Below are 72,089 nucleotides of genomic sequence, written 5' to 3' on the forward strand. Positions count from 1 at the left end.
TATGGTCCATAATTGACCAAACCCTAAAAGTCAACAAAAGTCAACCGCAGCGCGTACGCTGGGCGTACTGCCTCGCCATACATCGGGGATCCTCGACCCTATGCTGCGCATACTGGGATTACGCTTAGCGTACGGCCCAAACTTGTTCTTTCCACTCTCTTGTTCTTAATCCATTAGGACCATAGCTCCACTCTCAGATCTGGACTCCTTAAAGGCTCATACTCCATAAAGTTCGTGACAATGAACCTTTGCATGGCTGAGAAAGTCCCAAACCCAAAAACACTCACTCTTTTCTCCCAAAAATGCTCATATCTCATGCATGGGATGGTTTTGACGTCCAAGACTCCATTTTTATGAATCCACTCCATTAAGAACACTCAAAGGGACAAATATTAGGCTCTGGAGTTCAACAACTCATAAAGCTTCAAGCTTTGGGACCAAAAACCATAAAAGGACCATATTATGCACAAATCAAAAAGGATGAGAAAGCTTTGAGCTTTATACCTTCAACTGATGCTCCAACCACAGAAAAGCTCAGATCTAAAGCCTTGACTCCAACTCTATTCTCTTCAATGCTCCTTCTTCACTCCAAGGATGCCACAAGAACACTAAGAAGCTCACAAATGGACACTCAAGCTCAAGGGATGAAAATTAGGGTTCTGAGATGGTTGAGAGCTGGAAATGGTGGCTAGAAATGAGGTCATCATGTTCCTTAAATAGGGACACACCCAATAATTAGGGTTTTCACTCTGAGCCTAGTACGCCCAACATACCCTCTGGTACACCTAGCATACTAGGTGGCTTCCACGTCCAAATCACGCATATGAGTACGCTGAGCGTACACACACATACGACCTGCGTACTCAACTTCCACTTTTTCTCAAATGAAGGGCCAAACTTGTCAATTACAACAAAATAAGGGTTTATAAGCTACACCTGAACTTGGGATGTTACAGAGGCTGCAAATGAGGCCATCCTTTGGAGGTTAAGTTGTTTAAATAGGGTGCTAAACCCTGAAAATTAGGGTTTCATTATGGCAACCCTACTCGTCGAGTTGAGAGCATCAACTCATCGAGTAGACTTTAAATCCCGCGTCCAAATTCCATTCCTACTCGACGAGTTTGGGGCCTCAAACTCGTCGAGTTCTTGTACAAAAATGTATAAATTGATTTAAAATACATACCAGGAACCGAGCGTTACACTGCTAATGAGTGTGTACAATCCTGTCTTCACCTTCCCATGATCATCGAATTAACCTATAAACATAAACAATTGGTTAAGCATAAATCTTAGCGAGTTTTCCCCCAAAATACCTCATACAACAAATGTATTAGCATGCAAAACGGGCCCATAATCATCGAGACGGAATACCCTGGCCCAGTCAGTCATCAGATTGGAATGCCAACATGCAACGGGTCCAATTAGTCATCAGACTAGAATACCTCGGGTTTGCTGGCCTGCCATCTCAACCCAACCGCTTTTCTTGAGCCTCCATGCCTACGGCTTATAGCCGGTCTGCACCAAGTATCTTGGCCTATAACACACAAGATGACTGCCTCAACCTCATCTGTCACCATATGCCGGCATATAAACAATCAAGGATCAAGTAGGCACATAATGAAAGATATAGTATGCCCAAGAGTCATTATAGAATGATATTGCTAATAATATATGATCTTCTAGGGTCACACCTTATAGCAAGTTACCGTCAATTGATTATTTATTAGTATAATTTGATTATTAATAAATATATCAACACTTGTATTTAATTGGAAAATTATTATTTCATGGAAATAATATTTTACAAATTAGAAATTTATTATTTGCGGAAATAATATTTATTGGAGAAATAACAACTTATAAAATATATCATAAAGTATGATTATTTTTAAGTTATATATAATTTTAACTTAATAAACTAGCTAAAGTTTATTTGTATATAAAATGTGGGTTTATATATAAAAGAGATATTCATACATATATGACTAGTTATATGTTATATAAATATTATAAACACTTTATATAAATGATAGGCTTTTATATAAAGTTTGTATATTTATATAAACACTTAACTAGTCATGAATAAAGTAAAAGTGACTTCTTTCTTATCTCCTAAAGCACCAAGGCCAAAAATGTATAGGTGCATGGCTAGGTGATACCTTTTGCTTGTCCTTTGAGACCATGCTTTGACTAGTTAGAAGGTATGGTCCTTTCTTGCTTTTTGTCTAAGCATATATGCATGTGAATGAAGAGTTTTGAATTTAGTTATTTTCTCACTTTTTCTCCTTTGTTTCTTCTTGTTTTGGAGCCCAAAACCGTGAGCTACATGAGCTTACAAGGGCTGCTAAATTTTGAGATTTTGACTTTCCTTTCTACTCCATTCTCTTGCAAGTTGGTGCTAGATTTATGTCCCTCCGTTGGTTCACCTTTGAACATATATTTGGTATATATTTCAAAGGCTTATGAACATCAAATTACAAGTGTATACTAACACGTTTTGATGGTTCTACTCTTGCTTGGTGGATACTTCTAGAGAGCTCTTAATTTAGAGCTTAATCTCATCTCCATCAACTTCCAACCTCCCATGAGGATCAAAGTGTTCAAAAGTTGTTATGCTTTCTCTTTTATGGCTGTTTTAATCTTTTTAACTCTTGCAAAATGATCCTTGGTGTGTAAAATAGTTTTAGTTTTATTCATCAATTTTAAACCTTCCATTGTTGTTTTACCGTTTATGAAATTAGATTTTTTTGAATAAAAACCCAACACTGAATACAAGCAATTATCAATCGTACAACTCAGTACCTCTTACTATCCCTATCATAACATACTACTCTACTACCAACTAACCTCTATTAAATGCATAACCGTAAGTAATCAGAGGTGAAATAGCCACCCGAATAGATGATCCTACTCTAGAGCCACAACCAAATGAGGATGAAGCATGGAAGCCTAAATCAAGAGTTCTCAGGTTATCCTACATGACTATATACAATGCCTAAGGTGCTCCACTAGACAGTAATCAGTCTACTGGTACTCTAACCAACATTCCACTACTACTGCAGCCTATCAAACCAATATATACATGAATCTAGCAGATTACTATAGCATAGCAACATCCTATTCACAAGGATACATGACTAACACTACAAGGAATGCATAACCATATATACCCAGAGGTAAGATAGATATCCAGATAGGTGATCCTACCCTAAAGCCACAATCAAACGAGGAACATGCAATAAAGCCTAGATCAAGATTCCTCAGTCTATCCTATGTGACTACATACAGTCCATATGGCATCCTTCTAATAAATGATAACAAAAACTAATGGGCCGACATTGGTGCCTTCGACGCATGGGTACAGTGAGGAAAATATACCTGAATGAAGAACCCCGAAACACCGAGACACGCTTCCCTTTCTACACTACTGGCTCCCATGAATCCACTAATCATCACACCAAGTAGAATCTTAATCAACAATCCAAGGCCCTCAAGTTTGACCCAAAGTCAAACTGATCACAAAAGTCAACGGTCAAACTTGGTCAAGGTCAACGCCGCATCACGACCCTACTTCGCCACGTCGTGGGGTCACAAGGTCAAATAGTCAACATGAAGGGCATTGACACACCGTGGTCCTTCTTGGCCATGCCGTGGCAATGCCAGAACAAGGCAATCACGGTTTTTGACTTTGCCACGCCGTGACCACTGGAAAAATCACCATTTTACCAGCAAGAGCTTAATCCTTTCAGATCTAAGCTCATAATTTCATATCTACTTCTCTAAACTGATTTAATGGTTAAAGTTTCCAACTTTATCCATTAGGACCTCACCATAAGACAAGATCTTAAACCCTAAGTCCATTACGTATTTAATATGACCAAAACTCAAACATGGGGATAAGAACACTCAAGCTAAGACCTTTTTCTAAGTAGCTCAGAAGTTCATGACCAGATGAGCACCACATCAAGCTATGGAGTTCCTTAAACTCCAAGAGCACTCAATAATGGACCAAAACATCCAAAATTGTGTTCATACTTGAAACAAGAAGTGTAAATGACAAGGTATGAAGTTTTTACCTCCAACAACTAAGAAATATGAAGAAGATCTTGGATCCAAGCTTGCCCCTTGTTTCCTTGCACCAAAATGAACCACCTCCTTCTCCACGTTTCACCAAATGAAGAAAACAATCAAAAGATAGAGCCACTAAGCTCAAAATTAAGGAAAAGAGGCTAGGGTTTCAGAATGGGGAGATGGAGGCTGAAATGAACTAGAATAGGAGTTATGGGGATTAAATATGGGATACATCCTAAAAATGCATGGGCTTGGGATGCTACTATTGCCATGCCGTGACCATCTATTATGACGCCATGACGGTCCTCTAAACACGTGATCCATTAACTTCACGACACGTTGTGGGCATCCATGCCCCCTGTCATGGTTGAGGGTTTGCTCCACAAAACTTATTTTGATTCCTTTAATCCTGGCCAACCTTCTTCGGGAAATGGGTGTAACACCAACAAACAACTCATTCGTTAGATTAGGGTTTGAGATACACAATTCTACTATTAGAGATTGACTATAATCACTCAAGAATGAAGTGGTGATATCATGATGTCTAAAATACAATTCTAACATCCAAAAACACATTCAAATCATTGAATGATTTGTAACTTTTGAATTCCCACCTAGGGTTTATGCTCAACTTCACTCCAAACACAAATTCACTAAAGGAGATGACGAGTTAAGTATATAATCATGTACGCAACCTCAACTTGAGCTAGGAATTAGAATGTAACGTCCCAAAATAATGAAATGAAATTTCCATTTTTATATTAATAAATCGCTAATACACAACAACTCCATAAATCCAAGGTAATCAAGATTTAACAAAACATCATTAAATCAGAGTAATTTACAGACAGCGAAAACATGTGGTGTGTGCTCTGCAATCATCCTGAGCCCTTCCATTATGAAAACCGAAGTACCTGAAACATAAATTGAAAACCGTAAGCATAAAGCTTAATGAGTTCCCCAAGATACCATATACCCCACATACATAAATCACATATTGGGCCCCCGCCCTCCATCTGGTCACGCCCGATCTTGAGTCCCACTCGGCCTCAGGCCCCGCCCGACATCGAGCCCCACTGGGATTACAGATTTGTTATTCTCAGGCCTCAAATGTCCCTGGGCCTTGCCTACTTATCACATACAAAATATCACATAATCATGTTAATACATAAAAGGATCATAAACACTAGCATATGTTCCAATCATCGGGCCTTGCCCGATATGCTCAAAACCATATAACCATATAATCATATAAACATATAATCATACTAGCACACGCAATAATCACAAGGGCTATAGCATACCATACAGTCATCGGTCCCCACCTGACATCGATCCCTGCATGGTAATCATGTAATCATACTGATAATTAGCATACGATATCCTCCTCAGGCCTCGCCTAGCATCGGGCCTTTCCCGGTAAACATATCATCATATAACGCACGCAAGAGTCGAACAAACATCTAGCATCCTAACACAAAATTATGGGCTGACATTGGTGCCTTCAACCTGCTAAACCCAGTGAGGAAACTCACCTCAAATGCTGAATCTCATAGAAAGAAATCCTTATCTGTTTCCCTGATGACTCCTTAAGCTATCAGTACAAAATAACACCCAATCAATATCCAATACTCCATACTTGGGGTAAAATAACTATTTTACCCCTGGCCGAATTTGATCCAAGACTAAGGCCCAAATCCACAATATAAAAGGCCCACACTAACTAATCTTCCGAGGCCCACTTATGGCCACTTATGGCCTAGTTTACCAAATTGGGACCAAACCCCTCCAATGGGCCTTACCCTTAAGCCCAATAATTTCCTTAATCCAAAAGACTGTTTTTCAGATGGCCCATGAAGGCTTGAAGCAACTAGGACCAAGAAATGGCCCAAACTGAGGCCCAAAGGTGTGAAGTCCACTCTGACTGAGTACGCAGGGCGTACTCAACGGTACGTTGCGTGTACACACTTGATGGCTTGTACGCTGCACATACAGACTTGGACGCCCATCGTACTCCACCGTTAAGCCAACTTTTCCTATTAAGAACTTAATGCCTAGCCCAAAGGTCCAAACCACATTTTTGAGTCCTAATCAAAGTCTACACCTATAAAGTCACTAACTTGGTGACTTTGCATGCCCCAAATGAACCCAACTCAAAATATAACATTCGACTTCCATGAAAATGGCCATAATGGTGGTTGTCGTGGTCAACAAAATTAATAACCCTAAATCTTGCACACTAAAATAGTGTATAGTGGTAAAGGGATCGTATCCACGGAGATTGGTTCAATTTTATAACTCTATGAAAATCTGTTTGTAAAATTACTTATAAAAATAACAATAAATTAAAAGGGGGGGGGGGGGGGGGTTTCGTTTTTTGAAATTCTTGAAATAAACGAGGATTAAACTAAGATTTAAATAAACAATTTCAACACAAACAAGAGTTTGATGTAAAATCAATAAGAGAAAGATGGTTGACTTGAGGTTTCCTCACTTTGACTTTTTGATGAACAAATCATCAGAATCCAATAGTGTAATACTTGTTTTAAATCCTTAATTTGGCTATAGTAATCCAAGGAGCTTGAGATTACCTAGACTTTTCTTAGTTGTTGAAATGGTTAGAAAATCTCATAACAATTTCCTTAGTCAAAGTCACCAATTCCATTAATCATGTAATTAGCGAAAGTCAACTAGAATTAAGAATTAAAAAGTCACCAAATCCAAGAGGAGTCAAAAGCTTCCACTACCATGTCGGAGAAAATGTTTTTATGATTGTGTGAAGTAAAACTAACACAAAAATCACTTATTACTTGCTAATTTGAAGATCCTCTACTTAATCAAGAAATTAGCCCACTAATCACCACATACACATTTAAACTCATGAATAAAAACATATAAGTAATGATAAGATGTTAAAACACAAAAAAATTTCATAAAGATTCAAACACAAGTTCATGGAGTCTTCAACATTCAACAATTATTCAAAGGATTCCACCAAAGTCAACCACAAATTGTCTAGCCAAGCATGGCTAAACTTAAGAAAACAAAATTAGTAAAGATTGTAACAAACATTTAACAAGAACCAAGAGGTGAACCAAGGGTTCTTGGCCTTCAAAGTGCTCCAAAACTCCAGAGAAAATGTGTCAAAATCGGATGTTCAAGATAAGGCTAAATAGGCACACCAGCCTTCCCAATATAAAGCTCAAAACAAAATCCCAAAATTGCCCATTCAGGAATCCATGCGGGCCGTGTGGAAACCTTACGCGGGCCACGTGAGTATGACGGATTTTTGGGCTTCTTCATGTCTTGGGCCCCCGCAGCTATTCCATTGGCCCAGTTCGAGTCTACTCAACTTCTAGCCCATTTTTCTTCAAGATTTCTTCAATATGAGCCCAATTTACCTTCTCCAAATCACTCATAGCTTCCACAAACTCCCGATTATCAATCTCTGCACACTCGAAATGTAACATCCCTAAATCAGGTATACCTCCTTGGCCCTTCTTCTTTCATGAAGTTGTCAGTTTTAGCCCTTGAGTAGTTTGTGTGATGATCGAGTATGCTGGGCATAATATAGAGTACGTCGCGCGTACTCTTGAGCGTATTCATGACGTGGAGGTTGCCTAGTACGTGGGGCGTACCAGGCCCATAATGAAACCCTAATTCTAAGTGAGCCCCTATTTAAAGAACGTTATGGCCTTATTGTTGGCCACCATTTCCAGAAACTTGCCCATCCAAAACCCTAATCCTCGTTCTTGAAGCTTGAGAGTGCCCTTGAGAGCTTTTTGGTGTGTTCTTGAGCCATAAGAGTGGAGAGAAATCTTTGGAGAAGAAGGAGTAAGAGCCCAAGCACTTGGATCTGAGCTTAGCAGTGTGAGAAGCTTCATTTAGAGGTATAAAGCTTTAAACTTTCTTCCTTTTTCTGTTGTGTGTTCTTATATGGGATGTTTTAGGGTTTTTGTCCCAAACGTTAATGGCTTTGTGAGTTGATGAGCTCTAAGAACCTAGATCTGTCTCTTGCTAGTGTATTTCGTGTTATAATGTCATAAAAAGCCAATCTTGGTCATTAAGAGCTAACCATGCATGGGATATGGGCTTGAGAAAGAAAATGAATGAAGGTTTTGAGTGCTTAAGGCTAAACTAGCCATGCAAAGGCGTAAAGTCTTCGACTGTATAGATTAGGAGGCTGTAGGGGGTCCAGATCTGCATTTTGAGCCAAGGTCTTAACTGATTAAGACCATAAGTGAGGAAATAGTGAAACTGGGACGTACGCTAAGCGTAAATCCTAGTACGTGGGGCGTAGGGTTCAATTAGCCTGATATCAGCGTAGTGGATGAGTACGTCCAACGTAGGAATCTGGTACGCACAGCGTACTCGAAGGCGTTGACTTTTAGGGTTCGGTCAACAAAAATGGACTTTTGGATCCAAGAAGGGGTAAAATGGTATTTTACCCTTCTGTGAGAGCCTCGGGGGGGGGGGGGTGGTCTAGCTTAATGAGAGCTGTTATTCAATAAGAATTTCTGTTTATGTGTATTAGACGGAGGCTAGACCGGAGATTAGAGTCCGAGATTATTCTGAGATAGTTTGAGGTGAGTCTTTTCACTATACCTTACCTAGAGTGGTAATTATGTGTGACCGGAAGGTCGTATGTGCTTATATGTGATATGTGATATATGTGATATGCTATGTTATGAGTTGCATGTTTCGGATCGGAAGGTCGACATGGCTTGGACCAGAAGTTCATCATGGTTGGGCTGGAAGGTCAACAAAGTAGGACCGGAAGGTCAACAGAGCAGGACCGGAAGGTCATCATGGTAGGGTCGGAATGTCTACCATAGTTGTGGAGCCGGAAGGTCCACTGAGACACATTGGCCGGAAGGCATCATAGAGCTTTAGCCTCGAGTGGCTAATTTATATGCCTGTGGTATTTTAGGGAGCTCACCAAGAATTTGTGCTTACCGTGTTATGTGTTATGTGTTTCAGGTGCCTCAGAGGATCGCGAGAAGGCACCGACGTGATTGTACACACACTCGGGACATTGAGCTATGATTGTGGATCCTGGATTTGATATGATGTTTAGAAAACTTTGTTGACTATTATGGTGTTTTTTATAAAATGACATGTGTTTTATGAAATTGAAAATGAAAATTATATTTGAAAAATCATGTCGTTACACGAAAATTCTCCCGCACCTTGAAAATTTAAAGTTCAATTCTTCCAAGCCTTCAAGCAATTGACAAACACACTCCATGAATCACCTCCATAGACATCAAGCCCAAAGTCCTCGTTGTCCTCCAAGTCCAATCACCTCCCGTACATTCCACTATGCTAGTCTCCAAAAAATCTGCAATTATGCTCAGGAAACTTGAAAGTACCCGAAATGGTCATAAAATAACAAAAAGGAAAATATGCATGAAAATTAACTAAAATGCGAATGAAATGTGATAAAATAAACTATAAATAGAAGTAAATAAAATGAAACCATAAAATCACCCCAAGCTTAAACCTTACTTGTCCACAAGTAAGACAAGACCAAAATGAACTCGGGATGAACTATCTTAAGAAAAATAAAAAGAATGGATAGAACCGCAGAACCTGATCACCGTTAGTCAACATGGTTAGAATTGATCTTGTTATTATCTCATTACTTTTTCATCCGATGACAATGGGACCATAAACCACAACTAGGACAACTCCTCTAGGTGAGTAAGGAGGGATGGTCAGTTGCAGCCCCAATGGAACATGCAAAAAATGAAGAACATCTATAGTAGGGAGAAAGCAAATGGATGGGCTCGTATAGAGCTCTTCTTTTTTAAGTGCACACGCTTATCACGAAAGTTACATGATCTCACGTTTGTCAGCTACTCTCAAGTGTGATTGGGTTTTACCGCTTGGGCACCGTTGTAGGAATCAGTTCACTTAGTGTTGACCCAAACCTCCCGTAGTATCCAGCTCAACAATCTCTCTAACATCACCAATTTGCGAAAAAGAAACAACTCGATCTATATATAATAAGACAAACCTATATAAATGAATATCAAACATTGGGTGACCAAAATGAAGGAAAAGTTGTTCAATAATTAAACCGGTCCGTTATCTAAGATTATTGCGGTATTTTTTTTTAAGATTCGAATGTAATGCACTAACATATTGAATTTTTTCTTTTATCAGGAAAACGTTTTGAATCAAAATTTGGTTCCCAAAATTATGTAAGTGGAACCGAGAGAGTAACAATAATAATCAAAATGGTCTAAGTGTGAAAATGACCATGTGTGGAGCGTAAATATGCAAGATCCTTTTCAAACTTGTGATTTTTCAAAAATAAAGAAAATGCCCAAATGTGGGCTAAAAGACTCTTTAAAATCCTAAGTAAATCTAAAAAACAATATGGTGATGTAAAGAGACCGGATATGGATTCTACTCGGGTACAAGCACCAGTGCTTCATCCTAACAGTTCAAACATGATCAAGTGTGATCCTCTCAGTGGCATGGACCGCAAGGCTAAGAACATCCATTGCTATAGTATATCCTACAGTTGTTAGTATTGCATGCATAATTCATTGTGAAACTACCTGGCCATGATCACTTACCCCTTTAAGCTTCCAGCATCTAATCCCATGTATGAAGTCCCAAGCTGCAGCTAGTGGTCCCGGTTCGATGGGTGAGATAGCAACCAAATCCTGAACAAATAATGATACAATAACTGTGAACCTGTTCCATGGTATCTAAGGGGGTGAGAATAAACATATAACAAAAATGCATGAATGCTAATGCCCTAAGCTAAGTGTAATGCAAAAATAGAAAATAGAAAAGAAGAAAATAAAATCTTTTTGGAATTTTATATAAAAAAAATAATGAATGCAAATTAGCTTAAAACTAAAATGAAATGCATCTTAACTAAAAAAAATGCCTGAAAAATTAAAAGTAAAAGGAAATTCCCCACCCCAAGCTTAAGAACAAGCATTGTCCTCAATGCTTAAGGAAAAGCCGAAAATGACCTAAATCAGAGTGTCGGGCGGCGGAAAGTGTCCATGGCAGTAGTGGTAATCTCACATATCCTGGACTTGGCAGGAAGTGGGCGGGATGAATTGCTCCAACTGATCAACACGGACCACCACATCCTGGATACCTCGGGTGTTCTCCTGCGTCTGAGTATCGATGCGCTGAATGGTGGAGAACGTTGTGGTGAACTGGTCGAAGAAGTTAGGGGGGAAGTACGGTGGGATCTCGTGTCCCCCCTGCTGCTGAAACTGGTCATCTTCATCATCCACAGGAGGAGGGTAGTCGGATGGAATGGCCCATTGTTCGGGGTCGGTTGGTTCGAAACACCCTATATACTTGTGAGGAAGAATGAGGTATGGCTGATTATCAAGGTTCCAAATGTGACCACCGATAGATTCGCGGATGATTTTCATTTACCGGAGTGCGAGGATGTCAAGGTGTGGTGGTCTAGATGCAGTGAGTGTGATCATCCACCAATGAAAATGTCCCCGATGTCCATAGTGGTGAGATTGTAGCATTTGGTGAAGAAGAATGTTGCAAAATCCGGGTTGGGTCCGTTTTCGCGTGTTATGCACCATAGAAAGAATACTTCATCTTTAGAAATTTGACCCACTTCGGAGCGGACAAAAATGGTGCATGTAAGGACTCGGTGGGCCAGGCGTAAACATGGATGAATGATTGAGGAAGACTTGGAGGAAGATGATGTATATCGTGGTTCGTTTGTGATTTGTTGCCAAAAATGGTGTTCGTTAAAGGTGGCAGGCCAAGGATCCTGTTGGGAGTAAGTGTGGTCCACCGGGTTACCCATTAAAGCATCGACAACCCGAAATGGCAATGAGCTACTCTCTCCTTGCATTTAGAATGTGATGGTGTTCGTATTGTCATCAATGTGGAATGTTGAGAGGAATTCCAAAGTCGGATCAATGTAGGTTGCTGTACGATTATGAAGAAACCGACCCCAACCAATGTTGTCAAAAAGTGATTGAACACCCTCTAGCACTTTGAGAGCTTCAAAAGACTCTTTGTGGAGGAACTTTGTTGATTTGACCTTGCGCTTGTTGGAGACAAGAAAGTCATATGTTTTGCGGTGTTCACGATTCAACAAACGAAATGGGGGGTCATTGGATTTGCCTTTCGACCCACCCTTAGATGAACTAGGTCCGGTTTTGGCACGCTTAGACATTGACTCGAGATAAAATTTTGACAATAATAATAATATTCAAATCACACCAAAAACCACAAGGGTGACGATACAACTCCAACAACAAATGGGTATTTAACAAACAAATAATCAAGTTAAAGGAACGAGGGTACCCAATTTGCTTAAACCCGGGACGAATGGTGGAAGCGGAATTAGAACCACCAAAGAGAATCTCCAATGCACACCCCAAGCTTATGATTTTGCTCCGTGTTTGACGCTTGAATTGCTAGAACGACCGCACAAACGAGCTTCAAGGCGATTTTCCCGGTGACTAGGGTGGCGGCACTTGGAATCGGGCAAAAAATTTTGGTGAGTTTTTTTGGGGGAAATTGATATGTTTAGAAAGCCCTTGACGAGAGAAACAAAACCCCTTGCTCGAAATCCCCAATGGTGGCCGGAGTTGCTCGGAATATGCAAAAGAAGGTGGCAGTGGGTGGTGGTGGCACCCGGACTTCCGACCACAGATCGAACCAAATTTTGGGTGGGGTTTGTAGAGGAGGAAAAATGGGGAAGAATGGCGGTGGTTTCACGAGATTCCGACCTATAGAACTTTGGGAAATTGGATTTTTGTGAGAAGTGGGTGTTGATGTTCTTGAGCTGTAGAGAGAAAATGGTGGGATTTGTTAGGGTTTGAATAAAGAAGAAGAGTGGATGAAGTGTTTAATCCATGGTCAAGAGAGGTCAACAGCCGGTCAATGTTTGGTCAAATCATTAAAATTCTTGGTCAAATAAAGTCAAATGAGTCAACAACTAAAAATCCAGTCAACGACCAACAGGCGGGCTAGGCGCGGGCCGCATGCTGGCCGCGTCTAGTTGCTCGATCTCCTTTGGATGCCTTCTGAACCATTGCACGGGTGACTTGTGGGCCGCGGGATGGTCATGTTAGCTGAGTCGATGGAAAAAAATGCCAAGTGCTGATAACCCCAATGCGGGCTAGGGGCGGGCCGCGTCTAGTCGCCTCGAAATGTACTGATCCTTCACGCGGGCACAGCTCGGGCCGCGGGCTAGCCGCGCTTGCTGAACGTGACCAAGCTTGCTTCGTCTACGCGGGCCGCGGGCTCTCCTTCACACATTTCATGCGGGCCGCGGGCCCTTCCTTTGGGTAAAAAAATATGATTTTTCTAAAAGCTCGATTTCTAGGCCAAAATGATTCCTGTAAGGCCCGGTTCTGAAAATTTGATAAAAGTTTGAAAGAAAAACGGGAATAAAGATGAAATCTTTCAAAATTTTATTTTTTTTCAAAATCTTGAAAACGATTTTTAAAAAGATTTATTGAATTTGAGAAGGATGAAAGCATAGCTTTCCAAAAATGCCATTCTTTAACGTCTTTGGTGAGACGTCCTCCTTGCACACTTCAACACGTCGGGACATCCAAATGGATGATTTCAAGAGCATTAGCATTGAAGCCTTCATAAAATGGCTTCAAACGGTGTCCATTGACTTTAAAATTTTGTCCCGTCTTTTTCGCTCTAAATTTCCACCGCCCCATGGTCAAAGGTGTTTATCACAACAATAGGTCCAATCCATATTGACCTTAGCTTTCCCGGAAATAACTTCAATCGTGAATGGTAAAGTAAGACCCTATGCCTCGGTTCAAAATTGTTAAGGGTGATGGACTGGTCATGGAAAAGCTTCGTTTTCTCCTTATAAATCCTTGAGTTTTCCTAAGAGTCATTTCTTAATTCTTCTAGCTCTTGGAGTTGAAGCTTCATATGTCTTCCCATCTCATTAATATTGTAATTGGATTGCTTGACCGCCCAAAATGCATGGTGCTCTAATTCGACAGGGTAGATGACATGGCTTTCCAAAAACCAACCTAAAGGGGGACATTCCTATCGGGGTCTTGTAAGCGGTACGATAGGCCCATAAGGCATCATCAAGCCACAAGCTCCAATCCTTCCTTGTCAGATTCACTGTTTTCTCTAGAATACTCTTCACCTCACGATTTGAAACTTCCGGTTGACCGTTCGTTTGAGGGTGGTATGCGATTGAGACACGATGGGTCACATTGTACTTCTTCAATAAAGCCTCCATCATCTTGTTGTAGAAATGCGTCCCTCGATCGCTAATCAATGCCCTAGGCACATCAAATCTCACAAACACATTAGACTTTAAAAATTCGATAACCGTTTTGGCATCATCTGATCTTGTGGCTTTGGCCTCAACCCATTTAGAGACATAGTCAACCGCGAGTAAAATATAAACGTTGCCAAATGAGATGGAAAATGTGCCCATGAAATCAATCCCCCATATGTCAAAAACTTCACAAACAAGGATTGGATTTTGTGGCATTTGGTTCTTTTGTGAAATGTTTCCCGTCCTTTGGCACCACTCACAACTTTTACAAAACATATAACAATCGCGTGACATGGTTGGCCAAAATAGTCCACACTCAAGAACCTTTCTCAAAGTTCGGTTAGGTCAGAAGTGTCCCCCACAAGGAAATTCATGACAAAATTGCAAAATGGATTGATGCTCTTGTTGGGGCACACATCGCCTAATGATTTGATCGGGACAATGTTTCCACAAATAAGGTTCATCCCACACGTAATATTTTGCATCACTTTTCAATTTATCTTTTTGAGCACATATGAATGTGTCAGGGTACCATTTTGTGACCAAAAAGTTAACGATATCGGCATACCAAGGAATAGATTGAGTAAGGGAAAAGAGATGCTCATCCGGAAACTCGTCCCGCAATAGGAGGGGATTTTCATTTGAAGTGATCCGGCTTAGGTGGTCGGCAACAAGGTTATCGCATCCACTCTTGTCCTGAATTTCCAATCAAATCCTTGTAACAATAAGATCCACTTAATGAGTCTTGGCTTTGCATCTTTCTTCGTCATCAAGTACTTAAGAGCCGCATGATCCGAATAGACTATAACTTTGGTGCCAAGTAGATATTGCCAAAATTTCTCCAAAGCGAACATTATGGACAATAGCTCCTTCTCTGTGGTAGAGTAGTTGCTTTAAGCATTGTCTAGTGTCCTCGATGCATAGTAGATCACATGGGAGGCTCTTCCATTCTTTTGACCCAAAATGGCGCCGATAGCTAATTGCTTGCATCACACATGATCTCGAAAGGGAGATCCCAATTTGGCGCTAGTATGATGGGGGCGGATGTAAGCAATTCCTTGAGCTTGTCGATAGCTTCTTTGCATGCCTCATTAAACTTGAAATCAACCTCTTTTTTCAAGAGTTGGCACATTGGTGTTGTTATCTTTGAAAAGTCCTTGATGAGCCTTCGGTAGAATCCGACATGACCTAAAAAAGTTCGAACTTCCTGAACACATGTCGGGTAGGGTAAGCTTTGAATAACATCAATTTTTGCCTTATCTACCTCAATTCCTTTATTTGACATAATGTGACCCAAAATAAGACCTTGACTCACCATAAAATGACATTTCTCAAAGTTTAAAACCAAATTCGTTTCAATGCATCTTTTTAAAATTTTGGTGAGATTGGTCAAACATTCTTGAAACGAGTTCCCATATACCGTAAAATCATCCATAAAAACCTCAATTATGTTTTCAACATATTCCGAAAAGATATTAACCATACAACGTTGGAAAATGGCCGGGGCATTACACAATCCAAACGACATTCTACGGTACGCGAATGTGCCAAATGGACAAGTAAAGGTCGTCTTTTCTTGGTCTTCCAGTGTCACCGGGATTCGGTGAAAACCGGAATACCCGTCAAGACAACAATAATGTGATTTCCCAGCCAACCTTTCTAACATTTGGTGAATGAAAGGTAATGGGAAATGATCTTTTCTTATGATTGCATTGATTTTGCGGTAGTTAATACATACTCTCCACCCGTTTTGCACGCGGGTTGGGACCATCATACCTTTGTTGTTCTCGACCACCGTGATTCCCGTCTTCTTCGGTACCACTTACACCAGACTCACCCACTTGCTATCCGATATTGGATATATCATCCCTGCATCAAGAAGCTTCAATATCTCTTTCTTCACAACTTCCATCATAGGCGGGTTTGATCTCCTTTGTGCGTCCCGACTGGGGTTGCATTCATCCTCCATCAAGATCTTATGCATATAAGTGGAGGGGCTCAATCCCTTAATATACACGATTGTCCAACCCATGGCTTCTTTGTTCTCCTTCAACACCTTAAGGAGTTGATCTTCTTGACATTCGGTTAAGTGAGTTGAAATAATAACCGGAAGGGTTTCATTCTTTCCTAAATAAGCATACTTTAAGTGTTGAGGTAGGACCTTCAGTTCCAATTCGGGTGGTTGAACAAGGGATGGTGACAACTTCATGTGGGTTGGGGGCAACTCAATTTGCTTGACATCAAATCTTGTAGATTTCTTCACCTCTAAATTATTGACCAACCTCTCAACCTCCGGGTCCAAAGAATAAAGCTTTAATTGCTCTGCTAGCTTCCCACAATCAAACCGCTTGCTTAAAATCATTTTCAACACATCACTATTAGACAACTCGAACAATTCTTGGGTTATTAGCTCAAAAACATCAACAAAGTACAAAGATGAAACATCACTAGGATATCTCATGGCATCATAAATATTAAAACTTATTGTTTCACCATCAAACTCCATTGTCAAACTTCCTGCATACACATTGATCTTTGTCCTAGCCGTCTTCAAAAATGGTCTCCCAAGAAATTCACCAGAAAGACCAATTGGTTCACTTGCACTAAGACATCTTCCAAAACACCTCTAGGAAAGACACTTGATTTATCCGCAAGAGAGATTATGACACTGGTTTTACTTAAAGGCCCAACATTCAATGATTCATACACCGAATAGGGCATGCCATTGACAAAAGCGCCAAGGTCAAGCATGAGACTACTAAAAGTGACATCTCCAATCTTGCAAGGAACCGTAAACATTCTGGGATCTTTGCATTTGGGTGGAAGTTTCCTTTGTAAATCCGCATATGCGTTTTCATTCATTGAAATTTTCTCATTTCCCTTCAATTTCTCTTGTTGGTATAAACTTCTTTATAAAACTTTTCATATCTAGGGATTTGTTTGATGGCGTCAAGTAAAGGGATGTTTACTTCCACCTTTCGGAAGGTGTCTAAAATCTCTTTCTCCTCCATATTCTTCTATGAAGTTGCAAGTCGGGAGGGGAATGGTGGCTGAGTGGCTACTGGTGTTATGAGGGGAATAGTCTTCTTTGGAACTCCGACTTGTACATCGTTCTTGACTATAGGTTCTTCAATGGGAATGACTTCTATTTTTTCCCTCTTCTTCCCTTGGATTCTTCTTTGAACTACTCTCTCCGGTTTGTTTGCCACTTCTCAAGGTCACCACATTGACATTTGCGTTCTTTTCGGTTTGAGAAGGCAATTTTACACGGGACTCCAACTTGCTTATGGATGTAACTATATCTCCAATTTGTGCTTTAAGGTTGGAGATACTAGTTCTTGTCTCTTTTTTGAATTGTTGGCTACTAGTGGCTAAGGATTTGACAATGTCTTCAAGAGACATTCCGGAGCTACTCGGTTGGGATTGAGGAGGTTGTTGGTGATGACGTGGAGGGTGCGGTTCGGGTTGATAGTGTGGTTGTGAATGTTGGTAGTGAGGTTATTGTGGTGGGTAGGAAGGTCTAACCAATGCATTTTGGTAACTGTATGGTTTGTTGTGGTAATTTTGGAATTCTCCTGTGGCATTTACATGTTCCGCATCTTCTTGAAGAATGGGGCACATATCCGTAGGATGTCCCATTGTTGCACATATTCAACAAACCATCACTTGTGGAGTTTGTCCTATAGCTAACTTTTGAACAACGGATGTTAAATATTTGATTTGAGACTCTAGATTCGATGTTCCCACTTCAATGACTTTTTGTTGAGTTTCTCTCTTCATATCTTGGTGCGAGCCAAAATGTTGTGAATTGGCGGCTATTGTGTTGAAGAGTTTTCTTGTTTGTTGTGGAGTTTTGCTAAAAACATCTCCACCACTTGAGGCATCAACTAATCTTCTCTTCATTTGGCAGCAATCCTTCATAGAAGTGTTGGATAAGGAGTTGTTCCAGAATTTGATGTTATGGACAACTATAGCACAAGTTGTTGAACCTCTCCCAATAATCATGAAAAGTATTATTTTGACCTTGGCGGATTCCACAAATCTCATTTCTAAGACTTTAGACTCTTGAAGCGGGATAGAACTTGTCAAGAAAAGCTCTTGCCATGTCGGTTCGTGAGTTGATTGACCCCGGTGGAAGATAGAATAACCAATCCTTTGCTCTATCGTCCAATGAAAAAGGGAATGCCCTTAGCTTGATTTGGTCATCGGTTGGCCCTTGTGGATTCATACTAGTGCAAATAATGTGGAACATCTTTAGGTGCTTATGAGGGTCTTCATTCTCTAATCCATGAAAAGTTGGAAGGTGATGGACTAAACTTGACTTCAATCCCAAAACTCCTTCCAAAACGGGATAATTGATACCGATTGGAGTTTGTGTAACATCGGTTTCCATCATTTGCCTCAAAGTTCTTTTAGGAGCTTCTCCTCCGTCCGCCATTGCAATTGGTTCAATAATGGGTGGATTTTGTTGTAGGGTGGTGTTTCGGGGATTTCTTGGCGAGGTTCGGGACTAGACTCGGGTTCCGTGTCACTTGATGAAGCGGGTTCAACCTCCGGATCCACGTGAGGATTAGAAGTTTGACCACATTCTATTCTCTTTTCCTTCTCCAAAAACCTTGCTTCTTTTTCAATTTCCAGATTATAAATCAAAACATCTGTACGTTGAGATCTGGGCATAAAGAAACAAATTGATTAAAAATAAACCAATCACCGGCAACGACGCCAAAATTTGGTGGTTGTCGAGGCCAATAAAATTAATAACCCTAAAACTTGCACACTAAAATAGTGTATAGTGGTAAATGGATCGTATCCACGGATATTGGTTCAATTTTATAACTCTATGAAAATCTCTTTGTAAAATTACTTATAAAAATAACAATAAATTAAAAGGGGGGGGGGTTGGTTTTTTTAAAATACTTGAAATAAACTAGGATTAAACTAAGATTTAAATAAATAGTTTCAACAAAAACAAGAGTTTGATGTAAAATCAATAAAAGAAAGACGGTTGACTTGAGGTTTCTTAGTTGTTGACATGGTTAGAAAATCTCATAGCAATTTCCTTAGTCAAAGTCACCAATTCCATTAAGCATGTAATTAATGAAAGTCAACTAGCATTAAGAATTAAAAAGTCACCAAATCCAAGAGGAGTCAAAAGCTTCCACTACCATGTTGGAGAAAATGTTTTTATGATTGTGTGAAGTAAAACTAACACAAAAATCACTTGTTGCTTGCTAATTTGATGATCCTTTACTTAATCAAGAAATTTGTAACAACCCAAAATCGGGACCAAAATTTTTTTGTTTTAAAATATATTAGTTATAAAAATAGTCATCAGAAAACAGTATTACAATCCTTTAACATAAAGTCACAAGTCATAAGTCTCAAAAATCATTCCAGAAAATAGTGTAATATCATAGTACAAATCCCAAGTTCTCAAATGCGGAAATCATATGCAAGTGTGTGATGCGCTGCTACACTGACGGCTCCTTCCCCTTAGATGAAGAGGCACCTAAAACCAAAACTAAAAACCATAAGCATGAAGCTTAGTGAGTTCCCCCATCATACCCATACACAATATTGCATAAACATCGGTATCTTCCAACCGGTAACTGTCAGGCATAACCGGGAGCTGGACTCCCCTTCGGTATCTTTCAACCAGTAACTGGGAACTAACCTCCCCTTTGATATCTTTCAATCGCTAACTGGAAACTAACCTCCCATTCGGTATTTTTCAACCTGTAACTGGGGACTATTTCACCCCCTAATACTGCTAACACATATTAGGCACAATAAGCATGTCAAGTACAATAATCACATCAAGCACGGTAAACATGTCACATATCAATCCTAGATAATTGTCACAATGACAATCACCTGTCCAACACTCTTACTTGTGGGTCGCCATTGTGGCCGTAGACCCACCCCTACTAGGAGGAAACTCACCTCGAAGTCGCGTAGTGTCTGCACTGATCTCGGTATGAAAACCAACTCCCCTAGATTCCTCAATCCCTACTCAACAACCTTTCTTACTTAGCAACTCATACTAGTAACCCTTACAAGGGTCAACCCAAATCCGGGTCAAAGTCAACTTTGGTCAAAGGAAACCTTCCGTTGACTTGACTCGTCGAGTTGGTCTACAAACTCGTCGAGTCCCTATTCCTTCAAAATGATTCAACCCCGACTCCACTCGTCAAGTCTAGCAACAACTTGACGGGTCCTCCTTCCACTATAAAATCGGGATCATCTTCAACCGACTCACCAAGTTCACCCTTGAACTCGTCGAGTTGTATGAACAACTCGTCGAGTTGTATGAACAACTCGTCGAGTCCATCTTCATGGATTGGGGGATTGCCCTGGACTTGCTGAGTTTGTTCATACAATCGTCGAGTCGCATGATTTCCAGGTCTATAATCACGTCCATCTTTGTTGGGTCCCCTTCTAGACTCAACTAGATTCCTCCAAAACAGTAAAGGTCGGGGAACCATTAACCGACTCACCGAGTCTCAAGAACAACTCGCCGAGTCCACTAAGTCCATGTCCATAAACTCGATTTCTATTGAGCTCATTTCATCCAAAGGGTAGATCTCACCTATTAAGGTCGATATAACCCGTAAAGTCACGAACTTTACATCCATGCATGGGTATTTAAGCTCAAAAGGACCAAAAATGAGACTTACAAGATGTATGGGGCTCTCATGGCCATAGAGTTGGCACCTTTATGCCATGAGACCCTTCCAAAATCCGAGATCTAAAGCCATAAATCCAAATTACACCCCACAACCCGGAAATGTCTTGAAAATTCCCTAAAGATACCAAAATCCAAGCCCTAAAGTTGATTAGACACATGGAAAGTCAAGATTGAAGCTGTTTACCTTAAATGAACTGGATATGAAGCACAATCTCTAGATCTTCTAGCTTCAACGGGAAATCCCATGCTCCTTTCTTCTTCTCAAACTTCACAACCACTAAAGAATGCACAAAAATGGCTTAAGAGCACTTCAAACAAGGCTAGGGTTTCAGTTTAAGGATTTTTGGAAGTGTGAGGGACGATGGAGGCTGATATGGGAGGAAATAAGTTGTTTAAATAGGGTGCAAACCCTCAAATTTAGGGTTTCACTCAGCCAGCTCCTACTCGCCGAGTCGGTATCCCGACTCGTCGAGTAGGTCACTTAAAATCCGTGCGTAAAGCCGAGTCTACTCGACGAGTTGGGCCTTCAAGTCGTCGAGGCCTAGGGTAAAATACAATATTAATTGGAATTAAATACGTACCAGAAACCGGGTGTTACAAATCTCCCCCACTTATTCTAGACTTCGTCCTCGAAGTTTGCTGCTGAATCCGAAAACATCTCGGGGTAGTGCTCCCTCATCTCGTCCTCCGGCTCCCAGGTCAATTCCGAGCCCTTGTGGGGCTGCCATTACACCTTCACTAGTTCCACCCTCTTGTTCCTCAGATCCTTCGACTTGCTGTCGAGGATAGCTACTGGCTGCGCGATGTAGTTCAGGCTGTCATCCACCTGAATATCCTCCATGGGCACTGCTGTTGAATTGTCCACCAGACACTTCCGTAACTGGGAGACGTAAAACGTGTTGAAAATGTGACTGAGTTTGGCTGGCAGGTCCAGCCTATACGCCACCTTACCCACCCGTGTTGCAACCCTAAAAGGTCCAATGTATCTGGGCCCCAACTTACCCTGCTTCCTAAACCGGATGACACCTTTCATGGGTGACACCTTCAGGAGCACCATATCCCCGACCTGGAACTCCAGGTCCGAATGACGCCTTTTAGCATAGCTTTTCTGCCGACTCTGAGCGTTCTCAAGCCTGCTACCACCTGTTGGATCCTCTCCATCGTCTTGAGTATCACTTCGGTACTCCCCATGACCCTCTGGCCAACCTCACCCCAGCATATTAGGGTCCTACACTTCCTCCTATACAACATCTCAAAGGGAGGACAGTCAATACTCGCATGATAGCTGTTATTATAGGAAAACTCCGCCAAAGGAAGGTAAGTATCCCAACTACCTCCGAAGTCTAAGACACATGCCCGCAACATGTCCTACAGAGTCTGGATGGTCCGCTCGCTCTGACCGTCCGTCTGCGGGTGGAAAGCAGTGCTGAAGTGCAGACGAGTACCCAAATCATCATGGAACTTCTTCCAAAACCTGGAAGTAAATCGCACGTCTCGGTCCGAAATCACTAAAACTGGCACTCTGTGCTGAGCTACTACCTCTCGTATATAGATATCGGCAAACTTCTTGGCCTAGATGCTCTCCTGAATCAGTATGAAATGGGCACTCTTGGTCAAATGATCCACGATGACCCAAATCGAATCCACCCCCGTGCGGTCCTGGGAAGCTTCGTGATGAAATCCATAGTGATATCCTCCTATTTCCACATCGGAACATCCAACGGTTGGGTCTTGCCGTGTGACCTCTGGTGCTTGACCTTGACCTTCCTGCAGGTCAGACACCTCTCAACAAACCAAGCTACGCCCCTCTTCACGCAGGGCCACCAATAATCAGGACGAAGATCCCTGTACATCTTCGTCGCCTAGGGATGAATAGAAAACCGGGATTTGTGCGCCTCTTCCATCAACACCTGGCGCACACCCCCATGATATGGGACCCACACCCTACGGTGCAACGTCAAAAATCCATGGCTGTCATAATCAAAGGAGGAAACCTGGCCCATAATGCGTTGGCTATTACGGTGTTCCTCCTTCATGGCCTCCTGTTGGGCCTCCCGAATCCGCTCCAACAACGGAGTCACAACCGTCATCCTCATACATATATCCCTGATCGACGCTGCCTTGCGGCTAAGCGGGTCGGCCATGATATTGGCCTTCACCGGGTGGTAGAGGATCTCACAATCATAATACTTTACCACATCAAGCCACCGACGCTACCTCATATTCAAATTTGGCTGATCCATGACATGCCTCAGGCTCTTGTGGTCCGTGTAAATGGTACAACAAACCCCATAGAGGTAATGACGCCAAATCTTAAGGGCGAAAACAAAAGCCCCCAGCTCCAAATCATGTGTCGGATAGTTCGCCTCACGAGGCTTTAATTACCTCGAAGCATAAGCGATAACATGCCCCATCTGCATCAATACTGCACCCAAACCCGAGACGGATGCATCGCAATATACTACAAAATACTCCATGCCCTCTGGCAGGGCTAAGATTGGCGCCTCACACAATCTCTACCTCAACGTCTCAAATGCAGCCTACTGCTCAGGCCCCCAGCGAAAGACAACGACTTTCCTCGTCAGCCGGGTCAGGGGCACGACTATCTTAGAGAAGTCTTGAATGAATCTCCGATAATAGCCTACCAGTCCCAGAAAGCTCCGAATCTCAGATGGAGACCTCAGAACATCCCACCTCATCACGACCTCTACCTTAGCCGGGTCGACCAAAATCCCATCCTGGTTGACAAGGTGCCCAAGAAACTGCACCTTGCGCAACCAGAACTCGCACTTGGAGAACTTAGCATATAAGCTCTCCCTCCTCAAATTATCTAAAACCTCCCGCAAGTGCTCCTCATGCTGCTCCTGCATCTTGGAATAAACTAAGATGTCGTCAATGAAAAAATCACGGACCTATCCAACATCGGTCTACACATGCGGTTCATGAGATCCATGAATGCGGCAGGAGCATTGGTGAGCCCAAAAGGCATCACCGCGAACTCATAGTGACAATATCGCGTCCGGAAAGCAGTCTTCTGCACATCCCCCTCTCTGACTCTCATTCGATGATAACCCGAATGCAAATCAATCTTGGAGAACCAAGATGCTCCCTGAAGCTGGTCTAAGAGATCATCAATCCGCGAGAGTGGGTAACGGTTCTTCACCGTTACCTTATTCATCTCCCGGTAATCTATACACATCCGATGCGACCCTTCCTTCTTTTTCACAAATAAAATCGGGGCTCCCCAGGGTGAACTGTTCGGTCTAATGAACCCCTTGTCTAACAACTCCTGCAGTTGTGTAAAACTCTTGCCTCTCAGGAGGAGCCAACTGATATGGTTCCTTGGCTATTGGAGCCGCACTAGGGACTAGGTCGATCCTGAACTCTACCTGCCTCTCCAGAGGTATTCCAGACAACTCCTCTGGAAATACATCCGTGAACTCTTGTACCACTGGCACATCACTCACTGTCGCCTTACCCGCCTCCCGGGTATCCAAGACATAGGCGACATACCCTGTGCACCCCTGCTAAAGATAGCGCCTTGCTCTCGCTGTTGAACATAAAGCTGGTCCCTGTTGTGGCCTCTCACCCTAAATTACTAGCTATTCCCCGCCTGGGGTCCTAATCCGAACCAACTGCTGCGCACAGTCGATCACTGCCCCATTGGGGCTTAACCAATCCAGCCATATGATAACCTTGTTCCCCCGCAAAGGTATGGGAACCAAATCTACCAAGTAGCGCTCATCGTACAACCTCAGAACACAGTTTCTGAAAACCTCTGATGCTCGCACTGATTGCTCGTTTGCAATATCGACCTCTAAAGGGAAATCCAACATGCTCGAAGACTCAGGAAACCTCTTGCTAAGCGCAAGAGAGACAAATGATCGGGTAGCACCCGAATCGAACAACACCTTAACCGGGATACCGTTCACATGGAACGATCCTAAACAAAACATATTAGCATAAAACATCAATATAATAAGCGACATATAATAAAAGATAGAGAGAAGAAACCATACCCGTCACCACATCGGGTGTGGCGCGTGCCTCCTCGACTATCAACTGAAAAGCTCAGCTCCTCACTACTGGAGCCTCTGACTTGACCTTCCGGCCATCCGTAACTCATGCATTCACTGAAGTCAACGCCACCACTGGCGCTGCTGCTGTCAATCTAGGGCAGTTGGCCTTCTTATGGCCCCTCTGATTGCAATGAAAGAAAATCAGATCCGAAGTCTGAACAGTGGGGGCAGGAGCAGTACAATCCCTGCCAAAATGCTCGGTCTTATCGTACTTAAAGCAACCTGATCCCGACCCAATACGACAAACTCCCTCGTGTGATCTACCACATTTCCCACAGCGGTCCAGACCCTGCTGGCCCTTCGACCTAGCGTCAAATCCCTTGGGTTTCTTCCCTGAAACCCCAGCAACCTGCCCTGTCTCCGATTTCCTCTTCCTAAGGTGCTCTAAATCAATCTCTCTCTCCCTCGCTCTGACAATTATGGAATCCAGAGTCGGGCAAGCAGAATAGCTGACATGCTCCCGAATGTCAGCCCTTAACATATCATGATAGCGGGTCTTCCGCATCTCCTCATCCCCTGCATACTGAGGTACCAACAAGGCCCTCACCCGGAACTTGGCGGTGATCTCCACCACAGTCTCAGTAGTCTGCCTCATATCAAGAAACTCCCTGGCTAGCTGCTGAAGCTCAACAGCTAGTGCAAACTCAGCCTTGAACCTGTGTAATGTCCCAAAAAAATCAGGGGTAAAAATTTCATTTTTGGTTATAGCTAAAACATTGATACCATTTATTTCAAACATGCCAAATTCTCATTAAGTAAAACATTTATCAGAGTTCATCCCAAAATCCATCATTGCGAAAATCATAGGTGCGTGCACTGCGATCAATCCGAGCCCTTCATTTCCAAATTGATGAAACCTGAAACCAAAACTGTAAACCGTAAGCACAAAGCTTAATGAGTCCCCAGAGCATACCCCATCCTCACAATCCACATGACACATATCATGTTAGCTATAAAAGCTACTTGTATCACATTTCCTGCTAGCTAAAGAAGCTACATATAACACATAAGCCATGCATACCAAAAACCTGTAAGGATGCTGTGGGCTCCCACCCAGGGTCTTACACCATTGTGCCATGGGCTACCCCACATGGTCTTAACCTAGGATTGCCATGGGATACCCCACATGGTCTTATATCCAATGCCATGGGCTCCCCCCGAGGTCTTCCATGCAAGTATCACAAAGACAACTAGCATAACACATATCACATAACATATCATGTATCATAGAATAACTACACATAACACAAATAACCTGTAAGGATGCCGTGGGCTCCCCCCAGGGTCTTACACCATTGTGCCATGGGCTACCCCACATGGTCTTATATCCAATGCCACAGGCTCCCCCCCGAGGTCTTCCATACAAGTATCACAAAGACAACTAGCATAGCACATATCACAAATGGCTAACACATAAACCATAATCACATAACGGGCAGGCCTTGGTGCCTTAGACCCATTGGTATGGTGAGAAGACTCACCTGCAACTGTCGGCTGAAGAAATAAGATCACGCTGCTCCAACCACCGACACGAACCCCTCCATTGCTCAACACCAAATAACTGAACTCAATAAATACCAATAATTACCAAAATACCCCCTAGAAGTCAACTGGTCAACTCTTGGTCAAAGTCAAAGTCCTTAGTCAAAGTCAACTTCCTGACTGACTCTACTCGTCGAGTCAACCCGCTGACTCATCGAGTCCAAGAATCTTCGAGTCCCATCCTGCTCAACTCACCGAGTCGTCCCTCGACTCACCGATTCACAACTTAACCAGAAAAGGTTAGGGTTCCATGACCTGATTTGCCGAGTCCAAGAACAGACTCGTCGAGTCCAAGGCAATCTTCAACAGACTCGCCGAGTTGTTCTTCCAACTCGCTGAGTTCATGCACATATTCATACAACTCGTCGAGTACACTCATGTGACTCGCCGAGTATCTTCAGTTCTCAATCCATTCAGAGGCTTTTCAAGCCATGCAGGGGCTCCAATCCATAGATCTACCCTTCTACAAGCTATCCTTTATGTAAAGTTGCAAACTTTGCGTGATACCAAGGAGATATAAGCCCAAAACACACTAAGGATTGGGTTTTAGACAAAGGGGCTTTACCAACAACCTAAGAACTGAAGCTTTATGACATTCTAAGCCATCATGAGTCTAGATCTGGACCAGCGACCCCAGATGTAACTTCCAAATCCGAGATAGGTCTCAAAACAAGCTAAGGGACTCCTAAAATGACCACCAAGGATAAACCAAAAGAAAATAGCTTAAGATAAGGCTCCTTAGCTCAGAGATGTGCCCAAAACTGATGTAAATCACAGATCTGTACAAGCCCTTGATGCTAACTTCCAATTTCTCATGCTCCTTCCACCAATTTCCTCTTCTAAGCCTTCAAACTCCTCAACAATGAAGCCTCACATGAATTTTGGGGGTTTCTGGAACTCAAAGGGAAGGTAAAGAGGCTGAAGGAGGAACATAACATTCTTTATATAGGGCACAACCTCGGGATTAGGGTTTTTCTCTGTTTAGCACCAACTCGTCGAGTCCAATTGCCGACTCGGCGAGTTGGTCACTTAACTTGCGACCAAATCCCACTCTGACTCGGCGAGTCGGAATACCTACTCGCCAAGTCCCTTTCTTTATTTACACTTTACCCCCTGAACTCTTGATTCTGACTTGGGATGTTACATTCCCTTTCTTGGCCTTTCTGATTTCGGGTGTTACAACTCTCCCCCACTTAAACTAAACTTCGTCCTCGAAGTTTACTATGGCTAACTGACCTGCAATACGCCTCCAACACCTTGTCCGGTGACTCTAAACCTATTAGCCTTCTGCCCGATCATTCTGGATGGCATAATCCTTACATGTAAAATCCACGAGTACAATCTAATTCTTAACCTTCCTGAGAACACCCCCTGCTCAACTGGCAATCCTTCCGGTACCCCCCGAGTACCTAGGCTAACATTCTTGGGGTTTACTTCCTTTTCCTTGTGCGTTTCTGACCTCCCCAAGGCTGCCCTCTATAGCTATCCATTTCCTTTGTCACTGAGAGGAACACACCCTTCACGATGACCATCCCCCAGGCAATCTCGGTGCCGATCGCTATTTTTGGTAGCATCGAACTACCTGAAACACTGAACTGACTGAAACACTAAACTACTATATGGTTGCTTCCCAAAATATCTCGAGAGCTTCCTGGTCTCCAATCATTCTTTAGTTACCTGCAACACCTAGTTCCAACTCAACTGTGGAGTCCAAGGACTCCTCACTCAGTCTCTCCCACAATTTCTGGACGAAATCTTTCTCTGGAACTAGTTTCCACTAGTTATCCTGTTGCTGTGGCTCTAACAACCTCCCACTACTACGAAACTACTTTTTTGAAGAGCGACCGGGACCTCCCTGGTCCCGACTTGAATGTCAACTGTCCGAAGCACCGGACACCCTCCCGATTGCTGAGCCAGAGACACATGCTCCTCATTCCCACATGACCTCCGAAGGTCACCTTGTCTGACTATAACTGCCCTAGCGATATCTTTTCTCTCGACTCCTTCACTCCCGTGATCCAGCCGATCATGACATGCTGACCACCCATCGCCACTGAATCCGACTCAAAAATGAATGCCACAAGAACAACAGTGGTCTTACATCATACCCGACCTCCCTTGACCTGTCTTTTCCTGGTTAAACATGTCGTGGTCCCATTGCTGATAGAACCAACTCGACTCACACTGTGATGGCTTGAGCTACCATCAACCACACCCATTCATTACCCTGGTATCCTGCATTTGATGCCCTTGGCACCTTATGCTCCCAATCTTATCTTACTAAAACAAAATCCTATACTGAACATGCACGAACCCTGATTCGGAATCCTTTCCGAAACCAGTCGATACCCCGCTACTACCTCGAGGTCCATAATACCCCATAACTTCCGACATCCCCTCCGTGGCCGATAGACAATCACCCTTAGCCAATCCCTGAGACTACCAGTCTCTCACATGGTCCAACCACCAGGTTTCCAGGTGATCAAAAACCAAGACTGCCCAGCCGTAGCCATACTGCATCACGTGCCACTTATCCACAAGATCCTGCAACTCGAGATCCAAACCTTGACTCAACAGTCTCTACCATTTCCATTCTGAAATCCCATACCCATCCGGGCTCGCCCATGAATATTCCATCGAATAATCCCTCCGATCCTGATTCCACCTAAGTTGTGGCTTTCCCACGACTTTGCGAACTGATCTACCGTAGACCCAATCGCTCGAAGAACCCATGAATGCTACGACTACCCCGCAGTCTTACAGCACTTCCCATGCCATCCGATTATTAGTGAATGCTACAGCCCCCTGTAGTCTGACAACACTCCCATCCTGATTGTCCATTAGTGAATGCTACGGCTCCCCCGTAGTCTTACAACACTTTCACAGTGAATGCTACAGCTCCCCCGTAGTCTTACAACACTTCCTAAGTGAATGCTACGGCTCCCCCGTAGTCTTACAACACTTTCATGCCACATGATCGTTGCCAATGGCTCTACTGCTCACCTATCAATCCGAACGTATCTCACTGTTTAGCACCCATGTAGTCTATCCTCCCAAACCGAACTCAATTACCGACTGGAACACTACCTGGTTCCCTTCCCCGAAGCCTGCAATATGACTTAAGAAGGACGCGATCCAAATTTCGGGGAGTTTCCCGAACTCCCATCCCACGATATATGATACTCAGTCGGCCCCTGAGGCCGCCCTTCCTCCCCAAAAGGAATATGTGAGATGCATCCACCTCTCACACTCACTTTTATCCGGGATATCTGAATAATTCTCCCCTACTTAGATTCGACTAAGTCTGCTTGGCACATGAAAATTGAAGGATTCCCACATCCTCTGTCTCGTTCCAATGGTTAATTTGCTGACGGGTGACACCTAACAAAGCTAGAACACCAAAAATGACCCTTCCCAAAACAACATAACTTCCGAAAACCCGCTAGCATCTCTGAACCCCAACCATATCAACGAATTTAGATGCTTTAAATACTGTTATACTTGGTTCTTGCTGACCGAAGGTCAGATGGTCTAACCAAATCTTCAGCAACAATTCTCTCTTCCCTTGACAACCTCGGGAGCCTTTCCAAACATGATAGCTAAGGTTACTGGAACTTGGTCATAATTTCCCTCATATAAGCCCTGGAACCAATCCAGGCCATGCCCAAAATGACATGCGCGTACTAAAAATTCTTAGATAACTGGAGTCGGTGCCCTCACTGCTCCTCGTTGATCGTCAAGTGGTTGATTTCCTTGTCCCCCATCTGCCTTCATCGACAATATGACAGACTTGCCCCCTATGGGCATTCCCTGCTGACTTGGCCAAACCTGCTACACTTGTAGCTACCCACATCACCGGATAGCCTTCGACAATGACTCAGAGCGATCCCGGTATGTGCGGAACCCACTCCGCAAGATACATCCATCTGAAAGCTCCTTAAGATTCCTCGGTGCCCTGGCTGGCACCTGGTACTCTTGCTAACTCGAACAATAGCAGAAATCCGACCCGGGGTCTAACTATCACACTCCCCAAGTAATATAAATTAACAGTACCACCAGAAATGAACGAAGATAGTATATCCGCAAACATCTGGAGGACTCCCGACCATCTCTTCCTGAGTTACCTCTACCATCCGGAAAACATGATGCAACACTTCATCTCGATCCCAATGGCAATCCAATCCTTTGTAACGAGCTCCATCGTTTAGTTTTCACAAGTGTTGCACCGAATCTGGCCCTGTTGGCCTCTCAAAAGCTGATCCAAACTCCTGGATCCCCCTCCCGAGATCCTCCACTATAGGCACCCGGGCTGGTCCCTTTTTCCAAAGGTGACCCTAATCAATCCCTGCTCTCGAACTCTAGAAATCATAACACTTAGGGTCTCGCACCCTGACACCCCCACCTGCTTAATCGTCCACGACCGATCTGCAATAGATGGAACAACCTATGCTCCCAACCGGTTACAAACTATCCTCAAGACAAAGTCTTTAACTCTGAAAGTGCAATAGGTCGCACTAATCAATCCTTGCTTCCTGATGCAAGAGATCCAATGCGAACTCCCAATCCTGGCAGTCCTACTGCTAACTGGATCTCTACTGGAGCCAGGACCAAACCCTGGTCCTTCCCCTGGCGTGCTCATCCACATTCTGCACTGCAGCTATTCCCACAGTCCATTCGTAACCACAGATTCCTCTCCCAGGTTTCTTGGATTCTTCGAGACTTTCCCCGATTCGAGTATGGATCCTGTGCTTTCAGTAGTACGGGCCCAATACTACCTTCCACACCTATCCATGCTTTCCTCCGGAATCATCCCAAATCCTCTAAGTCACCTACTTCCCTGATACACTAAATGTCTGCTAGACAGCAACACAATATCCACCTAAGCACCTCCTAGGTCTCCCCCTAGGATCCCAATCACACCGAACCGCCTTACTACTCACTGGAGCATATCCTAGGCTTTCCTAGGTTCCCGACCTCGCCCTGCCATCAGCTGCTGAGGAACTCCTCACGATGCCAGTCATCTACTTCCTGGATATCGTCACATCCACTTAGTAGCTGACTCCCATCACTAAAGAGTTCCACAAAGCACAAAGCAAGCAACATTCGTGCAGACGCACTCCTAACAAGAATCTCATCCCAGGCTCATCCTAGGGTAATCTTCGACCCACAAACGGTCATAGAATATCCGGCCCACGTACCACAACCCAAGTTGTCCACATCCACCCTCGCTGATGGCTGCCTTATGCATGCAAATTGTACACAGAACAGGAAACGAGCCGTACCAGTTATTCCATGGCCATGAGATCCTAACCATATACAATTTTTGAAACATACATGTAGCAGTTACAAATATTAATAATCATTCTCATTCTAGCATGGCATCCAACATTCCAAGGCTACAAGCATCACATATCAGGCCAATCTATCGCTGACTACTCAGCACTAGCATGCAAGTCTAAGAGCTCATACAAAATACAAAGGCATCTCTCCTAGCCCTAACTAGCATGCGATATTCAGATTCATAACCATATCATAATAGATAACAGATGTGGGTATTCTGGGGAAACTTACTTGAGCTCGGCTGATTGCACGCACCACACCCTTTCTTTTCTTAGAAAACTTTTCCTTGAAAACATTTTCCTTTCAAAACCTTACAGATTCTCAATCTGAGTTCAGACACATCCGAAAGTATGTCCGAATCCCTCAAACCAAGGCTCCGATACCAACTTGTAACGTCCCAAAAAAAATCAAGGGTAAAAATTTCATTTTTGGTTACAGCTAAAACATTGATACCATTTATTTCAAACATGCCAAATTCTCATTAAGTAAAACATTTATCAGAGTTCATCCCAAAATCCATCATTGTGGAAATCATAGGTGTGTGCACTGCGATCAATCCGAGCCCTTCATTTCCAAATTGATGAAACCTTAAACCAAAACTGTAAACCGTAAGCACAAAGCTTATTGAGTCCCCCAGAGCATACCCCATCCTCACAATCCACATGACACATATCATGTTAGCTATAAAAGCTACCTGTATCACATTTCCTGCTAGCTAAAGAAGCTACATATAACACATAAGCCATGCATACCAAAAACCTGTAAGGATGCCGTGGGCTCCCCCCGGGGTCTTACACCATTGTGCCATGGGCTAATCCATATGGTCTTAACCTAGGATTACCATGGGATACCCCACATGGTCTTATATCCAATGCCACGGGCTCCCCCCGAGGTCTTCCATGCAAGTATCACAAAGACAACTAGCATAGCACATACCACATAACATATCATGTATCACAGAATAACTACACATATCACAAATAACCTGTAAGGATGCCGTGGGCTCCCCCCAGGGTCTTACACCATTGTGCTATAGGCTACCCCACATGGTCTTAACCTAGGATTGCCATGGGCTACCCCACATGGTCTTATATCCAATGCCACGGGCTCCCCCCCGAGGTCTTCCATACAAGTATCACAAAGACAACTAGCATAGCACATATCACAAATGGCTAACACATAAACCATAATCACATAACGGGCAGGCCTTGGTGCCTTAGACCCATTGGTATGGTGAGAAGACTCACCTGCAACTGTCGGCTGAAGAAATAAGATCACGCTGCTCCAACCACCGACACGAATCCTTCCACTGCTCAACACCAAATAACTGAACTCAATAAATACCAATAATTACCAAAATACCCCCTAGATGTCAACTGGTCAACTCTTGGTCAAAGTGAAAGTCCTTAGTCAAAGTCAACTTCCTGACTGACTCTACTCGTCGAGTCAACCCGCTGACTCATCGAGTCCAAGAATCTTCGAGTCCCATCCTGCTCAACTCACCGAGTCGTCCCTCGACTCACCGATTCACAACTTAACCAGAAAAGGTTAGGGTTCCATGACCTGATTTGCCGAGTCCAAGAACAGACTCGTCGAGTCCAAGGCAATCTTCAACAGACTCGCCGAGTTGTTCTTCCAACTCGCTGAGTTCATGCACATATTCATACAACTCGTCGAGTACACTCATGTGACTCGCCGAGTATCTTCAGTTCTCAATCCATTCAGAGGCTTTTCAAGCCATGCAGGGGCTCCAATCCATAGATCTACCCTTCTACAAGCTATCCCTTATGTAAAGTTGCAAACTTTACGTGATACCAAGGAGATATAAGCCCAAAACACACTAAGGCTTGGGTTTTAGACAAAAGGGCTTTACCAACAACCCAAGAACTGAAGCTTTATGACATTCTAAGCCATCATGAGTCTAGATCTGGACCAGCAACCCCAGATCCGACTCCCAAATCCGAGATAGGTCTCAAAACAAGCTAAGGGACTCCCAAAATGACCACCAAGGATAAACCAAAAGAAAATAGCTTAAGATAAGGCTCCTTAGCTTAGAGATGTGCCCAAAACTGATGTAGATCATAGATCTGTACAAGCCCTTGATGCTAACTTCCAATTTCTCATGCTCCTTCCACCAATTTCCTCTTCTAAGCCTTCAAACTCCTCAACAATGAAGCCTCACACAAATTTTGGGGTTTCTAGAACTCAAAGGGAAGGTAAAGAGGCTGAAGGAGGAACATAACATTCTTTATATAGGTCACAACCCCAGTATTAGGGTTTTTCTCTCTTTAGCACCAACTCGTCGAGTCCAACTGCCAAATCGGCGAGTTGGTCACTTAACTCGCGACCAAATCCCGCTCCGACTCGGCGAGTCGGAATACCTACTCGTCGAGTCCCTTTCTTTATTTACACTTTACCCCCCTGAACTCTTGATTTTGACTTGGGATGTTACATTCCCTTTCTTGGCCTTTCTGATTTCGGGTGTTACAACCTGGTCACAAAATCTGACCAAGTCATAGTCTCAATGGTTGCCCCCGGTGAATCACCCACTAACTCCCACCAATCTCTGGCTCGATCCCTCAAACAACCCGCAGCAAAGCGGACCTTCGACCCCTCCGGGAAGAAGATCATTAACTGTGCAGACTCGATGTCTGCGATCCATCTCCTGGCTAGAATGGGGTCCTTCACCCCGTGAAAGTCTGGCACGCTACTCCCTCTGAATTCCTTGAAGGACAGTGTGTGCATACCCGACTGGCTGGATGCCAAGTTACTCCTGAATGTCCGAAGGCGATCCTCCATCAGCTCGATAATCCCCTCCTTGATTGAACCAAAAATGACCGGGGTGGCCTCAAGGATACCTCTCGTAATCTCAGACGCGAGGAACTCGCGTAGCCCGTCATCAACCTGCTCGGATCCCACACCCGATCCTGATCTTGATCCTGATCCTGATCCAGATCCTGCTCCATGTCGCGTAATAGCGATACTGAAATAAACACAGAGATGTCGGAGTTATACATACTTCTTGAGAGGTCTTACATATTCTCCAAGTTTCCTGGTTCTTTCTCAGTCCTCCTTGACTCGAGTACGGATCCTCTGCTTCCAGTAGTACGGGCCCATACTACCTTCCACATCTATTCATACTTTCCTCAAGAATTGCCTTGACTTCACCAAGTCCCTTTTTACTAATACAATTTTCCAGCTAATCTCATTCTAGGCTTGTCCTGGGGAACTTTTTAACCTACTCTCCGCCATCAACTACACAAAGATTCCCTACCATCTTTCCCTAACTAGCTTGCGGATTCTATTACATATCCGCTTACTAGTTAGTTAAAGCTAGCCGGAACCCTTATCAGCACAAAGCAAGTAACATCCGTGCATTGAGTAACCATTACCAAACATAACCTAATCAGGCTATTGCACTGCTGTCTAACCAGCCCTATCATATGGCTCAATAAACTCATAAAACAGGCATATGAGGCATCTTTCCTAGATCCTTAGCCCTAATCTATCATGTAGTTCTCATAATCACATAACAGGCATACAAGGAATCCTCCCTAGATCCTTAGCCCTAGTCTAGCATGCAATTCTCATAATCACGTCATGTAACATAATATAACATGTATGGGTATCTTGGGGAAAACTTACTTGAGCTCGGCCAGTCGCACACATCACACACCTTGTTCTTCCTCAAAACTTCTTATTTTAAAATTTAGAAAACAAATTTTCTTGTAAAAATCCTTCAAGCCCTCGATTTGAGTTCAGACACCCCGAGGGTGTGCTCGAATCCCTCAAACCAAGGCTCTGATACCAACTTCTAACAACCCAAAATCGGGACCCAAATTTTTTTGTCTTAAAATATATTACTTATAAAAATAGTCATCAGAAAACAATATTACAATCCTTTAACATAAAATCACAAGTCATAAGTCTCAAAAATCATTCCAGCAAATAGTGTAATATCAGAGTACAAATCCCAGGTTCTCAAATGTGGAAATCATATGCAAGTGTGTGATGCGCTGCTACACTGCCAACTCCTTCCCCTTAGATGAAGAGGTACCTGAAACCAAAACTAAAAACCGTAAGCATGAAGCTTAGTGAGTTCCCCCATCATACCCATACACAATAATGCATAAACATCGGTATCTTCCAACTGGTAACTGTCAGGAATAACCGGGAGCTGGACTCCCCTTCGGTATCTTTCAACCAGTAACTAGGAACTAACCTCCCCTTCGGTATCTTTCAATCACTAACTGGGAACTAATCTCCCCTTCGGTATCTTTCAACCGGTAACTGGGGACTATTTCACCCCTAATACTACTAACACATATTAGGCACAATAAGCATGTCAAGTACAATAATCACATCAAGCACGGTAAACATGTCACATATCAATCCTAGATAATTGTCACAAAGACAATCACCTATCCAACACTCTTACTTATGGGCCGACATTGTGGCCGTAGACCCACCCCTACTAGGAGGAAACTCACCTTGAAGTCGCGTAGTGTCTGCACTGATCTCGGTATGAAAACCAACTCCCCTCAATTCCTCAATCCCTACACGACAAACTTTCTTACTTAGCAATTCATACTAGTAACCCTTACAAGGGTCAAACCAAATCCGGGTCAAAGTCAACTTTGGTCAAAGGAAACCTTCCGTTGACTTTGACTCGTCGAGTTGGTCTACCAACTCGTCGAGTCCCTATTCCTTTAAAATGATTCAACCCCGACTCCACTCGTCGAGTCTAGCAACAAGTCGACGAGTCCTCCTTCCACTATAAAATCGGGACCATCTTCAACCGACTCGCCGAGTTCACCCTTGAACTCGTCGAGTTCATCTCCTTCATAAAAATGTGTTCAGTCTATGACTCGCCGAGTTGTATGAACAACTTGTCGAGTCCGTCTTCATGGGTTGGGGGATTGCCTTGGACTTGACGAGTTTGCCCATACACTCATCGAGTCCCATGATTTCCATGTCTATAATCATGTCCATCTGTAACATCCGGATTTCCAGGTATATTATTTTATTTAATTATTTTTGGAGTTTGTGGAGGAACTCGGCGAGTTGGAGCCAAGACTCGCCGAGTAGGGTCACAGATGTTCATCCGGGTTCACGTCCGGACTCGGCGAGTCCACGCTGTTTAATGAAACCCTAATCCCCCGGGTTTGGAGCCTATTTAAGGGAACTTATAGCCTCCCATTGCGGCTACCAGTCCCTTGAGAGAACCCTAAGTGAGACAAATCGCTGTGAGGAAGAAGAAGTCACTTTTGATCTTTGTACCTTTGGTTTAGCAAGAAGAAGGTGACCAAGAGCAAGAGGAGGTGCGATTCTAGCAGTTCTAGAGTTCAGAGACTTCATTTTGAGGTATTAGTTTGAACCTCCTTCAGTTTTGGTGTTGATCATTAGAGTTAGGGTTTTCTAACCCCTTTGGAGAGTGATTATGTGGAGCAAATGGTCCCTCTTCGAGTTTGTGCCTTGGATCTGGACTCAAAGAGGTCCAGAGACCTTAACCCTTAGGGCTTTATGGACCAGTTTGGGGTCATTGGACTTAGGTTGCCATTTTTGGGACTAAATCTCCTTTTGATGCCTTGTTGTTGTTATACAAGCATCAAGTTTCGGACTTTACATGACATTCATTCTTGGGAAGGCCAGATCTAGGGTTTAGGGAAACGGATCTGACCTCAGGAGGCTAGTAGAGTTTGTGCATGGCATGAACTCGCCGAGTTGTTCTTGGGACTCGACGAGTAGGGCTAGGGTTTCACGTAAATTGCTCAGTGAGTAGACTTGCCGAGTTGGGGAATGAATCAGTGAGTCAAAAGGGGTTAGAGGACTGGAGTTCAAGGCGGTACTCGTCGAGTTGTTCTTGAGATTCGGCGAGTTGAGTCGGAGTGGCCCCGCGATTCATGCCTGGTATGACTCGTCGAGCATAGGGAGGGACTCGGCGTGCCAAGCGGGACAAGTGTTAGAGAACATGTGTGAACTCGCCGAGTCACCAAGGTACACTCGGCGAGTAGGGTCAAATTGTGACCGTTGACTTTTATTAACTTTAGGGGTTTGGTCAACAATGGAGTACTTGTGTCAAGAGGGGGGGTAAAATAGTCTTTTACCCTTCTAAGAGTGCCAATGGCGGGTTGATAAGAGTATTTAGTTTATGTGAATAGGCGGAGACTAGGCAATATTTCTTCCGAGTCAGAGATTTACCGAGATGCCTGAGGTGAGTCTTCTCACTATACTTTACCTAGTGTGGTAACAGAGTTATGTGACAGTGTATTTAGAGTTATGTGCTAGTGTATTTGCATGTTATTTATGTGTTGTGATTTATTGTATGTGATATGCATGATTCAGAGTTTACAGAGTAGGACCAGTGGGTCCATAGAGTTAGGACCACCGGGTCCATAGAGTTAGCGCCAGAGGGCCCACAGAGAGTTGGGGCTGGAGGGTCCCACTGAGACACATTGACCAGAGGGTCAACAAATTTATAGCCTCGAGTGGCTAATATATGTTAGAGTGGTATTTTGGGGAACTCACTAAGCTTATGCTTACAGTGTTACGTGTTATGTGTTTCAGGTACCAGTGATGACCGAGGGAAGGCGCCGTCTTGATTCGTACACACACATGGGATTTTATGTATTTCGATCTTAGGAGGTGTTTTGTGAAACAAAGACATGATACTATGACATTTTATGAATGAATGAGTTTGTAAAAATGTGTTTGAAAATGCGAAAAATTTGTTTTAAATTTTTACGGCGTTACACCATCTTTGTTGGGTCCCCTTCTAGACTCAAACAGACTCCTCCAAAACAGCAAAGGTCGGGGAACCATTACCCGACTCGCCGAGTCTCAAGAACAACTCGCCGAGTCCATTAAGACCATGTCCATAAACTTGATTTCTGTTGAGCTCATCTCATTCAAAGGGTAGATCTGACCTCTTAGGGTTGATATAACACGTAAAGTCACAAACTTTACGTCCATGCATGGGTCTTTAAGCTCAAAAGGACCAAAAATGAGACCTACAAGATGCATGGGGCTCTCATGGACATAGAGTTGGTACCTTTATGCCATGAGACCCTTCCAAAGTCCAAGATCTGAAGCCATAACTCCACATTACACCCCACAACCCGAAAATGGCTTGCAAATGCCCTAAAGAAACCAAAATCCAAGCCCTAAAGTTGATTAAACACATGGAAAGTCAAGATTGAAGCTTTTCACCATAAATAAGCTGGATATGAAGCACAATCTCAGGATCTTCTAGCTTCAACTGGAACTCCCAAGCTTCTTTCTTCTTCTCAAGCTTCACAACCACCAAAGAATGCACACAAATGGCTTAAGAGCACTTCAAACAAGGCTAGGGTTTCAGTTTAAGGTCTTCTGGAAGTGTGAGGGACGATGGAGGCTGATATAGGAGGAGATAAGTTGTTTAAATAGGGTGTAAACCCTCAAATTTAGGGTTTCACTCAGCCAGCTCCTACTCGCCGAGTCGGTATCCCGAATCGTCGAGTAGGTCATTTTAAATCCGTGCATAAAGCCGAGTCTACTCGACGAGTTGGGCCTTCAACTCGTCGAGTCCTAGGGTAAAATACAATATTACTTGGAATTAAATACGTACCAAAAACCGGTTGTTACAAAATTAGCCAACTAATCACCACAAACACATTTAAACTTATGAATAAAAGCATATAAGTAATGATAAGATGTTAAAACACAAAACATTTTCATAAAGATTCAAACACAAGTTCATGGAGTCTTCAACATTCAAAAATTAGTCAAAGAATTCCACCAAATTCAACCAAAAATTGTCTAGCCAAGCATGGCTAAAAGCCTAAACTTAAGAAAACAAAATTAGTAAAGATTGTACTAAACATTTAACAAGAATCAAGAGGTGAAATGATGAAGTTCTTCAGGGTTCTTGGCCTTCAAAGTGCTCCAAAACTCTAGAGAGAATGTGTCAAAATTGAATGTTCAATATAAGGCTAAAAAGGCACACCAACCTTCCCAATATAGAGCTCAAAACGAAATCCTGAAATTTCACCTTCAAGAATCCACGCGGGCCGCGTGAGTGTGACGGATTTTTGGGCTTCTTCAAGTCTTGGGCCCCCACAACTATTCCATTCACCCACTTCGAGTCTAATCAACTTCTAGCCCATTTTTCTTCAAAATTTCTTCAATTTGAGCCTGATTTACCTTCTCCAAATCACTCATAGCTTCCGCAAACTCCCGATTATTGATCTCTGCACACTCGAAAATTCTCCCGCACCTTGAAAAGTTAAAGTTTAATTCTTCCAAGCCTTCAAGCAATTGACAAACCCACTCCATGAATCACCTCCATAGCCATCAAGCCCAAAGCCCTTGTTGTCCTCCAAGTCCAATCGCCTCCCGTAGATTCCGCTCTGTTAGTCTCTAAAAAATCTGCAATTATGCTCAAGAAACTAGAAAGTACCCAAAATGGTCATAAAATAACAAAAAGGAAAATATGCATGAAAATTAACTAAAATGCAAATGAAATGTGCTAAAATAAACTATAAAAAGAAGTAAATAAAATGAAACTATCACCTAACTCATGCATGAATGGATCTAGACCTCAAAGATGGCAACTTTATGACTCCAGGACCAAAATAACACCAAGAGTGGCAACTCTAAGCTTCAGAAATGATAATAATCCACAAATCTCATTTATGGGACCAAAATGAACCAAAAACTCATACATGCTAGAACTAAGACCACAATGAACAAGGTTCAAGCTTTTTACCTCAAACAAGATGAAAATGGAGCACATAATCCAGATTCATAAGCGCATCCTTGATTCACAACCTTGCATCCAACTTCGTCTTCTTGGAAATGACCCAAAAACACTAAAATGCACATCATTAGCTCAAAATCACAACCATGGAGGATTAGAGACGATTTCTAGGGTTTTGGGAACTTGGAGGCTAGTATAAGGACCAAAAAAAAGACTTAATGAGATTATATAGGGTACATCAACAAAATTAGGGTTTTCATTAAAATGCATGTACGCCCTGCGTACGTGCGCGAAGGCGCGATCTTGCTTCGCATATGTACGCCATGCGTACACCATTATACGCCCTACATAACGACTTTAGAACTAGTACGCCACACGTACATATATGTATGCCCCACATACTGCTTAACCCTTTAACCTTAATATACTCCGAAGGTCATAACTTCTTTGTTACAAACCCGATTCCAACGATCCTTATATTCATAACAAGAAGCTCTACACTTTAACCAACTCATACTTGCCTCATCATTTCCCGAACATCATTCAATTTCCATAAAAGCCCGAGTTGACATATTACCAAAATACCCTTTGACTCCAAAACGCAAACCGAATACCCAGATCATCCAATATACATCATCTACCTCCAAAATAACCCAAAACTGACTTCTTCAAGGGTCCTAAGCCTGTTAATACCCAATCCTTGATCACCATCCCGGAATGGAAACGATTTGAAATAAGGTGTTATAATAAACCTATTATACTTTTAAAATTTGTATTTGATTCTTATACCAAATCTAACTCTATTTTAAGAGGAAAAAGGAAGACATTATACCTCCTTAATGTTAAGCGCCTAACTTCAATCTCTAGCTTCTTCTTATTCATCAAGTTTGCTCTAAATCTCCATGGAAGCGTCATAATTCATCCATAGGAGATCTCATCTTCTCCGAATCATGTTTTTCTCCCCAAATGGAGAGAACCCCTACTAGATTTTTTTTTCCAATTCATGGAAAAACTAGTCCCCTACGTGTAACATCCCAAAATTCTATACCAAAAATTTCATTTTTGATATAATGATTCATAAAACAATTTATAGAAAACATCATCAAGTTATTTCATTCCATAAAAACCATAGATCATTATGTCTCAAAAGCATGTCATAAGATAGTAACAATATCAGAGTACAAATCCTGAGAACCTCATATGCAGAAAATCATGTGTGTGATATTGTCTAACATATCTGGGTACTGGACTACCCCTTTGGTCTCTTTCAACCGGTAACTGCCTAGCATATCATGGTGCTAGCCTACCCCTTCGGTCATGTCAACTGGTACCTCGCCTAGCATATCAGGGTGTTGGCCCACCCCTTCGGTCCTTTCGACCGGTACCTTGCCTAGCATATCAGGGTGCTGGCCTATCCCCTCGGTCCTTTCGACCGGTACCGGGGACTATTTCATCCCTACTTCTACCACATAGCATCCTATTACATAAACATATAAGTCATATACTTCCTAGCTTATCCGGGTGCTGACATACCCCTTCGGCCCGATCGACCGGTACTGTGGTCTATCCTACCCCTCCTACCACTATCACCTAACATCAGAGCATACTAGCGCATAAAGCTTAAAAGATAGTGACATACCAGATAATTATCACAAAGACAATCATCTCTACTATAGCACTTACTAGTGGGCCGACATTGGTGCCTTCAACCCACTTCTACTGGAAGGTAACTCACCTCAATGTCGTAAAGTAGCTGAACTGTCCTCGGCTCTGGTATCAACTCTCCTCAAACTCCTACACATAAAATCTCTTTTAATTACTCTTTCATACTCATAACCCCTTTAAGGGTCAACTCTGGTCAAAGGTCAAAGTCAAAGTCAACATCCTGGTCAAAGTCAACATCATGGTTGACTCAACTCGTCGAGTTGGTCCATCAACTCGTTGAGTTCCTTGATCCATAAAACTATGGATCCTACTCGTTGAGTTCTTTCATGAACTCATCGAGTTCCCCTTCATACAGAGTCGGGAGATTTCATTCACAACTCACCGAGTCCCTCCTTGAACTGGTCGAGTTCCTCAATCTTCATAACTCAAAACCATGGCCAACTCACTGAGTCATCTCCTAGACTCAACGAGTTTGCTCAGTAACAGAAAAGGTTGGGGGACCATGACTTAACTTGCCGAGTTGTATCAACAACTCGTCGAGTCCCCCATAGTCTAAACCCATTCAGTCATTTCTAGCCGGGTTCAATGCTTCCAAACCATAGATATGGTCCCCTAGGACTAAGTTACCACGTAAAGTTGCTAACTTTACATTCATGCATGGTGCCATGAAGCTAATAACACCAAAAATCAACTCCTAAAGAGATCTATGGCCTGGAAAAGGGCCAAGACTTAATAAAGTTGGCAACTTTGAGTCTTATACGGCTATGGACATCTAGATCTGAAGTCATACCTCCAAAACATGCTCGCATCCATGAATGGTTCCAAAACAGGCTCCTTAAGGCCCTAAACTACTCCATGAAGAGATTTAGTAAATGGATAGTCAATGTATAGACTTTATACCTCAATGAGGTTGCTTTGACAAAGAACTCTCTGGATCAAAAGCTTCTTCCTTCAACCAAGCACTTCTAACTTCCACTCCTTCAAGGAAATACCAAAGAATCACTTTCTTTTCACTCACACACACTCAAATGGCTCAAGATCAAAAATTAGGATTTTGCTGGACTAAGGGAGGCGATGAGGGAGGGCACAACAAAGTGTTAAAGTCCTTAAATAGGATGCAAACCCTGAAATTTAGGGTTTCACTCTGGCAGCCCTACTCATCGAGTTGAGACCTCTTAACTCGTCGGGTAGACTTCAAGTCCTGCATCCAAGATCCATTTCTACTCGACGAGTTTGGGGCCTCCAACTCGTCGAGTCCCTTTGCAAAAATGAATGATTTGGCTTTAAATACATACCAGGATTCGGGCGTTACACTACGTCTTTTTTACTTTAACAATTTAATACTATTTCCCCTAACTTTTTTTAACAAACTTCCATATTTATCATAAAACCCCCATAATCATCTTTTATCAACTAAATGATCATTGACTAGGTCAACTCTAAACATACGAGTTTGAATAATTGACAATTTTAGTCCCATATTTTATTTTTTGTACCTTTTTAGGTCAAAAATACTTACTCTTATGAAACAACCTCATCATATATAAGACACTTGATATTTAACATATATTTTATTTATTAACTTTTATTTATTTATTTATATAGTATTTTATATTTTATTGTAACGACCTAATTTTTCACAGAAAATTTTCATTTTCGAATCATCAAACATATTTCCATACATTAAGAAATCCAGTTATAATTGTTTTTAAAACATAAGTCAAATACTACTTTTATTCCAACATCAGAGTGTCCCATGAAAACGCCTGAGAGAGAGTGCACGCCGCGCCATCATGCCTAGCCCTTGCCCTTGGAACCTGAAGTGCCTGAAACAAATCCACAACCTGTAAGCTAATGCTTAGTGAGTTCCCCAGAGCATACCCCACACAATCCACATATCATATTAGCTATAAAAGCTACCTCTACCACATAACACATATCAATTAGCTATAAAAGCCACATCTACCACATAGTACATATCAATTAGCTATAAAAGCTACCTCTACCACATATCACATATCAATTAGCTATAAATCTATCTCTACCATTAGCCACAAAGGCTATCTCTACCCTTAGCTATAAATGCTATCTCTACCCTTAGCCTTAAAGGCTATCTCTACCATTAGCCATAAGGCTATCTCTACCATTAGCCATAAAGGGCTACTTTTACCATTAGCTGTAAAAGCTATCTCTACCACGTATCAATGCATAAATATACCACACACCACTACACAACAACTCTACCAACTATCACAAAATGGTTCGGCCTTGGTGCCTTAGACCCATTGGTATGGTGAGAAATTCACCTCGATTACAGAAGCTTCCTGAAAGAAATCCCTAGCTGTTGCCCTATCCCCTTCCTGAACTATCAATATCGATCAATATACCAAATTAGCAAGTGGGCCCCAATACCATAATCCTTACTCCATGCATGGGGGGTAAAATGACCATTCTGTACCTGACCCAGTATGATCCGAACTAAGGCCCAATCCCCAAAACAAAAGCCCAACACTAGGTAGGCTTTCCAAGCCCACTAGTGGTCCACTAATGGCCCGATTTGCTAAATTGGGCCCAATCCCTCTAATAGGCCTTACCCTAAGGCCAAACATATTCCCGAACCACAACATCTGACTTCTGATGGTCCACTAAGGCCCAAAGGCCCAAAGTCCACTATCTGGCCCAACCCGAGGCCCAAAACACTCCAAGCCCATAACTGATGAGTACGCGGGGCGTACTCCTTTATACACTAAGCGTACTGGCTGAAGGTAGTGTACGCTGCGCGTACCTGCATGTACGCCCAACGTACTACTCTGTTAAGCTACTTTTCCATTAAGTGCTTAATACTCCATTCCAGCGGCTACAATTAAAGATCCAAGTCCTCTTCGACATCTTAATCGATAAAGTTGATTACTTGGTGGCTTGCAATCCACCAAATGAGCCCAAACTTGAAATGTGACAACAAACTTCCATGAAAAGGGCCTAGATCTCATGCATGGCCACAAATGAGCCCTAAAGATTGAAAATTTACTGCTTATGGGACTCATATGATACTAAGGGTGGCAACCCTGGACTTAGAAACATGCTTGAGTCATAAAGGTCCATTCTTGGGACCAAAAGAGTCCATAATGTAACATCCCAAAAATACGAGCCAAAAATTTCGTTTTTAAAACATGTACTTAGCAAAACATTTAGGAATAAAACATGCAATGATCATTTCATTTCACAAAAGATGTTGCACGACGGAAAACATCGTCATAATCATAAAAGTGTCAGAGTACAATTTCCCAGGAAAATATCAGAATGCGGAATACAAGCAGGTGTGTGATGTACCGCTACCGCACCAGCTCCATCCCCTTCAAAGAAGAGGTACCTGAAACCAAAACTGAAAACTGTAAGCACGAAGCTTAGTGAGTTTCCCCTAATATACCACATACCATACAATCACATATCATACATACTGCCGGACAATTCTGGGGTGCCCGACCTACCCGGTACGGCCATTCTGGGGTGCCGACCTACCCGTGTCAAGCCAATCTGGGGTGCTGACCTACTCGTGTCAAACCATTCTGGGGTGCTGACCTACCCGTCGGTCCTAACAACCGACCCTCGGGGACTATTCCCCTCCTACTACCGCTATCACATATAACATATCATACCAGCATATATCATATCATCACATACTGTCAGATATATCTGGGGTGTCTGACCTACCCTTCGGTCCTAACAACCGAACTCTATTACTATCACATATAACATATCATACCAGCATATATCATATCATCACATACTGTCAGACATATCTGGGGTGTCTGACCTACCCTTCGGTCCTAACAACCGAACTCTATTACTATCACATATAACATATCATGCCAGCATATAACGTATCAGGTAGTAGCAAACCTAGATGATATCACAAAGACAATCATCCAACATACAACTCCTACTGGTGGGCCGGCATTGTGGCCATAGACCCACCGCTATTGGAAGGTAACTCACCTCGAAATAGCTGCTGATCTGTGTGGGAATTGACTGTCCGCTGCTACTGCCGCTCCGGAAATCCTCCGACTATAATTCCCACAAAATACTCAGTCAAATACTGCTAACTGATTTCAGGGTAAACTGACCATTTACCCTTAACAAATCAAGAGTCAAAACACAGTCAACTGCCAGTTGACCAGACTCGCCGAGTTGGCTTGCCAACTCGCCGAGTCCCTATCCCGTTTGTTTGACCATGAGTCCGTCTCTACTCGTCGAGTTAGGCATTGACTCGACGGGTTTTTCCTTCTAACAAAAGGCCAATACTCCTTCATCCTACTCGCCGAGTTGTATGAACAACTCGCCGATTTCATCTTCATCCGAAGAACACTCTAAGCTGTGACTCGCCGAGTTGTTCTTGAGACAAGAAGATTGCCTTGAACTCGCCGAGTCATGGCATTGACTCGCCGAGTGACTTCATGAGTGAGTCTGGCTTCCGACCCACTGAGTCATACCCAATGACTCACTACTCCCAACCCGCAAATGCGAAAAGGGGGAAACTCGGGGACTCAGGACTCGACTCGCCGAGTCAGATGAACGACTCGCCGTGTCGGCCACATGCAAAAACTATACACGCGATTCTGCTTGGATCCAGCTCATGCCATTCATAGATCTGGGTTTCTAGGGCATGAATAACACGTAAAGTTTCCAACTTTACGTGTAAATAATCACCAATAAAGGTTTTAGGGCTCAAAATGCACCAAAAGAGTAGATCTAGGGCTTTCATGCAATATGGCTCCATAAAGACAGTAGATCTAAGCTCCTGGAGCTCAATCTCACCTACATCTAGAGGCTAACCACTTATTACAACCCACAAAGCATAAACAAGCTTGGGGAAAGGCTCAAGAAGAACTTCCATGGAGCTAAAAGGGACTATAAACATGAAAACAGAGGGGAAATCGAGTTATACCTTAAGGAAAACACATAGATAGCTCAAAGATGTCTGGCCTCTTCCTCTTCTTCTTGATCTACTCTCCTTCCCACTCCAAATCTTCAAGAAAACACACCAAATGCTTCAAACCCACAAGGAACAAGGATTGAACGAGGTATAGAGCTCTGAGGGTGAATGGGGGTGAGCTTGGGGCAGAAAAAGGGGTTTAAATAAGGTGCAAACCCTTGAAATTTAGGGTTTCATCAGACAGCGGTGACTCACCTATTCCAGAATATGGACTCGCCGAGTCGCCAACTTAAACGTGTTCCAGATCCCGTCCCTAGTCGGCGAGTCGGACCTACGGCTCGCCGAGTCCAAGGCTAAAAAGAAAAACACTAAGATAAATTTTACGTACCAGGAACCAGGTGCTACAAATCTCCCCCACTTCTTTTAGACTTCGTCCTCGAAGTCTGCTGCTTGATCCTGAAACAACTCGGGGTAATGCTCCATCATTTCTTCCACCGGCTCCCAAGTCCATTCGGACCCCTTTCGGTGCTGCCACTGCACCTTCACTAACTCCACCTTCTTGTTCCTTAGATCCTTCGACTTCTGGTCAAGGATCGCGATTGGGCGCTCAATGTAATTCAGGCTGTCATCAACCTGTATATCTTCTAACGGCACCACCGCTGAATCATCCACGAGACACTTTCGCAGCTGGGAGACATGGAAGGTGCTGTGGATCTGGCTGAGCTCGGCTTGCAGATCCCGCCTATATGCCACCTTGCCCACCCGGGCTACAACCCTGAATGGACCAATGTATCTCGGGCCCAACTTGCCTCGCTTCCTGAATCGAATGACGCCTTTCCAAGGCGACACTTTCAGGAGAACCATATCCCTGACCTGGAACTCTAGGTCTGATCGACGCCTGTCGGCATAACTTTTCTGCCGACTCTGCGCAGTATGAAGCCTGCTTCGAACCTGCTGGATTTTCTTAGTCGTTTTGAGCACCACCTCGGTGCTCCCCATGACCCTCTGGCCAACTTCATCCCAGCGTATCGGGGTCCTGCACCTCCGTCCGTACAACATCTCGAATGGAGGGTGGTCAATACTCGCATGGTAGCTGTTGTTGTACGAGAACTCAGCCAAGGGAAGATAGGTATCCCAGCTACCACCAAAGTCTAGCACGCATGCCCGCAACATATCCTACAAAGTCTAGATGGTCCGCTCACTCTGACCATTCGTCTGCGGGTGAAAGGAGGTGCTAAAGTGCAGACGAGTGCCCAACTCATCATGAAACTTCTTCCAAAACCTGGAAGTGAATCGCACATCTCGATCCCATATCACTGACACTGGCACCCCGTGCCGCGCCACTATCTCCCTGATGTAAATATCGGCCAACTTTTCGGCCGAGATGCTCTCCTGGATCGGAATAAAATGGGCGCTCTTGGTCAATCGATCCACGATGACCCAAATCGAATCTACTCCAGGCACAGTCCTGGGAAGCTTTGTGATAAAATCCATCGTAATATCTTCCCATTTCCACATTGGAATATCCAACGGCTGCATCTTGCCATGTGGTCTCTAATGTTCGGCCTTGACTTTCCTGCAGGTCAAGCACCGCTCAACGTACCAAACCACATCCTGCTTCATGCAGGGCCACCAATAGTCTAGACGAAGATCCCTATACATCTTTGTCGCCCCTGGATGAATAGAAAACCGGGATTTGTGCGCCTCCTCCATCAAGATCTGACGCACGCCTCCGTGATATGGCACCCACACCCTACGGTGTAATGTCGATAGTCCTCGGCTATCATAATCGAAGGAGGAAACCTGACCCACTATACGCTCGCTCTTCCGATGTTCCTCCTTGATAGCCTCCTGCTGAGCCTCCCAAATCTGCTCTAGCAGTGGGGTTACCACTGTCATCCTCAGACAGATGTCCCTGATCGGTGCTGCCTTGCGGCTAAGCGCGTCGGCCACCACATTGGCCTTCCCCGGATGGTAAAGGATTTCGCAATCATAGTCTTTCACCACGTCTAACCACCGATGCTGTCTCATGTTCAGATTCAGCTGATCCATAAGGTACCTCAAACTCTTATGGTCTGTGTATATGGTACACCGGACTCCATAGAGGTAATGTCGCCAAATCTTGAGGGCGAAAACAACTGCCCCCAACTCCAAATCATGCGTCGGGTAGTTCGCCTCGTGAGGCTTGAGCTGCCTCGAAGCATAGGCAATGGCATGCCCCCTCTTCATCAGTACCGCGCCCAACCCTGAAATGGACGTGTCACAGTAAACCACAAAATCTTCTACGCCCTCTGGCAGGGCTAAGATTGGTGCCTCGCACAATCTCTGTCTCAGCGTCTCAAACGCGGCCTGCTGCTCGGGTCCCCACCAAAAGACTACGGCTTTCTTCGTTAGCCGCGTCAGGGGAACGGCTATCTTGGAGAAATCCTGAATGAATCTCCGATAATAGCCTGCTAATCCCAGGAAGCTCTGAATCTCAGATGGAGACTTAGGAACCTCCCATCTCATCACGGCCTCGACCTTGGCCGGGTCGACCAGAATCCCGTTCTGGTTGACAAGGTGTCCGAGAAATTGCACCTCGCGCAACCAAAACTCACACTTGGAGAACTTGGCATACAAGCTCTCCCTCCTCAGGGTCTCCAAAACCTCCCTCAGATGCTCCTCGTGCTCCTCCTATGTCTTGGAATAAACCAAGATGTCATCAATGAAAACTATCACAAACCGATCCAGCATCGGTCTGCATACGTGGTTCATGAGGTCCATGAATGCGGCAGGAGCATTGGTGAGCCCAAACGGCATCACCACGAACTCATAATGGCCATAGCGCGTCCGAAACGCGGTCTTCTGCGCATCCTCCTCTCTGACCCTCATCTGATGATAACCCGATCGCAAATCGATCTTGGAGAACCAAGATGCTCCCTGAAGCTGGTCAAAGAGATCATCAATCCTCGGGAGTGGGTAACGGTTCTTCGCCGTTACCTTATTCAGCTCCCAGTAATCTATACACATCCGATGCGACCCGTCCTTCTTCTTCACAAACAGGATCGGGGCTCCCCAGGGTGAACTGCTCGGCCGAATAAACCCCTTGCCTAGTAGCTCCTGCAGCTGTGTAGACAACTCCTGCATCTCGGGAGGAGCCAACCAATAGGGTGCCTTGGCTATCGGAGCCGCACCAGGAACTAGGTCGATCCTGAACTCTACCTGACGCTCCGGAGGTACTCCAGGAAGTTCCTCCGGGAACACATCAGCGTATTCTTTCACCACTGGGACCTCGCTCACCGTCGCCTTACCCGCCTCTTGGGTATCCATAACATACGCGACATACCCCGCGCATCCCTGCTGAAGGTAGCGCCTAGCTCTCGCTGCTGAACATACTACATGCTCACACTGTGGCCTCTCGCCATGAATCACCAACTCTCCCCCACTCGGGGTCCTGATCCGCACTAGCTGTTGTGCGCAATCTATCACCGCCCCATTAGGGCTCAACCAATCCATGCCTATAATCACCTTGTTCCCCCGCAACAGGATGGGAACCAAATCCACCAAATAGCGCTCCTCAAATAACCTCAGAACACAATCCTTGAACACTGCTGATGCTCGCACCGACCGATCATCGGCAATCTCTACCTCTAAAGGGCAATCCAACATACCCGAAGACTCAGTAAACCTCCTGCTAAGCGCAAGGGAAACAAATGATCGGGTGGCACCCGAGTCGAACAACACCTGAACAGGAATACCGTTCACATGGAACGATCCTAATGCATATACATAGAGCACATATCAATAACATAACATCATAAAAATAAAGTAGAGGGAAAGAATCATACCCGTCACCACATCGGGTGCGGCGTGTGCCTCCTCGGTAGTTAGTTGAAATTCCCGGCTCCTCACCACTGGAGCCTTTGCCTTGCCCTGCCGGCCATCAGTGATCCGCAGGGTCACTGGAGCTGGCGCCTTAACCGGCGCTGATGCTGACAACTGGGGGCAATTGGCCTTCTTGTGGCCCCTCTGGTTGCAGTGGAAGCACAACAACTCTAACGTCTGAATCACAGGTGCAGGGGCGGTACAATCCCTGCTGATATGTCCCGGCTTGCTGCACTTATAGCAGCCTGACGATCCCAGTCTACATGCCCCCTCATGAGGCCTGCAGCATTTCCTGCAACGGCTCGGTTCTGACTGGCCTTTCGGCCTACCATCGGATCCCTTGGGCTTCTTCCCCGAAGCCCCTCCTGTCTGTCCCTCCTCTGACTTCCTCTTGCGTATGTGCTCCAAATCTATCTCCCTCTCCCTCGCCCTGGCAATCATAGAGTCTAGGGTAGGGCAAGCCGAAAAGCTAACATGCTCCCGAATATCAACCCGTAGCATGTCATGGTAGCGGGTCCTCCTCATGTCTTCATCACCCGCGTACTGGGGTACCAACAATGCCCTCTCCCGGAACTTGGCGGTGATCTCTGCCACCGTCTCCGTCGTCTGCCTCATGTCCAAAAACTCCCTGGCCAGCTGCTGAAGCTCAACAGCCGGCGTGAACTCTGCCCTGAACCTGGTCACAAAGTCCGACCAGGTCATAGACTCGATGGCCGAGGCTCCCAACGAGTCGCCAACGGACTCCCACCAGTCCCTAGCCCGATCTCTCAAACATCCTGCTGCGAACCTCACCTTCGACCCCTCAGGGCAGAAGCTAGTCAATTGGGCAAACTCAATGTCTGCAATCCATCGTCTGGCAGCTATGGGGTCCTTCGCCCCGTGAAAATCCGGCACACCACTGCTCCTGAAGTCCTTGAAGGATAGTGTGCGAGATCCCAACTGACCAGATGCCATGTCGCTCTTGAATGCCCGAAGGCGATCTTCCATCAACTCGATTATCCCTTCCTTGATCGACCCGAAGATAATGGGGGTCGACTCAAGGATACCCCTGGTGATCTTTGACGCGATGAACTCGCGCAGTCCCTCATCTACTGGCTCGGAGCCTGATCCCGAACCTGACCCCTCTCCTAAACCGCCATCTATCGGCCTCGATCGTAGTACCACCATTCTACAATACATAAATAACAACCGTTAGTGATACTGATACTCCTTGAAGGATCACATCTACTACAAGTTCCCTGGTCTATCTTGGCCTCCTTTGGTTCAGGTACGGATCCTCTGCTTTCAGTAGTACGGGCCCATACTACCTTCCACATCTATCCGTACCTTCTTCAAGGACTGCCTCGACTCCACCAGATCCCTTTTACTACTGTTGATCACTGCTATACTCATCCTAGGCTTGCCCTAGGGAAATCTCAGACTCCACCCTACCCCGTCCTCAGCTGCTGACGGCTTCCTTGCAATGCCAATTGGCAATTACCTGAATACCACCACATGTGATGAGGCTCGGATCATCCTTCGAGTAACAGACTCGTCCCTACCATGGTTGGACTCAGACAAGAGCTGCGCAATAGGGCCAAACCCAACACTCTAAGATTATTCAACACTGTCACATGTGACATAACGTATTCACCTAATGGCCAACTCCCATCACCCAGAGTCCCACAAAGCACAAAGCAAGCAACATTCGAACTAAGGAAACAATCTCCAACTCCGCTCCCATAGAGAGAACTGAACTAGCATATAATGCTAAACTCATACTATCAGGCATAACCCTAACAGGCTATCCTACCGCTGTCTACTCAATTCTAGCATGCAATTTTTCATACGCTAAAGCAAATAAAGCAGGCACATAAGGCATCACTCCTAGATCCTTAGTCCTATTCTAGCATGCTGTTCTACTGAAACTAATAAACATAACATAAGCTTGTATGGGTACTTTGGGGAATACTTACTTGAGCTCGGCCGGTTGCGCACATCACACACTTCGTTCCTTCTTAAAACACTTTACTTAACCTTTTAGAAAACATTTTCTCTTTCAAAATCTTTTGACCCCTCAATTTGAGTTCAGACACCCCCGGAGGTGTGTCCGAATCCCTCAAATCAGGGCTCTGATACCAACTTGTAACATCCCAAAAATACGAGTCAAAAATTTCGTTTTTAAAACATGTACTTAGCAAAACATTTAGGAATAAAACATGAAATGATCATTTCATTTCACAAAAGATGTTGCACGAAGGAAAACATCGTCATAATCATAAAAGTGTCAGAGTACAATTTCCCAGGAAAATATCAGAATGCGGAATACAAGCAGGTGTGTGATGTACCGCTACCGCGCCAGCTCCATCCCCTTCAAAGAAGAGGTACCTGAAACCAAAACTGAAAACTGTAAGCACAAAGCTTAGTGAGTTTCCCCTAATATACCACATACCATACAATCACATATCATACATACTGCCGGACAATTCTGGGGTGCCCGACCTACCCGGTACATCCATTCTGGGGTGCCGACCTACCCGTGTCAAGCCAATCTGGGGTGCTGACCTACCCGTGTCAAACCATTCTGGGGTGCTGACCTACCCGTCGGTCCTAACAACCGACCCTCGGGGACTATTCCCCTCCTACTACCGCTATCACATATAACATATCATACCAGCATATATCATATCATCACATACTGTCAGACATATCTGGGGTGTCTGACCTACCCTTCGGTCCTAACAACCGAACTCTATTACTATCACATATAACATATCATGCCATCATATAACGTATTAGGTAGTAGCAAACCTAGATGATATCACAAAGACAATCATCTAACATACAACTCCTACTGGTGGGCCAACATTGTGGCCATAGACCCACCTCTATTGGAAGGTAACTCACCTTGAAATAGCTGCTGATCTGTGTGGGAATTGACCGTCCGTTGCTGCTACCGCTCCGGAAATCCTCCGGCTATAATTCCCACAAAATACTCAGTCAAATACTGCTAACCGATTTCACGGTAAATTGACCATTTACCCTTAACAAATCAAGAGTCAAAACACAGTCAACTGCCAGTTGACCAGACTCGCTGAGTTGGCTTGCCAACTCGCCGAGTCCCTATCCCCTTTGTTTGACCATGAGTCTGTCTCTACTCGTCGAGTTAGGTATTGACTTGACGGGTTTTTCCTTCTAACCAAAGGCCAATAGTCCTTCATCCTACTCGCCAAGTTGTATGAACAACTCGCTGAGTTCATCTTCATCCGAAGAACACTCTAAGTTGTGACTCGCCGAGTTGTATGAACAACTCGCCGAGTTGTTCTTGAGACAAGAAGATTGCCTTGAACTCGTCGAGTCATGGCATTGACTCGCCGAGTGACTTCATGAGTGAGTCTGGCCTCCGACCCACTGAGTCATACCCAATGACTCACTACTCCCAACCCGCAAATGCGAAAAGGGGGAAACTCGGGGACTCGCGACTCGACTCGCCGAGTCAGATGAACGACTCGCCGAGTCGGCCACATGCAAAAACTATACACGCGATTCTGCTTGGATCCAACTCATGCCATTCATAGATCAGGGTTTCTAGGGCATGAATAACACGTAAAGTTTCCAACTTTACGTGTAAATAATCACCAATAAAGGTTTTAGGGCTCAAAATGCACCAAAAGAGTAGATCTAGGGCTTTCATGCAATATGGCTCCATAAAGACAGTAGATCTAAGCTCCTGGAGCTCAATCTCACCTACATCTAGAGGCTAACCACTTATTACAACCCATAAAGCACAAACAAGCTTGGGGAAAGGCTCAAGAAGAACTTCCATGGAGCTAAAAGGGACTATAAACATGAAAACAGAGGGGAAATCGAGTTATACCTTAAGGAAAACACATAGATAGCTCAAAGATGTCTGGCCTCTTCCTCTTCTTCTTGATCTACTCTCCTTCCCACTCCAAATCTTCAAGAAAACACACCAAATGCTTCAAACCCACAAGGAACAAGGATTGAACGAGGTATAGAGCTCTGAGGGTGAATGGGGGTGAGCTTGGGGCGGAAAAAGGGGTTTAAATAAGGTGCAAACCCTTGAAATTTAGGGTTTCATCAGACAGCGGTGACTCACCTATTCCAGAATATGGACTCGCCGAGTCGCCAACTTAAACGTGTTCCAGATCCCGTCCCTAGTCGGCGAGTCGGACCTACGGCTCGCCGAGTCCAAGGCTAAAAAGAAAAACACTAAGATAAATTTTACGTACCAGGAACCGGGTGCTACACATAAACTCATCTAAGAGAGATCTAAGAGATTAATCATCAAGTTCATGACTTTATACTTTGAAAAGGTTTGAAGTGAAGCAGAAATTCCAGATCTGAAACTTCTCTTTTGCACCTACACCTTGCCTTGACCTTTGCTTCCTTGAAGGGTGGATCCAAAACACCAAAATGCTCTCACAAATCCATCCAAGGTCCAAGAACACTCAAAGAAGATTAGGGTTTCGTGAAAACTGTCTAAGGGTGAGAAGGAGGCTGACCCTTGAGGGTATAATGTTCTTTATATAGTGGCACACCCTAAAAATTAGGGTTTAGGGACTCTGAGCATACGCTGGGCGTACGTCTCCAACACCCAACTTACGTTGGACGTACTCTTGAGTTGGCCACCTTGCATACATGGGATCTCCTTGCCACTTTTCTCTACTAAGGACTAATAATGCCAATATCTTCAAAGTACTATAACTTCTTCATTCTAAGTTTGTTTCCTACGAACTTCATATCCACGAAAAGGTGATGAGAAACCCTACGCTCCTAGCTCCACACCCGAGCCCTACAACCTTACGAATAAGACCCAAGACCCATAAAAGGCCGAATCGGCAGATTATGCTTATACCCTTGGCCTCCAAAGTCGCAACCGAGCACCTTCTAAACCAGATGTTACATTTATATTTTTTCACTGGAAAAACTTATAGGTCCATTTTAAGGATATTACATGAACTTACAGCTAACCAACGTTGATGGTCAATTTTAAGGTTAATTAAGGTGAAACATTGTCATGACCTTTTACTTTTTTATTGATGTTAGACTTAGGTGGTGTCAGAAAGTAAGATTGAACACATAAAATTCCATGTTCAGTGTATATTTCTATATAAGTGTGTTGTAATCAATATACTTGGACAAGTACATGATGTAATCCTTACTATATAATGCCATTTTGCCATAATCCAAATATTTTCATGGTATTAAGAAGTGACAATATAGATTATATATAGATTATAGAAGGACATTATCATTGGGTCCTAACTTTTCCATTATGAGATCTAAATCATTTACTAAGAAGGCACCAATATCAACAAAATCTACAAAGTCAACGTATACACATCTATAATTTCTTGTTTGAGATTTGGAGAAACTTACTCGATGATGCATCTTAATTGTGAACATGCTTGGTTTATCATCTGTTTAGTAGATAAACTCAAACAAACAATCTCAACTCAAGCAATAATACAAAACTAAAAACACTCAACATCAGAACCCATATTCAATTTACCATACATCGGTTGCAAGTTTAATTCATTAACTTATGCTCTGATAATATTTTTCTATGTTTTGTTTTGATTACATATTATGATCATCATTTGTTTACATTGTTTTTGAAATTGATGATGTTTTGGGATACGATATTAGTAACTTTAAATATGAAATTTTTAGATCTTACTTTTGGGATGTTACAAGTTGATATCAGAGCTTTGATTTGAGGGATTCAGACATACTTTGAGGTGTGTCTGAACTCAAATCGAGAGTTTGGTAGGTAAATATTTCTTTTAAAACTAAGGATTTTTATAAAAAACAAGGTGTGATACATGCAATCGGTTGAGCTCAAATAAGTTTTCCCTAAGATACCCATAGATGTTATCTACTATAATGTAAGTTTAATTCATTACCACCAACTCTAATGTTCGACATTGGCAACGCCATTGACAAAATCACACCTTTTGAAGTTCAAATAACATGTACTCAAGTAACCATGGTATTTTCTTTCAAGAATATCTATAATGTTTAATCACAAACCTTGGGGATGATACTTGAAATTAACCCTTTCTTTTGGGTGAATAAGTAAATCATATTAAGACATATATAAGGAAAAATAACGTAAATACCCTCAACATACATATGGCAAATGGAGTAAAGAGGGAAGGATCAAACATTGATAATATAACTTCGATTAAGGACCATCTTTGCAACAAACAAAACCTTTGGACTAAAGGTATTATATTAGGTACAAATTCGGAAACCAAACATGCATGTAATTTACTCTAAATCTAATATCCGATATTTTTGGTACCTAAAATTTATAGTATGAGGTTTGAACACTACTAATATCTACAATCAATTAACTAAAGAAAATTGAAATGAGTTGGTATTACAATTATATAAGTATTTGTTTATTATTATTATATTATTATATACTCAATGTGATTATCTCCATCTCCATGATTCGTGTATCTAAAATTTAATTAGATAATATTTAATATTTAACAATACGTAAAAGTTTGAATTCAATTTAAATACAGATTGCAATTAGTTATTATATGGAAATCTTCCGTACATATATATGTATATCTCCATCGGGCATTTTCGTCCAATGGGAAAAAAATATTTGTTATTAAATAACCGATATACATGGTATGTATTTAAATTTAACTTAAAATATAACATTCAATGAGATATATGTTAAGAAAGTTTAAATTAATTACTTATTTATTTCAAAATTTAGAATATTTTGCATGCATGAGGCTATATATACCCTTAACCCACACCACAATCTTTTCGCTTTAATGATATCTCGTTTAATTTTCTTCCCTTTCATAAACCCTTTCTTTTGATTCTCTTCCGTTTTCAGTTACAAATGGAGAACGGCTCAAGATCAAAAAGAGACGAAGAGTTTGACTGGTTGTTCATCAGTCAAAACCCTACAAATTCCTTTCAGCCGTCACCCGCCACCGTGAACGGCGGATCCGGATCATCCGCTATGGGCTCTACTTCTTCCATGCGGCCTGTAAACCACAACGATGGGTTTCTTGTTGATCACGGCGTTCTCTCTTTCCAAAACAAACAACAACAACAACAACAACATCAACAGCTGCCGGCGGCGATGGGAGTCAATCCAGTCCGTTCGATTTTGAACCATCGTGATCGGTATCCGCCGTTGTTGCCCGATTTTATTGAGTACAATCCCTACGAATACGATCACTCCTGCAACAGTTGCGATCAGTTGTACTGCGCCGGTGATATCATTCCCGGATTTCCAAGCTATGGCTACCGATCACCGCTTAGTGGTTTCCCGGAAACCCAATACGACCGGAATCTTGAAATCGATTTCAGCCGATTTAATATATCGTCACCAAACCACCACCAGATACCTCCGTACTTGCCTTCTCCTTCAACCCTTCCGGTCTCTGATATCAGAAACAACTCTTTCGTCTATACGCAACTGCGAGCTCCAGTAACCCGGAACAACACCGGCTGCAACGATATCTGCTGTAATCCCCACCGGAGAGATCAGAATCATAGCTTGGTGGTTGAAAACACTAATCGCTCTAGAGATTGGATTAGCGCTTACGAGTTACAAAACCCTAATAACAACAACCCTTTTTCCCGGCAACAAGAAAGTCGGCGACCTAGGTTTCCGGCGAGTTTGAAGGATATGAGAGGGTTGATATATTTGGTGGCTAAAGATCAAGAAGGGTGTCAGTTCTTGCAGAATAAATGTGAAGAAGGAAAGTCCGAAGAAGTTGAGATGATTTTTAATGAAATTAAAGATCATATTCGTGAATTAATGGTGGATGCTTCCATGAATTATCTTGCTCAGAAGCTTTTCAAAGCGATCAACGAGAGACAATTGACTCACATTGTTGTTACTCTTATCAGTGATAATGGAAATCTCACTTCTATCTGCCTCAATTCTCATGGGTATATATTAATTTATTAATTTGATTAATTATCAGTTTTTGTTATAAAATTTATTATATTAATTGGTTTTCATTAATTTCAGGACTCGAGCTATGCAGAAACTGATTGAACTTCTTACCACTTCAGAACAGCGATCTTTAATTGTTTCAGCACTTAAAAGGATCACTGTCACTTTGTCCAAGAACACCAATGGTCATCATGTCATTCAAAATTGCTTGAAATTGTTCCATGTTAATGAATGTCAGGTATATATATCACATACATGATTAATTATTTACTTTTTGCAATTGTTTTTAGGTCAAATTTCAGGGAATATAGCAATGTACTTTACCATGTACACCATATTTTTAATCGTAATAGCAACTGTTTGACATCATTAAGTAAAAAAAGAAAAAGAAAATTGAAGTTGCTATTACGAAAAAAAGTACTCAATTTGCCATTATGGTTTATATTTTATGGGTAAAATATGTTGTTATCAAGTGTAGACGTTGCTATAATGGCATTGTACATTATACTTTTCTTTATAGATAATAGCAAGGTACATTATTTTTATCTACATGCATTCTATAGTAAAAAATGTTACTACCTTGGTATTATGAGCAAGGAATTGTAAGTACATATATATTGTTGTTATCTTTAAAAAAAATGTAAAAAAATTGTAAGTATATAGGTTGCCATTATGGTTACTTATTGTTAGTATGAGTAAATAATACAATTATGATTTCAATTCTAAGTAAATATATGTAAAATATTCGTATTTTGAGTATAAAATAAAGTATAATGTCTATACTTGTAAAAATAGTAAACCTAATTATTTCATTGCATGTAGCCAATTCTGGATGTGGTAGCTGATAACTGTATCGACATTGCTACCGATAAAAGTGGATGTTGCGTGTTACAACAATGTGTATCACTTGCGGTTGGAGTAACTAAAGACCGTCTCATTTCTCCAATTATAGAGAATTCACTTCATCTATCCGAACATCCTTATGGGTAATTTGCTTTACTCTCCTTTTTTTTTTTTTGTGTATATTCTTGTTAATAGTTTATTGTAATTGTTTATATATAAATATTATATATTACTATAAATTTTCAGGAATTATGTAGTGCAACATATACTAGGCATGCAAATACCAGAAGCAACCGGTGAAATTTTAAGGAGGCTTTCTGGTAACTTTGTGTCATTGGGAATGAACAAGTTCGCGAGTAATGTAGTTGAGAAGTTTTTGAAGGATGCTTCTGATGATGTGGTGATTGCTATTAATAGGGAGTTTATAAACAGTCATAACTTTTTGTCGTTGATTACACATCCATTTGGGAACTATGTTGCACAATCGGCTTTACACACTGCCAAGGTTAGTTTTGTCTTTAAAGATTTTATTTCGAAACTTTATACTTCATGTGATAAATTAATTGAAGGATGGCATTTTGAGTAAAGCACAACACACAAAATTTCTAATTTACTCTTGATTTTTATATATATAATGAAGGATGGCATTTTGGAGACGATGATTAATAAAATTCAGAAAGAGTATGCGTCTTTACACAGTCACCCACATGGAAAGAGGGTTCTTGCATTGGCAAGAAGCAGTAGGCCGAAAGTGCCAGGTCATCAATGATGTAGATGTTTGTTGTGCCACGTCACCACTTGTTCATGGATGTTGTGGAGTACGTACTAGGAAGCGTTGAAGGGATTGAAGCTAGGGTTTATGGAGTTTGTTATAAGATATATGTTGGTATTATAGGTATTATTATGATCTAGGTTGTTTTGTCGTATTATTATCTAGGTTGTTTTATCGTATTCTGCTCTTTGAACGTATATAGGGCAAATATGGATATATTAAGTATTAACGTACACAATAAGTGGTGCATGTTGGTGTTATGTGGTTTAGTATAATATATATAATATTCGTATTAATGGAGGTGTTTTTATATATATATAGTGTGCTATTATAAATTTTTATGCATGCTGTTTGATTCTGAGATCATGAAATATCATGAATGTTTAAGTATGTGAACATATAATTTTCAATTTGGCTATATCAAGTAGTTATCTAGGAAAAGTTTGTTAAACCAAATATATCCAATAATCACCGATAATTATTGATTTGTTCGCAACCTTTGTTGAAATGGAATGGATAACATATATTGTTAATTCAAATTTATAATATAATCACCAAAAACTATTAAATTTGATTACATTAATTCTTCATTCCTGTACTCTAATATAATAAAAAATGTCAAAATTTCTCATTAGTCATTAATTTTTCATGTTTTTATCATTACAAATGTTAAATTTATCATTTTTATGTTCTAAAAAAAAAATACTATATTGATCTAACTACAAATTTTAAGAAGATGGCTTTGAATTTTTTTAGTTTATATATATATATATATATATATATATATATATATATATATATATATATATATATATATATATATATATATGGGACGGTTCACTTGAAATTAAAAAAAAATAGAGATCTTGAGATTAAACCTCAGCCATATATTTCGCATTTGCTGTTCTAATGCTCCAACGTACCAACAACAACGACGTATGCCTAATCATAAATGAGTATATGACAGAGAGCTATAATCATACAGGATTATACATGTTTATACGTATATACATAATCATAAATGATTATACATATATGTCTGTTCACACATTGAGTAATCATAAATAATTTTTACGGTTAGTCGTAGAAGAGGTGGTGGTGACAGAGGTGGCGGTGGTATAAGTAATGGAGGTGACAATGGTGGGGTCGATTGGTTTCAGAGGTGGTGGTAGTGGTGGTGGCGGCGGTGGTTACGGTGGTGGGGATGGTGGCGGATGAGAAAGGAACATGTGACACTGTGTAATCATTTATGATTACACCAGACCTGCCGTGCCGGTACGCCGAAGGGTTAGAGCGGCAGATGTGAAATATGTGGCTGAGATTGAATCTCGAGATCTCTATTTTATTTTTAATCTCAACGGAACCTACCTATATATATATATATATATATATATATATATATATATATATATATATATATATATATATATATATATACTAGGTTATAACCCGTGGAAACCACGGTTGCAAAAATAATTAAATTTTTATGGTAAAAAATCATAATTATTAATAAATTATTTTAAATAAATTATTAATTAAAAGATTTATGTTTTTTTTATTTATGTAAAATCATAATTGTTGATTACAAAACTTCTATGTTAACTAAAAATAAACATTCAAACAAATTAGCCATTTACATTAATATAAATGTAGTCATGCCATTTAGACAAACCAAATATAATCATTTACTAAACTAAAAATATAAAAAAGGTCTGCAATAATTAAAATTAATCAAGGTACAATTTATATACTACAAAAAATGTAAGCGATAGCAAAAGAAAATTACATCAGGTATCTAAGGTGGATGTTCTGAAACTCAAAGTTTTGTCCAGAGTTTGTAAAAAATGCTTTCTCCAATTACAATTGTAATATGATCAGTTTTTATTTGCTTGTAGAACTTAATTCTTTCCCCCTCCTGCATCTACCTAACCATCTATGCATCCAAACAAATATATCAAATCCTGCAACACCTTCGTTGATTTAGAGGCAACAAAGTGGAAAGTTTTCAACAATCAAAATCTAAAATATAAAAAATGGCAACACCGAAAGGAGAAATCACACAGATGAACCCTATACTTTCTGATTTTCATGTTATTAGTCCAAAATTAAAACATTTTGAATTGTATCAACGTAAAATTTTTAAAACAAATTTTCATTTTTAAACACATAATTTCATTCATAAGGAAATTCCAAAAATCAAATGTTTCACATATTATCTGAATAAAAAAAATCCCAAGATCTCAATAAATAAAATCTTCCGGTGTGTACGACTCATGTCGGCGCCTCACGCGATCCTCGCTGGTACCTGAAACACATATCACATACACGGTAAGCATAAATGCTTAGTGAGTTCCCCAAAATACCACATACAACACATACGCCACTCGAGGTTATAGTACGACCCTCCGATCGATGTGTCTCAGCGGGACCCTCCATTCCCGTAGCTCGTTGGACCCTCTGGTCCGGTCATAGCTCGTTGGACCCTTCGGTCCGGTCTGTATCGTTGGACCCTTCGGTCCGATCTATATCGTTGTACCCTCCGGTCCGGTCTATACAACACATAGCATACATATATCAAAATGCACATAATCTCATACATACACATAGCACATAAGACCCTCCGGTCTACACATAGATACCACTCTAGGTAATGTATAGTGAGAAGACTCACCTCGTATGATGTCTAGTAAACTTTCGTGCTTGATATCCCCGATCTAGCCTTCGCCTCTAATCACATAAAGTAATTCATCTATAATTAATAACGATTCTCATATGCTAGACTAATCCCTTCCTATAATCACACAGAAGGGAAAAAAAATACCATTTTACCCCTCCAATGGTCCAGTTATCCAAAGGCTGACCAACCCTAGAAGTCAACAAAAGTCAACAACTCTGACCAGACTCGCCGAGTGCACCCGTGCGACTCGTCGAGTCCCATCGATTCTCAGTGAACTCAGGAAGACCCAACTCGTCGAGTTAACCCCTAACTCGTTGATAGCTTCATTTTATTTACTTCTTTTTATAGTTTTTTTTTAGCGCATTCCATTCGCATTATAGTTAATTTCCATGCATATTTTCCTTTTTGTTATTTTTATGACCAATTCGGGTACTTTCTAGTTTCTTGAGCATTATTGCAGATTTTAAGGAAACTAGAGGAGCGGGAGTGTGCGGGATCTTTTGGAAGACGTTTGGACTTGAAGAGCAGTGGGGATATCATGCTTGATGGCTTTGGAGGTGATCCAGGGAGTAGGCTTGTCGATTGCTTGAAGGCGCAGAAGTGTTGAACTTTAAATTTGAAAGGGCGCGAGAGAATTCTTGAGTGTGCAAGATCGATGTTTAAGAGTTTGCGGAAGTTTTGAGTGATATGGAAAGACAAATTGGGCTTTAATTGAAGAAATATTGAAGAAAAATGGGCTAGGAGCTGATTGGATTCGAATTGGGCCAATGGATTAGCTGTGGGGGCCCAAGACTTGAAGAAGCCCAAAATACCTGTCAGAGCCCGCGGCCCGCGTAAGATTCCCCGCGGCCCGCGTGGATTCCTGACAAGGGCAATTTTGGGATTTTGTTTAGAGTTCTATATTGGGAAGGTTGGTGTGCCTCTTTAGCCTTATCTTGAAGGTCCGAGTTTGACTTGTTCTCTCTGGAGTTTGGAGTGCTTTTGAAGGCCAAGAACACCTCAAGAACATCTTGATTTCATCTCTTGATTATTGTGAAATGTTTGGTACAATCTCATCTAACTTTGTTCCTTTGAGTTTAGCCATGCTTGGCTAAACTAATCTTGGTTGACTTTTTGTTGAATCCTTTGAATTTTTGTTGAATATTGAAGAATCCATGAACTTGTTCTTAAATCTTTATGGAAATGTTTTGTGTTTTATCATGTTATCACTACTAGTATGTTTTCATTCATGAGTTTAAATGTGTTTGTGGTGATTAGTTGGCTAATTTCTTGATTAAGTAAAGGATCCTCAAATTAGCAAGCAACAAATGATTTTTGTGTTGTTTTTGCTTCACGCAATCATAAAAACATTTCCTCCAACATGGTGGTGAAAGCATTTGAATCCTCTTGGATTTGGTGACTTTTTGGTTCTTAATGCTAGTTGACTTTCACTAATTACATGCTATTTGGAATTAGTGACTTTGACTAAGAAAATTGTTATGAGCTTCTCTAGCCATTTCAACAATTAAGAAAAGTCTAGGTAATCTCAAGCTCCTTGGATTACTACAGCCAAATTAAGGATTTAAATCAAAGTATTGCACCATTGGATTCTAATGATATGTTCATCAAAAGTCAAAGTGAAGAAACTTTAAGTCAACCATCTCTCCCTTATTGATTTTACATCAAACTCTTATTTTTGTTGCATTTCTCTATTTAAATCATAGTTAATTCTAGTTTGTTTCAAGTATTTCAAAACGTCAAAACCCCCATTTTATTTTTATTGTCATTTTACAAGTATTTTTACAAAGAGATTTTTCATAGAGCTATAAATTGAACCAATCTCCGTGGATTCGATCCCTTTACCACTATACACTATTTTAGTGTGTAATATTTAGGGTTATTATTTTTGTTGGCCTCGACAACCACCACTCGTTGAGCTATCGCATGATTCAACTCATTGGGACAAACCCTAAGCTACTCGCCGAGTCGGCTCATCACTCGGCGAGTCTGTTAAGACTCTTCTCGCATTCAGACGATTTTAAGGTGAAATACTTCCTCAAACTCCAGATCCATACTCTAAGGACTCATTTACCACGTAAAGTCATAAACTTTACGTCCATGCATGGCATTTTGGGCATGAAATGCCACGAACATGATCTAAATGGGGTTTTCACTCATAAATACCAACAAGGCTGAATAAAGCAGGAACCTTTGGGTGATAAAGACCTCCTAAGGTCCAGATCTGGAGTTCAAGCCTCCTTACGAACCCCAAATCCTTAAAGTCCCAAAATGAAAGGAAAAGAAGCCCTAATTTCAAAATGAGAGATCTACTCAAATAAAAGGGAAAGGTTTGAACTTGATACCTTCAATAGAAGCTCTTGGACAAATAAGTAGTAGATCTATCAGCCTCTTCTCAATCCTAGCTTGGAATCTTCCTTTCCTTCACCAAAATACACTCAAAATTCTCAAGTAAGGCTCAAGACTCTCTCACAAGATCAAGGGGCGATTAGGGTTTCTTCTCTGGGAGGTGTGGTCGCAAATGAGGCTATAAGTGCCTTTAAATAGGTCCCAAACTCGGGGATTTAAGGTTTCCACTTACAGTGCCTACTCGGCGAGTCTACTCTTGGACTCGTCGAGTAATTCATTAAACTCACATGGCCACCCCGCTTCTACTCGACGAGTTATAGCACCAACTCGTCGAGTAGATCAAATATTCTCAAAGTCTCGCTCCGCAAATAACTCAGGATGCTGCTCCTGCATCTCTGACTTCGGCTCCCAAGTCAGATCGGATCCCCTTCGGTGTTGCCACCGGACCTGAACCAGGGGTACTTCCTTGTTCCTCAGAACCTTGATCTTCCGATCCAAGATCGTAATCGGCCTCTCAACATAATTCAGGCTCACATCCACCTGAATATCCTCTAACGGCACTATTGCCATCTCATCGGCTATACACTTCCTCAATTGAGATACATGGAAGGTATCATGGATCTGACTCAAGTCCTCGGGTAGCTCCAGATAGTAAGCTACCTTACCCACCATCGCGATCACCCTGAATGGACCAATGTATCGGGGCCCCAACTTGCCCCTCTTCCTGAACCGGATCACTCCTTTCCAAGGAGATATCTACATGAGTACAAAATCTCCAACCTGGAACTCGAGCTCGGATCGTTGTCTATCCGCATAACTCTTCTGGCGACTCCGGGTTGTTAGCAATCTCTGTCTGACCTGCTGTATCTGCTCAGTCGTCTGAAGCATTATCTCAGTGCCACCCATCACTCGCTGTCCTACCTCTCCCCAGCAGATGGGAGTCCGACACCTCCTCCCATACAACAACTCGAAGGGAGGCATACCAATACTCGAATGGTGGTTGTTGTTATAGGAAAACTCAGCTAATGGTAAGTATGTGTCCCAACTTCCTCCGAAGTCCAACACACATGCTCGGAGCATGTCCTCGAGCGTCTGAATCGTCCGCTCACTCTGTCTGTTCGTCTGTGGGTGGTAAGCGGTGCTGAAATGCAACCTCGTACCCAACTCCTCATGAAATTTCTTCTAGAATCTGGAAGTGAAACATACATCTCGATCTGACACAATCGAGATCGGTACTCCATGCCGCGATACCACCCCTCTCATATACATCTCTGCCAGTCTCTCTGCAGAAAAGCTCTCGCTGATAGCAAGGAAATAAGCGCTCTTCGTCAGCCGGTCAACGATCACCCAAATTGCATCGACACCCCTTGCGGTCCTTGACAATTTGGTGATAAAATCCATGGAAATCTGTTCCCACTTCCACTGGGGAACCTCAAGTGGTTGCAACTTTCCATGCGGACGCTGGTGCTCGGCCTTAACCCTGCGACATGTCAAGCACCTCTCAACGAACCACGTAACATCCCTCTTCATACAGGGCCACCAATAGTCTCTATTCAGGTCCAAATACATCTTAGTGGCCCCAGGATGGATCGAGAACCTCGACCTGTGCGCCTCCACCATCAGAATGGTACGTGCCCCGCCCGTACACGGCACCCAAATCCGACCCTGAAAGGTTATAAGCCCTCGACTATCGGTAAAGAACTCAGGTATCTGCCCGATCATCCACTCTCTCTTGCGGTTTTCTGGTCTCACGGCCTCTACCTAGGCCTCTCGAATGGTGTCCAACACTGAAGTCATCACCGTCAACCTCATATAGACGTATCATATCGGGGCACTCTCCGCCCTACGAGTTAAGGCATTAGCTACAACGTTAGCCTTGCCCGGGTGGAACAGGATCTCACAATCATAATCCTTTTCCACATCCAACCATCTCCTCTGGCGCATATTTAGGCTGGGCTGGTCCATCAAATATTTCAAACTCTTGTGGTCCGTGTATATGGTACACCGAACCCCATACAAATAATGGCGCCAAATCTTGAGGGCGAACACCACAGCCCCCAACTCCAAATCGTGGGTGGGATACCTCCTCTCATGAGGCTTCAGCTGCCTCGACATGTATGCTATCATGTGCCCTTTCTGCAGTAGCACTGCACCCAATCCCGATATCGATGCGTCACTATAACTCACAAAATCCTCCATCCCTTCCGGAAGGGCTAACACCGGGTCTTCACATAATCTCTGGCGAAGTGTATCGAATGAGGCCTGCTGCTCAGGACCCCAACTAAAAGCCACGCCCTTCTGGGTCAACCTGGTGAGAGGAACGACAATCTTGGAGAAATCTTTGATAAATCTACGATAATAGCCGACCAGCCCCAGAAAACTCTTGATCTCGGTGGGGGATCTCAGCACCTCCCATCTCATCACAACCTCTATCTTGGCCGGGTCGACCAATATCTCATTCTGGTTGACGAGATGCCCCAAGATCTGGACCTCTCGTAACCAGAAATCGTACTTGGAGAATTTGGCGTAAAGCCTCTCCAATCTCAGAACTCTGAGGATCTCCCTCAAATGCTCCTCATGCTGCTCTCTGGATCTCGAATACACCAATATATCATCGATGAACACGATCACCGAGCGATCCAACATCGGCCTGCACACCCTGTTCATGAGATCCATGAACGTCGCCGGTGCATTGGTGAGCCCAAAAGGTATCACCACGAACTCGTAATGGCCGTAACGAGTCCTGAACGCCGTCTTCTGGATATCCTCATCCCGCACTCTCATCTAATGATATCTAGACCTCAAATCAATCTTGGAGAACCAAGACGCTCCATGTAACTGATCGAACAGATCATCAATCCTCGGTAAGGGGTAACGGTTCTTGACCGTCAACTTGTTCTACTCCCGGTAATCAATGCACATCCGGTGTAAACCATCCTTTTTCTTGACAAAAAGGATCGACGCTCCCCACGACGAGCTACTCGGTCGAATGAATCCCTTCCCCAACAGCTCCTGAAGCCGTGAGGATAACTCCTGCATCTCTGGCGGCGCAAGGCGATAGGGTGCCTTGGCAATAGGCGCCGCTCCCGGAACTAAATCAATGCAAAAATCCATTTGCCTCTCGGGAGGCGCACCCGACAACTCCTCGGGGAAAATGTCTGGGAAATCTCGCACTATCGGTACATCATCAACCGAACTCGGCCTCTTCGCGGCCACTCATGTGTCCATCACATAGGCCACAAACCCACTACAACCCTGCTGCAGACTCTGCCTCGCTCTAGCATCCGAACAGAACGCTGACCCAGAACGGGTACCCTATCCATACACCGTAAGAACTCCCCTACTAGGGTCTCGTATGGTCACCAACTGTCGCTCACAGTCGATAACCGCTCCATATCTGCTCAACCGGTCCATGCCCACGATGACACAAACATCCCCCATTGCAATCGGGAACTCAACACTGAAGATCTCGAGTACACATCCTCGAATCACATCAGTGGCATACACTCCTCGCTCGTTAGCTATGGAAACTTGTAGAGGTTGACTCAACGCCTCCCGTCGGATACTGATGTGCTGACTAAAGGCTAACGACACAAAAGATCGACTCGCACCCGAATCAAATAGCACCACGACAGGTACATAACTCACAAGAAAAGTACCTACGCATATCATAATATAAGCACAATATCTCAGACTCAAAATAAATAGATGAAAGAATACATACCAACCATAATATCTCAGACTGAAGAAAAGTACCTACGCATATCATAATATAAGCACAATATCTCAGACTCACAAGAAAAGTAGCTACGCATAATGCCCCTCCTTCCCGCACTTGTAACATACCCCAACTCTGCACACCTCCTCATGGCGCTTTCTACACTTCCCACAAGTGCGGCCCTTCGGACCCCCAAATCTCGAATCAGCAGGCTTTGCCCTTTTGGCTGTCGGCTGCGCCTGCGTCGGTTGCCTGTCCCTCCTCTGAGACTCAGCCTCCTCCCTGAACTGAGTCTCCAGCTCAATCTCCCTCTTCCGGGCATTTTCCTGGAGCTCAGCAAATGTCTGGTATGACGAGTTCGCCATGAACTCACGAATATCCCTCCTCAGTACGCTCAAGTACCGGCTCATACGTGCCTGCTTGGTAGACACATGCTTAGGGCAAAACAACGCCCTCTCATGAAACATCCTCGTAATCACCGTCACAGACTCAGTTCCCTGGTTAAGGGACAAGAACTCATGGGCTAGACGTTCCCTCTCCACAGGGGGAACATACTCATATCGAAACATCATGGTGAAGCTCTCTCAGGTCACCGCGGTAAGCTCTGCAGTAGTGAAGTCTGCCGTCACAAATTTCCACCAGTCCTTAGCCTCCAAGCGAAGCTGGTTCAGTGCAAACCGAACCCTCAGATGCTCCGGACATGAGCAGGTGTAGAAGCATCCCTCGATATCAGAAATCCATATCATTGCAGTAATCGGATCCTACGTCTCATCAAACTCCGGTGGCTTCGTGTTGCTGAACTCCCGGTACAGCAACGAGTCACCCCCTGAGGTCTTGCAGCAGCCACAGCCGCAGTAGCTGTAGCAGCCGCATCCCCAGTAACCGCTGCATATCTCTCGTCAAACGTCTCAATCAGGGTGGTCTTGATAGATCCAAACATCTCCGGTATCTCTGCGCGGATAGCCGCATCCACCTCATCGTGGATCATCTGACGAAGCTCCTCGTCACTCACGCTGCTCGTCTCTGGTCTGTGGTGTGTCCCAACCATGATGTCTTTGAAATACAACATAAAAATATCAGAGACTCGATCGAGTATACTCGCACTCGATAACTCAACCGTACTTGTTTCTTAGTACCCTAAGGGTTCTTACTTGGACTGTGCAATGATCCGGTGTCTTCAGTAGTACAGGCCCTATACTACCGTCCACACCGCATCAATATTCACCCCAAGTCCTCCTCCTAGGATCCCAGACCACAAGTACTCTAATCTCTCTATGCACAGGCTACTCTCCGGTAGACCTCTCATAAGCTCCTTGCTGTTACCTACTCACTCTCAAGTATCTCATAGTAGCAGTAATCTCCTAAGCTAAGGCATCACAAATCAAGCCATTCTAGTCCTAATATGAATACCTAGCCTACTCTAGTATGCATAACATATCATATCATATCTCATAACACATAATGTAAGGGTATTTTGGGAAATCACCATTTGGGCGTTGGCTGATCATAAACACTGCTTTGTTCTGCTTGTTTCAAACCCTTTTACTCTTTTAGAAAAATTGTTTTTATTGTGAAAAATTTCTCAAATCCTCAGTTTGAGTTCAGATACGCCGAAGGTGCATCCGAATCCCTCAAACCAAGGCTCTGATACCAACTTGTAACAACGTAAAATTTTCAAAACAATTTTTCATTTTTAAACACATCATTTCATTCATAAGGAAATTCCAAAAATCCAATGTTTCACATATTATCTGAATAAAACAAACGCGGAATCATATTATGATGTGATGCGATCAAGCCGACCCTTTGCCCTTCGAGCTGGAGGTACCTGAAACACAAACTGAACTGGTAAGCATAAAACTTAGTGAGTTTCCCCTATCATACCACATATAACATAGCAAACAACCAGGCATATCTAGGTGCCCGACCTACCCTGACAAGCATATCTGGGTGCCCAACCTACCATTGTCAGGCATATCTGGGTGCCCAACCTACTCTTGTCAGGCATATCTGGGTGCCCGACCTATCCTTCGGTCTTATTCCAACCGATTACGGGGTCTATCTCACCCCTACCCTACCATATAAAATCATGTATATCTCACATAAACAACAAACAATACCTACCACTTTAATAATTATCACAAAGACACCTATTAAGCTATAACAATACTAATGGGCAAACCTTGGTGTCGTCAACCCATGGATTCTACGAAGGGAGACTCACGTCAACTATGAATGCCGAATCGTACTCCATGGATGACTCGGGGTTCTTATCCCTAAAGCATAACAACTTCCTAATTAGCTGGATCCAAATATAAATCCAAAGGACCAATTCTTCCACATAAAGCAAAGGTTCCCTAATAATTGTCCTATTGGGCCCTTTCCTCCCAAGGCCCATCTTTCATAATAAAATGTCCAAGTCCAAATAATTAGGATTTAAGGCCCAATATGGCCCAATATAATAATCCCAATCCCAGGTCCAAGGGTTTCAGTCAACCTGTGGGTTTGAGGCCCACAAATTCTATGCCCAACACTCACGGACCAAAACAACCCACTGAACAAGTACACACAGCGTACACATCAAGTACGCCTG

At 42.8% G+C, this 72,089-nt stretch overlaps 3 protein-coding genes across 3 annotated transcripts; 1 reads left to right on the forward strand and 2 right to left on the reverse strand.

Moving 5' to 3' along the window:
* Nucleotides 1-16,169: 16,169 nt before the first annotated feature.
* On the reverse strand, nucleotides 16,170-17,209 carry LOC145076452 (uncharacterized). Its single transcript, XM_079022320.1, has 2 exons — nucleotides 16,972-17,209; nucleotides 16,170-16,864 (listed from the first exon to the last, which is right to left on the reverse strand). Exons 1-2 carry the CDS (start codon nucleotides 17,207-17,209, stop codon nucleotides 16,170-16,172), a joined length of 933 nt encoding a protein of 310 aa, XP_078878446.1.
* Nucleotides 17,210-18,404: 1,195 nt separating this feature from the next.
* LOC145076453 (uncharacterized) lies at nucleotides 18,405-18,785 on the reverse strand. The gene has a single exon (XM_079022321.1). It carries the CDS (start codon nucleotides 18,783-18,785, stop codon nucleotides 18,405-18,407), a length of 381 nt encoding a protein of 126 aa, XP_078878447.1.
* Nucleotides 18,786-58,069: 39,284 nt separating this feature from the next.
* LOC145076456 (pumilio homolog 12-like) lies at nucleotides 58,070-60,752 on the forward strand. The gene is made up of 5 exons (XM_079022329.1): nucleotides 58,070-59,133; nucleotides 59,216-59,378; nucleotides 59,963-60,126; nucleotides 60,230-60,488; nucleotides 60,624-60,752. The coding sequence occupies exons 1-5, from the start codon at nucleotides 58,070-58,072 to the stop codon at nucleotides 60,750-60,752; spliced, it is 1,779 nt and encodes a 592-aa protein (XP_078878455.1).
* The last annotated feature ends 11,337 nt before the right edge of the window (nucleotides 60,753-72,089 follow it).

The sequence above is a fragment of the Lactuca serriola genome, chromosome 9 (assembly GCF_051521515.1).
Source record: "Lactuca serriola cultivar US96UC23 chromosome 9, Lser_US96UC23_V15, whole genome shotgun sequence".
Taxonomy (NCBI): Eukaryota; Viridiplantae; Streptophyta; class Magnoliopsida; order Asterales; family Asteraceae; genus Lactuca; species Lactuca serriola.

Coding starts and splice junctions, on each gene's coding strand:
- LOC145076453 (XM_079022321.1), bottom strand. CDS start 18,785: ATGGCGGACGGAGGAGAAGCTCCTAAAAGAACTTTGAGGCAAATGATG.
- LOC145076456 (XM_079022329.1), top strand. CDS start 58,070: ATGGAGAACGGCTCAAGATCAAAAAGAGACGAAGAGTTTGACTGGTTG. Junction 60,127..60,229: donor CTATCCGAACATCCTTATGG/GTAATTTGCTTT, acceptor ATAAATTTTCAG/GAATTATGTAGTGCAACATA. Junction 60,489..60,623: donor CGGCTTTACACACTGCCAAG/GTTAGTTTTGTC, acceptor TATATAATGAAG/GATGGCATTTTGGAGACGAT.
- LOC145076452 (XM_079022320.1), bottom strand. CDS start 17,209: ATGAATGAAAACGCATATGCGGATTTACAAAGGAAACTTCCACCCAAA. Junction 16,865..16,971: donor ATCAAGTGTCTTTCCTAGAG/GTGTTTTGGAAG, acceptor ATGTGTATGCAG/GAAGTTTGACAATGGAGTTT.